Raw genomic sequence first — 54,904 nt, 5'->3', positions numbered from 1 at the left:
GAAACCCGTAAAAAAAAATGAACGGTCGAGTATCTTTGTGGTGGTCGAGTCGCTGGCAATGAGATTGTGCTTGTGTGAACCATGAGTCAAGTATGCCATTATACCATGGTTAGATAATGTGGTAGATTGATCCAAAGGACGTCTGAAGCATGACATTGTTGGAAGCACGACATCAAGACCCGAAGTTGGGCAAAAACCCTAATTTCAGTATTATGGAATTTTTCGAGGAAGCCGGAGGCTCGGGAAATATTTTCTCTCAACTTCAGAGATCAAGTGGAGTTTATTAAAAATGTTCAGAGCATCAGAAAGGGCGTAGAAAAATATTTGGGATTGATCGCGGGACGAAAATTCACCAGAAGGGTCGAAATCAGACGAATGGACCGAGAAGCATGATGTGGCTTGGTGTGAGTGTTCAGAACGTGGTATCAACTGCCCAGCAAGCTGAGTGTATATAGAAGCTCGAGGTGTCACCGTGCATGGAAGTAGTACATGCAGCCTGACATGTAGAAGCACGAGGTGGATCGACCAAGCACGAGGTGTCGCCGCGCATGCAACCGAAGCATGCGGCCAGCCATGTGTGAGCTACTGTGGCGCCTTGCATGAGTTCCAGTCATGCAGCATGACATCTGGGAGAAGTGGTAGCGCCCTGCATGAGTCCTAGCCATGCTAAAGGACATGTGGAGCATGAGGTGTCGCCGTGCATGCGTCCGGAGCCATGCGGAGCGACACACGGGCGGCCACCAACCTGAATCTGATTGGCTGCTGTATTCTATAAATAGGCTACGACCCCAGCTCATTTGAGGACATCCAGACCACTTCAAAGCTAGTGTAAAACGTGAGAGAGAAACCTAAAAAGAAAGCAAGTGTTTCCGAGCTTTTTCGGGAGTTTTAGGCAGTTTTCGAGAACAGTTTTTCTGCCAGTTTTGAGACAGCGCCTAGGGGAGGTTCTGTTCGAGTGGAGATTAGTCAAGTGAAGATCAGATCAGTTCAAGACCAGTCCAGACGTGGGTCTACTTGAGAAGTTCTGGAAAAAGGGTTCGGATCGCAGAAGACAGATTTGGGGTCAAGGCCACGTTCAGCCAAAGAACTGTGAGTTATGATCAATTGATTGCTGACTTGTTTTCTTGCAGTTTCCCGTTACTTGGAAGTTGGATCATGGCAGGGGGCCAGGTCTAACTGAGTAACGGTTTGATTAGTTAATAGTTGAGGTTTGGTTGATTGAGTTGATAGCATGCTTAGTTGTTGCTTGAGAACCGTAGTAGCATGCTAATGGTTAGGTTGATTGGTTAGTTAGCGAATGCGGAATGCTTAGATGATATCCCTAAGTTGTGGATAGTTAAGTATTCTGGAATTAGTCTTTATGCTAGATTCTGGAATATGATTGATTGTGTTAATTTGCGATTAATACTAGGAACCTTGTGTTAGTTTTACCGGGTTTTGTATTAATCATATATTGGCCATATAGCATTTGTGTAACCCACAATGCTAGGCATGTTTGAGGTGGATTAGTGTTTCCTCGATCTCGTACCCAGCGTGTTTAAGGAAAACCCTTATTCGCTGGATCGAGAACACTCAGAGAGACGGGGTCATGGCCCATGGCTGAGTGGTTACACGGACGGGGTAGTGACCAGCAGTGACCCGACTGTACTGGGGCTGTTTCGTGGTGACCCGACCGTACTGTGGGCCGCGATCGTCGTGTAACAATCGGCAGTGGCCCGACTGTACTGAAGCTGTCGCGCGGTGACCCGACTGTACTGTGGGCCGCGTTCGGTTGAAAGTTCCTTCTTCTGACCTTTGTGGTAGGGAGATAGGATATTGCTGAGGATAGAGGAGGAACACTAAGTCACAAAGGGCCCTAGATATAGTGTAGAGGGTTGTTGAACCCTAGATTGAGTTGAGTTTGAGTTTAAGTGATTAGCAAGTCATTAGCGGTTATGATTTCATATCGTTAATTATCTTGCTATTATTATTTGCTGCGTATTTCTGATATTGCTTATCTATTGAATCGGATTGATTTATTGTTAGGTGAACCTCTCGCTTTAGATTGTTTGGGGTGGGATAGCGAGGGGTTGTATTTGTTAGTTGGGGATTGTAACTCGCTGAGTAATACTAGATTACTCACTCCTCACTCGTTGTTGTTTTCAGGTGACCAGTAGACCGAGTCAGCCTGTAGAAGTCGCAGGGAGTTAGGCCGGCTGGTGTAGAGTTTGCATCTTTTTGCTAAAGACGTTTTCAGAATATAAGTATGTACTTTTACTCATTTGGCTAGCCACTACTTGTATAATATGTTGTGTTTGCGAACATGAATCATATATGATAAATAAAGGAATATTTTGTGTAAAATGACTTTTTGTTTCTGATATTAGCTTGTCCAGCTAACACAGCGTTAGGTTCTAGTACGGGTTGAAAAGCCTTAGGCCTGAATCTGACGGGACGTGTTAGTGGGTAAACTGACCTAGTCACGAATTGCACTTATTGTGACCTTGGCCGGATTGCCCGTTAACCCGTCATGTAGCGCTTCCGGACCATGGTGTTGGGTTGGACGGTCAGTCATGTTCTTGTTTGATTGTTGGCTGGCCGGTTGGCATTTCATCTCCAACCCTTGGTGTGGGTCGTCCATCGGTCATGTTCTTGTTTGATTTTTGGCCGGTGGGTCGACCTATACTTAGGACGGTTCGGGGGTGTTACAGTTGGTAAGCTGTTGTAGTGGTCTTTGTGCGTTTCTCCGAGTGTGTCTACTGGTCATGCACCTGGATCATCAGCTCCTAGTGGGATCAATTGTCAGACTGCTCCGCTCGATTGTTCTTCGGAAAAAATCTCCAATTCTTGTTTCTTTCTTCGCGCTTCTTCCTTTAGCTCTTTAGTCCACTCCAGACCTGAAATGACTCTAAAAGTACTTGACTAACTCGATAAAACATTGAAAACCGGTTAGAAAGCATATACACAATGGTGCCAAAAACACCATATATCATGTTTGGAAATTTTGGCTGCACTATCAGCCTCTTGTTGTAATTAGAGAGTCTAGAGACTGAATATTTCTGTGTTATTATTAATGATCAAGGGGGTTCCTTTATATAAGGATTACAAGATGAAGATAAATGAAAAGTATCCAAAACCTAAACTCACTAGGATTAGGAAAACTACTAATACATAATAATGGAAAGATTACATCTACTAGGAAAAGGAAAGGGTTTCCTTTTCTCCATGCTTTGTGGCCGCCTCTCTTTCTCCTGAAGTCGGCTCTCTCTCTCCTCTCTCTAGGGCTTCGGCCATCTCTCCATCTTCTAGGTATTGGGCCGGTCTTGGGCCGGACCTGGTTAATGGCAATCCACTCCATGATTTATAACACTCCCCCTTGAATGCCATAACCATACAGGATTTGTAGTACGCTTCATGTTGCCTCATTAAAACCTTATCAGGAAAACCCAGTGGGACAAAACCATGATGAAGGAAAAAGAGTACAACACGCACTACTCCCCCTGATGTGAACCTCAGTGTAGGTTCTACATTCTACACATCTTGGTGCGTGATATTTCCTGTATGTATAGGATGGGAGTAATCGGCCAGTATCATTACTGAACCGTAATTAGACCACTTCGACTTCTTAGGTCATTTCTCATGTCCTTTTACATCGAGTGTCCCGGTAAAGCATGTGTGCTAAATAATGTGAACCATATTGTTTTCGGGGATCACTATTGGGTCTTTGCAAATCGTGTTTGCATGTTTCCATAGTCTAGACGTGATCGTCTACTGCCAAACTCTTTGCTTTGGTCGGACAAAATAAGTATTTATGGACAATGTACTAGACATGGTTATCATGAACCTATGTCTCGATCTGGACGATCCATGTCTGGGTCATCGACCTCGTCTGTACATGTCCACTACTTGTCTCATGAGTGTTCAAGATCAATGATCATTGATGTGAGTTTATAATCTCTTATTATGGCTCTGCGGCCGAAAACACTCTCATGTATCTCACATGTGGACATCGATATTTCTTGCTTTAGGCAGTACCATATCTATCTCGGACATTGTAGTCCTTTATCCATCTCTTGATGGTGTCTCATGACCTCTGTTGCTGTGGATTATATCACACACTGAAATATATATTATTAGGTCATAGATCTCGGCTCTCACAAGCTTATGGACTACAATACATTTGTATCTGGTTGATCTTTTGTCTCTACTAGCCCGTGATCAGGAAGAAGGGCTAGACGCCTTTTAGTCTTAAAAGCCGGACGCGTCTAGTAGAAGAGCCAGATGTTCTTTGCTGAAGAGCCGGACGCCCTTAAACGGACAGAGTCGGACATCTTTAATTTGAAGGGCCGGGGCCGGACGCTTTTGGTCGGACACCCACATAGATTTATTCTATGCCTACTAACCTTTTTTTAGGTTTAGTATAATCACAAGGAATTTCAAATATATGGACTGTATTGGATTGTCTTTTATACAACTCCAAGATCAATGATCATGCGTGATCAATTTCTTTTACATACTATATGCAGCTGCTTTTGTTTCAGTCCATGAATCAGCTTAGGAACGAAGCTGTTCTTTCATCTTATCCAGTGATCCATATGCTGCTTTACTACATCATTGTATCTATTTTCTTATGACCAGACCTTTTGTTAATTTCGAAATTTTATAGCAGCAACCACCACCTAGGAGTTCATCTCCTTATAATCTGTTCCTTTGATCTCTGTGAGTACCTTGTGTAACAAGCTATGATCTAATGCTGTTATTAGGAAACATGAACACTCTAGACCTCGTGATCATGTGCCTTTTCTCACGGTTTCTTTATCTCACAAGATCCATCTATTTCACTTGTTTTATCAGATGGCGTTTCTGTATATGTATATGGCCAATACGCCCATCTCTCTTTTAGATACTTTGAACCTCCACGTTTATCTTTCTGATTGTATGATCTTTATGATTGTATGAGTACTCTTTCGTGGGTTCATGATCCTCGTTCATCTCTTTATGTTCAAGTGCTATAACTTTAAGTATCTTTATACAAATGTATGTGTGTGTCGACACTTTTATGTGGTTCCATTATGTTCCAGACATGATCTATAGATTTGAGATCTTATTATCCAGGACCTTTATTACGTAGTAGCTTGGCATCCCAAGACTACATGGTTTGGTACCTTAGATGTGTAGCTGTGCAGCCTTTTCTCAATGTCTGGTATGGTTTCTCTTATAATCTCAGATCTGTATTCTATGCACCATTCTTTTCTATCCGAGATTCCTTTATCTTATGGAACACTTGGTCTATCTTGTATAGACTCTATAGCAACTTGATTATGTATCTTCTAGGACATTCATTTGGTGCTAAGCTGGTTAGTCATTTCTCGGGTCAGTGTCTGGCATTTCGATTAGCTTCTCAATTAGCTAGCTTTATATAATCTTGCTTTGGACGTCTTAAATTATAATCTCTAGTCCGAGGATCTTTGCCAAGACAATGATGGTTAAAACCATTATTATCATTCTTTTACTTTTTAATCTTTCTTTGTCCAGCTTATAATCTTTCTCCTTTAATATTGAATATCCGGATTCATTTGTTTCATGCAATCCGTACCTGGCCACTATTTTAATCACCCATGTTTTGGCTCACGGTCTTTTGAATTCATGGAGAAGATCTTATTCTTATATATTCCCAATCCTCTTCTGAGGTTCCATCTTAGACGGCACATATATGTATGTGGTGGTTTATTCAAAATCTCTTAAGATGGTGTATGTCTGGTTTAATGACCCGTATTCAATTTGAGATGGGAATATCTATGCTCACTTATATGGCCTGATGTACATGATCATATTATCATTCTATACATGTAAAACATAATGTCTCCAAGCTTATAGACTTTATAGTCTTATCCTTATAGGTTATGGCTTACATGGCCGAACCTTTTATAGGTAATGGCTTACTTGGCCGAATCTTTATAGATAATGGATTGTGTGCGGCCAAGCCTGCACTATGTGGCCAAGTCACGGCCGAGCCGTTTATTCTCATGGTCTCTTCAGCCGGGTAATGGCCTCTTTGGTTTGGCCGTTTGTATCATGGCCTCTACGGCCAAGGAATGGTCCTTTATGGCCGAGTAATGACCGAGCCATTTATAACATGGCCAAGTAATGGCCTTTATGGTTTGGCCGTTATAGTAGTACACGAACTTGTAGTATTGATCATGGGTTTATCCTCTCTCCCCCTCATGACCATACTATAAGGTCGTGGTGCTTGGGACAATTAAGCCTAATGAGTTTCCCTTTGTGTACATGTTTCACAACGTGAGATCTTTTACGGGATAATTCTGTGCCTTTTCAATCTTTGCATCAGGTTTAGACTTTAGGATGGCTAATCCTATCATGCCATATAGTGTAAAATTTCGTGTTGTTATCTCAATATGGTTACCACATCTCTTGCCTCTTTATCATACTGATCTGTAGCATAGTTTTGATCAGTAGAGATCATAGGTATAGTCTCGACCACTTTCTTTCAAGGTCTTAGGCGTTTTTCTTGTTAAAATCTAAAGGAACTTGTTTCCTTCCTTACCCATTGTTTCTACTTGGAAACCATACATTATAACTTCAATGGGTCACATGTTCTTTTTGGTGTGTATAATGCCTTTTAAGGCAATGCCTTAGCCATAGTTTCTTTACTATGCTTACTATACCCATTCATGATTTCTTACTTGGTTTTAAAATCATTTATATGTTCAAGTAAAATCAGGCAAGACATAATGAAGTCAAAACAAACTTTTATTTATATATAAAAACGTGAATGCCTAATTAGGTTAAAGCAAAACACAAATCAAAGACTTAATAAAAAATTATCATGTCGAGATCTTTCTTTAGTCAATATATAATCCGGCCTCACAATCTATATTTTCCCACAAGGCTTCTTTGGATTCATCTTGATCCAATGCCTCAGGATATCTCATCTCACTGTTTCGTATCTCAATGTGTCTTTTCTGAAGTTTCTCAAATCTGTTAATGGTATCTTTAACTTTCTGCTTTCTTTGCTCAGTTGCCAATAGATATGACAATAGGTCATTATAGGTTGTGAAACCCTTAGCCTTATGTGATAACAGTACATCCTTTGGATGGAATGTGGAGTATGTTTTATATAATAAATCATCATCTGTTACCACTTCACCACATTGTTCAAGACTATAGGTGATTTTCATTAGAGCAGAATTATATTCTTCCACGGATTCAAAATCCTGGAACTTAAGAATCTTCCAATCATTCATGGCTTTTCGCCATAATTCCATTGAGTATATGGATTTTAGCTTTATCCAAAGATCATAAGGATCCTCAATATTTTCATACTTATTTCTCAGTTCCTCAGTGAGATGATAGCGCATAATAGTTATGGCTCTATGCTTTTCACTTTCAATTTCATCATTTCCTTCAATGATACATTTTCCGAGTCCTTTAGACTTCAGGGCAATTGAAGTGTTCATTTCCCATTCTGGATAATATCTTCCAGAGATATCTAGGGCAGCATAATCTGAAGGCTCAAATCTCGACATCTGAAATCATCAATCAATTCATGATTATAATTCTTGCAACCAATTTAAATAATCAGTGCACATGATTTCATAAGTCTATTTATGATGCTTAAGCCACACGGCTTTGCAATGTGATGCTTAGGCCATACGGCCATATTAGTGATACAACGATCTTAAGGATCGAATCATGATGCAATCTGGTTTATATAACCATCCGGATACTAGGCCACACGGTCACTTTGATATTCACTAAGCCACACAGCTTTTAATCAATCAAGGGCACAAGGCCGCAAGTGTGAGCAATGTATTAGGCCACACGGCTATATACAAAACGGGATCTAAATGCATTCAATCCTATTTCTTAGTTGCATATCTATTAGGTTTTAGAATTAAATAATCTAGCAACCTAACTCTCATTCAATATGTAAATTCTTTAAATCAATCTTTCAAGCTTTAAGTAATGAGAGATTTATGGTTTCAAGGCCTTTAGAAATATCGATCAAGATTAAGGGTTTCAAGGCCATTAGGATTTTTAAAATTCGAGATTAGAGTTTTAGTTTAAACAAGATTCAGATTCAAGTTTTAAAACAATCATAATCATAGCTCTAGACGATCAATCAAATACTCAAGTTTCAAATCAAAATTAAAAACCGATTTTCCAAAATTAGGGTTTTAGGGGATTTCGAAAACTTTGATATTTGATCAAGGGGATTTGATTTGAGATTCAAAAACCTTTAAGGTTCTGATTTTAATTGATCAATGGATCAATCTCGTTTTTAGGTTTAGATCGAACTTATAGAGCTTCGATTTACTCATAGGGGATTGATCTATTTAACCTATGGCTTTTAGTTATAGAGATTATCTTTTAGGGTTTCAATCTTTACAAAACAACCAGGTTCGATTCATGTTCTCAGAATTAGGATTACCTTTGTTTTGCAGATTGTAGAAACCGGACCTCCAAAGATCAGAGACGAGCTGAGACGAACGGGTGCGGGATGGCTCCTATCGGGTCGCGTTGCCGAGGGCTATCGCGAGCTTGCTTCTTCTCGCGGACAGTTGCGCCTGGTCGGGGATTTGGTCTGAGCTGGACGCAAGCTGAGCTGAGGCTGAGGACGTTGATCACGGACAGAGAACGTCTGAAGCTGAGCTTGATCGGAGTTGAGCTTGATCGGAGTTTGCAAGCCGGAACACAAGCAAGAACAATTTAGGGTTCTTCGGGATTAGAGTTCCAAAAGACCAAGACGGCACCGCGTATTGTTCCTGCGATTGAGAGCGCGTCTAAGATCGGATCGACAAACGGTTTGCGCTGATGGATTCGTCTCGTCAAGAGCTTCACGATGATATGTGGCTCGTCGTCTGGTTCCTCAGGGTTTGAGAGATAGATCGATTTTAAGTTGCGCCTGATTTAGGGTTTATGTGTGACGGATTTTAGGTTAGGTTTTGTCTCAGGGTTTTGGAGTCTATCGTGCTGATAACGTGTTGTAATTAGAGAGTTTAGAGACTGAATATTTATGTGTTATTATTAATGATCAAGGGGGTTCCTTTGTATAAGGATTACAAGATGAAGATAAATGGAAAGTATCCAAAACCTAAACTTACTAGGATTAGGAAAACTACTAATACATAATAATTGAAAGATTACATCTACTAGGAAAAGGAAAGGGTTTCCTTTTCTCCAAGCTTTGTGGCCGCTTCTCTCTCTCTCCTGAAGTTGGCTCTCTCTCTCTCCTCTCTCTAGGGCTTCGGCCATCTCTCCATCTTCTAGGTATTGGGCCGGTCTTGAACCGGGCCTGGTTAATGGCAATCCACTCCATGATTTATAACACCTCTCTCTTTTTCATTTATGAATTAATCAAAACCTTCTTAATATTGGTGACAAAGCTAAAACTTTCTTCTTCTCTTTACTTTCTTGCGTATCAACGTATCTCTACTGAACTATGTCTTTGTTTTCGTTTGTGTCAATAAGAACATAGCTCTTATCTTGTGTTAATTCTGTTAACACATGATGGAATTTTGTGATATTTCTATGAGAAAAATATAGAGCTAAGACAAAAAGTAAGTTTGATGGTAACAAAACAGAATTACAAAGATGATTTAAATTCAGATTAAAAATGGAGCTAGATCTAAGGCGGTGGTTTGGAAATCTAACGATCAAGAGTCAAAAAACTATCCAAGGAACCAAACAAAACAAATCTCGAACTCAATTAAAAGAGCTAGATCGATCCACTTTCGTGGCTTCCTTTATCAAACAATTTTAATATCTACACTTCCGTTTGAATTAGAGAAAAATGATAAACATTAATGATCATAATTGATAAATTCACGATTTGCCTTAACATCTACTTTTGTTGGTCAAAAACAAATCGCCCAATCATTGTATTTCTAACCACCTAAAGCACTTTTTCGATGAATAGATTAAACATAGGATCATACACTAAGTGATCCATTTAGGGTATCACTGGTTTACCCGCTACAACCCGCAAACACAGTTTTACGGTTGGTAGCGGTTGTTGCAACAATCACAAAGTGATGTAAATCGCTTCAAACCTCTTAAATTCAAAATCTGGTTCCCGCAAGTGTTTTTCGGTTACGGGTGGATTAATAAATATAAAAATATTTTCAAAAAATATTTTAAAATGGAAACATTATAAATAAAATTGTATATACATTTTACATTTTAATTTAAACTCACAAACAGTGTCATAAAGCTTTAAACTAAGAATAATCGCTATAACTTTTAAATGTTTATATATATATATATATATATATATACATAGATAAAAGAAAAATAATATTCTTTTAAAAGTTTAAATATAAATCTTCAAAACAAATTTTAGTGAAATTATAACTTTCATCTAAATTAAAAATTTTAAAAATAAATAGAATATTATTATGGGAGAATTGCCAAGTGTGACTCAAAACTTGGAGTCAAACCCAAAACAATACCCCAACTTGGGTCAAACGCAAAAGTAACCTAAAAGGCTATTGAAATTACAACTATCCCCTTGTGACCAAACAAAAAAACGGAATTTTTTTTACGTTTCTACCCCTCGCAAGTCGTCTGTTTAGACGACTTGAAAATAAGTCGTCCAGACGACTTAACTGAAAGTCGTCTGGACAGTTAGTCTTAAACATAATTTAAAAATTTTGTAAAAAATATTTTGATAAGTGAAAAATGGGAATTATGTAATTAACATATGTCTTAGGAGGTATAAATTAAGATATAACAAATTTCAATTGTTTTCAGCATAGATGAGTGAAAGTAGTGAGTCATGATATTCTTTAGTTTATGTTTCATCAACATATGTTGTAGTATTGTATGTGTTCTTAGGGTTAGATTTTGGAAAGCATTAAAACCGTTTTTGAAAATTTTTAAAATTACTTATGCGTGTTCATTTCTGTGTATAGTAAACACTATTTAAGTATAATTTGATTTTATAACGTGGTTAGTTAGTTAATCTAGTCATTTTAGTTTAGGGGTTCATTTTAGGGTCTAGGACGACTTAATATTTTGTCGTCTGAAAACAGACGACTAAATATTAAGTCGTCTGTTGTACATTATCAGCCAGAATAAGTCGTCTAAACCGGACCAAACCTTAAAGTTTACCAATGTACTTTTAAAGCTAACCGGATTATTTACCCAATATATAAGGTGATTTTTTTTTTTGTTTCATTTTTCGCGAAATTCAGAAACCCTAACAGTTCTCTCTCAAAACCCTAACAGTTCTCTCTCAAAGGCGATTTCGAATTCCCACGATTTCCGAACAAACCATCGTTCTCAACGTCGGCTATCTATCTCACTTCATTCTCACCGTTGTCGCCGCAGCTTCTTCTAACCCTAGCGCCGCCGATTCCTCTAAACCCTAGCGCCGCCGATTCCTCTAAACCCTAGCGCCGCCGCTTCCACTATTTCCGAACAAACCGTCGCCCTCGCCACCGTGGTCACCAACGTTCTCACCGCCGCTTCCTCTAAACACTAGCGCCGCCGCTTCTTCTAAACCCTAGCGCCGCCGCTTCTTCTCTGTAAACCTTAGCGCCGTTTCTCTGTAAACCCTAACGCCGCTAAGTCATCAATCTCGAGGAAAAGATGAACATAAAACGTTGTCTCTATCAATTTACTCATTCTCACCGTTTCACGTTTATTTTTTCAGATCTATAACCGCAATGACGAGTACTCCAACTCCTTCTGCGACTGGAAGACTTGTAAGTAATTTAAGTCGTCCGGCTTTGTCTTCCAACTGGACGACTTAGTAGATGACTTAAATATAAGTCGTCCATTTGGAAGACTTTCCAGACGACTTAATTATAAGTCGTCTACTAAGTCGTCTGGACTTATATTGTTGTCTTTGATTATTTTGCAGACAAAAAGGATGGATATTCCAGAACTCCCCCGTAGGTTATACACATCAGGGGAAGAGCCAGAAGCCCACAATAGCATTTCGTATCATACGGATAACAGCAAGTTGCATACTGCTCTTAGGAAAGCTCTTACTGATGACGAATTTGAAGAGCTCAAGGAGTCGAGTTTGGGAGTTTTCATCAAGTTCAAGGAGCAGGGATTTGGTTGGGCTTCAAGGCTGGTTCACTACATGCTCAGTTTCAAGCTGGACATTAAGAAGAAGTATGAGATGTGGTCTCTCGTTGGTCCAGAACCTTTGAGGTTTTCACTGTTAGAGTTTGAAAACCTCACTGGTCTAAACTGCGAGTACATCGAGGACCTTGAGACACCAAAATGTGACGTTACCCCAGAGATGGTTTCTTTCTGGGGGATGCTGGGAGTTCATCTGGAAGCTGGGCCAACTACTGATCAGATAATAGCAGCACTGAAGAGATGCGGGGATTGGTCCAGGGAAGATCGCAAGCGGCTCGCGTACCTCTCCATCTTCACTGGATTCATTGAAGGGAGAAAGTTTTCAACCGCTACACGATCTACTCTGGCAAGGCTAGTGATGGATTTAGAACGGTTTGAGAATTATCCATGGGGGAGAGTCGCGTTTAAGGTGCTGATGGACTCTTTGTGGAACAAAGAAATTGCTGGCTGTTACACCGTGGATGGGTTTATACAAGTTCTTCAAGTCTGGACGTACACAGCTATGCCGGAATTGGGTGCTAGTATTGGTGGTCCCAGAGCAGACAGTCCGTCTCCACCGATACTGGCTTACGAGGGCAGCAGAGGCCGCAGATCAATGAAAGCTGCTATCTTGAGTCAGGTATTTACTTCAATCCAAAAGACTGCGCAGACGACTGGAAGTCGTCTGGAAGGTCGTCCAGCTTGACGACTTATCGGACGACTTATAATAAGTCGTCTGGAAAGTCTTCCCAGCTGGACGACTTATCGGACGACTTAATTTAGTCGTCTGGAAAGTCTTCCATCTGGACGACTTATTAGACGACTTATAATAAGGCGTCTGGAAAGTCTTCCCAGCTGGACGACTTATCGGACGACTTAATTAAGTCGTCTGGAAAGTCTTCCATCTGGACGACTTATTAGACGACTTATTATAAGTCGTCTGGAAGGTCTTCCAGCTGGACGACTTAGTAGACGACTTATAATTAAGTCGTCTATTTAGTATTTTTTTTCAAATATCTAACTCGATTCTTCTATTTACTGCAGACCCGCGTGATCAACTTTGTTGAGAAGGACATTAGTGAAATGTGGCCAAAATGGGACTCTGAGGTTGAGGACCTGCCCGCGGAGAACATCATTAAAGTCATGTATGAGCGGAGACCGTGGAAGTGGACCATGGATTGCTGGGAAGTCACTGGTACTAAGGTCAATACAAAACCTAAGGTTGTGACTCCATCGAAGAAGGCCAAAGAGATGGTTGTGTTGGAGGAGGAGGAGGAGGAGGAAGACAATCCAAGACCTCGGAAGAAAGCTCGTAAAGAGGCTCCTGAAGAGGCTAGAGAAGAGGCTAGAGAAGAGGCTAGAGGGGTGACCAGAGAGGAGTTGGAAATTATGTTCAAGGGCGTAGCTGAGGCTATGAAAAAAGGGTTTAATAAGTGCATGAGGGAGTTTAGGAAGTTGTCTGATAGATTGGAAGCTGTGGAGAAGAAGGTTGGTGTCACCAATCAGGCTACCCCTCCACCTCTAACCAATCAGGCTACCCCTCAAGATAAACAGCCTACCCCTCTTGCCAAAGAAACCGGGGGTAGAAACAAACAGGCTACCCCTCATGCCAATGAAACCGTGGTTAGTAACCAGCCTCCTCCTCATCAAACCAAACAGCAGCCTCCTCCTCCTCAAAAGAAACAGCAGCAGCCTCCTCCTCTTCAAAAGAAACAGCCTCCTCCTCAAAAGAAACAGCCTCCTCAAATCAAATATGTTAGTATCAAATCCAGGGTTAACTAGTTGTCCAGACGACTGTAAAAGTTGTCTGGACGACTAGTTGACCCTGGACGACTTAAACGTAAGTTGTCTGGACGACTAGTTGACCACGGAAGACTTAATTTTAAGTCGTCCAGGGTCAACTAGTCGTCCAGACAACTTTTATTTAAGTCGTCCAGGGTCAACTAGTCGTCCAGACAACTTTTATTTAAGTCGTCCAGGGTTAACTTGTGTGCAACTTTTATTGCAGAGATGGTTGCCGGAGGATACAGCAACCGAGGCGAACTCGGTAAATAAAGCAGATGGTGTCACCTCCAAAGAGATTGTTGCTGTCACTTCCACCGATCACCAACCGAGCCTCGCTTCCACAGATCAACAACCGAGCCTCGCTTCCACCGAGCCAAGCGATCCAGTTTCACAACCGAGCCTGGTTGTATTGGACAAGCGTGCAAAGAGTAAACGAGCGAAGAAACCTGCTCCTACTGTGAGATCTCCTTATATGGCAGAGAAAAAAAAAGATAAAGTGGCAGCCTATAATCCATTTCCGCCAGTAAACAAAGAAAAGTTGAAGGAACTCGCTGATTGGTTGAAAACTGATCCGTAAGTGATTGCTTTACCCATAATAGCTTGATTTAGTCGTCCAAAACTGATTGCTTTTTTGTTTGCAGTCATTATTTAACTAAGATCGAGGACAAACCACGTACATCACCAACAAGGTGGTACCACTTCCTCCGGACAGCCAGAGGATGGCTGGAAGACTGCGTAAGTCTTCTGCACACGATTTAAGTCGTCTACAAAGTCGTCCAAGTAGACTACTTTCCAGACGACTTAAAGATAAATCGTCTGGAAAGTCGTCTACTTGGACGACCACGTAGACGACTTAAATATAAGTCGTCTTCGTCTGGTAACTTCTAACTTGTTATATTTAATATGCAGCATATAGATGCTTGGATTAATGTGCTAAGGCAGAGGTATCAGGAGAACCCACAAGCTTTCAGGAGCGAGCGAATGTGCTTCCTGGATCACAACTTTTCTCAGTCTTGGAGAGAGCAGTATCAGCTCTTCAAAACATCGGAACCTGATCACAAAGGTTTAGGAAGAGTTCTACCTGGTGGGGCGTCGTATTTTTATGACGGATCAATACCTTCATTTTGCCAATCAAACAAGAAGTGGGGGGAGGACATTGATGATATCTATGCGCCAGTGAACTTGGACGACAAGCATTGGGTTGCTATTTGGATATCGATCCCTAAGAGGCACATAGTCGTCTGGGACAGCATACCTTCATCTAGTGTACCAGACGCATGGGATGCGATAATGGAGCCTTTTCTCCAGATGGTCCCTTATCTGCTTGTTGAGTGCGCAGCCACCGACGAAATGCGGGTCAAATACGGGTTGGAGCCATACACATATGAGAGACCGCTGAAAGGTGTACCCACGGCCAACAATGGTGATTGTGGCGTGTACACTGTAAAGTACATTGAATGTCATGCGCTCGGGGGCTCCTTTGACCCTAAAGACTTTGCTAGGTGCAACGCGAAGAAAATGAGGGATAATATGGCGGTGGATATATGGAAGGAGCTTGTTGATCAGCATCTGAAAGAAAATGTGGATGGTGATAAGTTCGTGGGCATGTATGATTAGATTTGTATTTGAACATGATTTTTTAACATGATTTTTGTATTTGAACATGATTTTTTAACATGATTTTTGTATTTGAACATGATTTTTTAACATGATTTTTGTATTTGAACATGATATAAGTTGTCTGGAAGAAATAAGTCGTCTGGAAGGTTTTCCAACTGGACGACTTACAAATAAGTCGTCTGGAAGGTTTTCCAACTGGACGACTTACAAATAAGTCGTCTAGAAGGTTTGGACGACTTATTATAAGTCGTCTGGAAGGTTTTCCAACTGGACGACTTACAAATAAGTCGTCTAGAAGGTTTGGACGACTTATTATAAGTCGTCTGGAAGGTTTTCCAACTGGACGACTTACAAATAAGTCGTCTAGAAGGTTTGGACGACTTGAAGGGATAGTAGAAGGTAGTCTAAAAATAAAATACACTTGAAGGGATAGTAGAAGGTCGTCTAAAAATAAAATACACTGGACGACTTAGTAGAAGGTCGTCTAAAAATAAAATACACTAGACGACTTAGTAGAAGGTCGTCTAAAAATAAAATACACTGGACGACTAAAAATTTAGTCGTCTGGACGGGTAATCAAGACTGGACGACTTAAATTTAGGTCGTCTGGACAACTAGTCAACTGGTTGTGTACATTGTGGTTTCGTATGGCCAGTTTCCTTGCAGTTTGAGCATCTCCGTGCCCTGTGTTTCTTCCTGGGTTTGTGTCCTCTCATCCTAGATAGCTCCAACCAAGATTGCCATCTTGATTTCTTCGGTCTCCCCCGACCACGCTTTAGTTCTGGAGGAAAGCATTCTCGTTCCTCAATATGTTGTGACACGATAGGATATATATTCTCTGAGTATCCTGCATACAGATAATTCTTTGAGTACAGTGGACATACAAGTGTGGAGATATGCAAACCAGCATGTATTCCAGCAGCTATAGCATGAGAGCAAGGTATTTTCTCCACTCCATAGACACCACAATCACACTTTGCATGTTCCAAATCAACCACACAGTCCATTTTGCCACCTTTGACAAAGAAATGCCATCCATCAATTGGTTCGACCGTCATCGTACCCGCTATCTCTTCTCGAACAGCAAGCAAGTATTCAACACCCCCGCTATGTTCAGTTGTGAGACTCAAAGCATCTTGTCTCCTTTTCCAATACCATTTTCCTAACTTCTGCCTTATGAACTCCAGCAGGAACGTAATCGGAAATCCTCTTGCTCGCTTCAGTGCGGAATTAATAGATTCAGCAATGTTGCTTGTTTTTATGTTGAACCTGTTCCCCTTACAATAAACCCTTGACCATAGCCTGACGTCGGCTTTCTCCAAATACGTTGCAAGTTCCGGGTTTGCACTCCGTATCTCAGCCATGTACCGGTCAAAATCGTAAACCGTGTGAGCATAAGCAGCCCCTTTCACCAAGTACATGAGATGTTTCCCTTTAAACTTTTTGACAATGTTATCTTGAAGGTGATAATAACATATTCCTCGGGTTGCCCAAGGAAACACCTTATCACACGCACTTTTAATGGCCTTGTGCCGGTCGGAGACTATCACCAGAGGCTTGTCATGAGATATACAACTAGCCAATTTTGTGAAAAACCATTCCCAAGAAGGTATATCTTCCTCATCCACGATCCCAAAAGCCAATGGGAATATCTGAAAATTGCCATCTTGTGCGGCTGCAACTAACATAGTTCCTCCATACTTTCCACTTAGGTGAGTTCCATCCACCACAATGACCCTTCTCTGATACTTAAAACCTTTGATAGAAGCTCCAAAAGAGAGAAATAGATACTTAAATCTTTTCATAGAATCAAGTTCTATCGCCGTGATAGAATCAGGATTTGCAATGGAGATTTGCTCGAGATATGATGCCAGACGCGAATACCCTTCTTCTGCTGATCCTCTCACCAATCTTTGTGCATATAACAGTGCTCTGTATGAAGTGGTGTAATCAAGCGCCATGCCAAACATGTTCCTCATTGCATCAGTGATATGCTGCGGAGTTATCCCATCAATGATTCCAACACGATCAATGAAAAGACTACCTACATACTTCGGAGTACAGTGTCTCCGCTGAGCGATTCGGTCTCCCGCTGAGCATAAATGTTTTTCCACATACTTTGTTACCCAAAACGTGTTTGTCCCATGTTTGACACTCGCTCTGACCTTCCATCCACAATAGCTAACCGGACATGTTGCCACAACGAGAGTTTTCGTTGATTTGTATAATCTGAAAGAAAACTTACCCCTCACTGCTGCCAACCGCAGCTCTGAAAGCAGTGCACCCTTGCTAACAAAACTCTGGTTGACATAGATACTGGTACCATTCGATTTTCCTCCTTCAATAGCATTTGTCTTAGCATATGTCTTTTGGATTTCTTCAAAACAAATATTATCATCATCTTCCTCGTCCTCATCTGGAACCTTTCCATAAAGACTGTAATCCCCACCATTCTGATCCGTTTCACCAACAATAGAATTATCAGCATCCTCCTCCCCATTTTCCTCCTCCTCATTATCACCAACATCTTCAAAACATTCATCAGCTTCATCATCATCACCAACATCTTCTTCCCATTCACCAGCTTCATCATCATCACCAACATCTTCTTCCCATTCACCAGCTTCATCATTATCACCAACATCTTTTTCCCATTCACCAGCTTCATCAATATCCCTTTTCTCTGAAACCGTTTCGACCTTGCTGCGGCTTGATACACAAAGACATACTCTATGGGTTTTGAGTATCTCCAGCAAGTTTCGAACTTGTCTATCACTTGTAACATGAATGGGAAGACTGCCTGGAGCCATCATCATTTCTGCTGGTAATGAGTAGCTAATCTCCACACTCACTGTTCTCATGTCCAGGTTATAATCTTCTTGAGCCATTGCAACAAGTTCAGCATGTGTTGAATCTTCATTCAATAAAAACAATCTTGCTCCTTTGAGATCATCAACCACAAAATCCCAACGGAAATCTCTCAACAACCATTCTCCATACACTGCATGTAACTGAAAAATCATCTGCAAATATTCAAAATAAAACACATTAGTAAACATAGAGAAAATGAAGAAGTTCAATAAACATTGCCGCAGACGACTTAGCATTAAGTCGTCCAGAAGACTTAAAGGTAAGTCGTCTAAAGAGGTCACTTTTGCAATTGAAAATTAAAAGGGACGACTTAATTCTAAGTCGTCCGGCTTTGTTTGTTAAAAAAAAAACTTCAGACGACTTATATATAAGTCGTCTACGAGAAACGGGCTAGTTTTGCATTTGACCGAATCGTGTCAGATCTTTGACTATTTCTGGACGACTTATAATTCAGTCGTCTCTGGGAAAGTTAAAATTTCAATATTTTATGAAAACTTGACGACTTACGTGTAAGTCGTCCTAGGTTAGTTTTGTAATTGAAAAATAAAACTTGAAATTTAACTTTCTCCAGACGACTTAGATGAAAGTCGTCCAGCTAAACGACTTAATTTAAGGTCGTCCGGGATAAGCAAGGTTTGACCAGAAAATTGGGAAAAATTCTGGACGACTTTGCTTTCCCCGGACGACTTTAAATTAAGTCTTCTGGAGGGACGACTTTATATTAAGTCGTCTGGTTAAAGTTAAATTATGAAGTTTTATTTTTCAATTACAAAACTAACCTAGGACGACTTACACGTAAGTCGTCAAGTTTTCATAAAATATTGAAATTTTAACTTTCCCAGAGACGACTGAATTATAAGTCGTCCAGAAATAGTCAAAGATCTGACACGATTCGGTCAAATGCAAAACTAGCCCGTTTCTCGTAGACGACGTATATATAAGTCGTCTGGAGTGTTTTTTTTAACAAACAAAGCTGGACGACTTAATTTAAGTCGTCCGTTTGACCAGATGACTTACTAGTAAGTCTTCTACGCGAACAGATCTTGAAAAAAAATTCAAATTCGTACCTTAAACTAGGTGAGATGACTTTGTTTGCACACAAGGTCTTCTCCAACCACCCAGAACCTCAAACGAAAGCAACCGTAAGTCAAAACGAAAGAAATATGGCTCTGTCAACCATAGCCCATATTTTGAATCAAAAGCTTGAGTTTTTTGGATGAATATAGAGAGAAAGTGAAAGAAATGTTGTTTTTAGTTCATAACAATTGAAACAGAGAGAGTGTAAAGAGATTTACGTGCATTAAAGGGCAATAAAAGCTCCAAACAGTTCGTACAAGGTTGTTGCCACTATTCATTGCAGTGGCAATATTGTAAATACTTGAAGAAGATGAGGTTGAGACAGTAAAGAAGCCATTTTTGAAAAAAAAAAAAAAAATATTAATGGCATTTTCGTAGATAAAATGCAGGTGTGGGGTTAAAATCTCAAAAAAAAAAGGAGTCAAAAGAAAAGGTTACTTTTCTGTTTGACTCCAAGTTTTGAGTCACTTTTGCAAAAAGCCCTATTATTATTAATATAATAATTATTGTATTTTATCAGAATAGTATGTTTTTGATATTTTTATTATGTAATTTATATTGACTAATTTATTATTAATCTGCTGTAGTATCTCATAATCAACCAATTACAAATCAATCATACGCACCAATTTCTAACCATGTATTGTTACATATCGCTTAATAACACTAGAAACCGCAACCACCTACATCCACAAACTCCCGCAACCGCACCCGCAACGGATGCATTTCAACAAGTCAGACCCTTAATACAAGCCTTAAATTCAACTATGAATGGAGACAATCAAAACATCAATCCTTATTTTTGTTCAGCTCACAGATCTATGATCTCCTTGCCCTTAGACCTAACAAATCGACAACTCAATAATGGATAGGGGAAACATAGAAATAATAGGCCTTGTTCGTTTCTATATCCAGACGTTGTATCTGGATGCTAATATTCAAATTTTGTTTGTTTGCACACTATTGCATCAACATCTACATACAAAATATATAATATCTTGAATATCTGGATATTTGAGATGCTAAAAAAATATAGAGTTTAGATGCTACATTTTCATCTCAAAATCCAAATACCTAAATACCCTTAATACAGATATACAAATAAATAAAATTAATTATTATAATTATTATATAATATTTTTAATCGGAAAATTGCGTTTTCCCGTAGACCCCAGAAAATCTCATTTTCCCTTCAAAATTGAAATTCGCGTTTTCCATCAAAATCATAAAATTTTATTTTCTCACCAAAATGTAAAAATATGTTTTTTCTAAGAAAACCGAAAAATTGTGTTTTCTCACCAAAACCAGAAACCCGCGTTTTCCGCTAAAACCGGAAAATTGTGTGTTTCCCACCAAAACCGAAAATGTGTGTTTCCGCAGAAACCAAAAATCGTTTTTCCCGTCAAAACCGAAAAATCACGTTTTATACCAAAACCAGAAAACCGCCTTTTTCCACCAAAACCGGAGGATCGCGTTTCCCGCCAAAACCAAAAAATAATAATAATATTTTTCCTGCCAAACCAGAATTTTTTTTTGCGCCAAAATCGAAAAACTCGTTTTCCTCCAAAACCGCTAATTCTATGTTTTCACTAAAATTCATAATTAAGTTTCAGGTCAAAGTCCGTAAAATCACATTTTTCCACAAACAATACAAAATTAGTTTTCAAAATATTTATTTGATGTTACAAACGTCAAATATGGCAGCGCCTCAATTGTTGAGTTTGTGAACAAATATGGGGTCCACTGTCACTATTTACACAGTAACTTCCACTTTTTAATTTCTATATAAACGATCGTTTATAACACACCATCTCAAAAACACAATCTCTTCTCCCTTATAATAAAATCTCTCTCTATTCCAGTGTTATCTTCTTCATACGGGTATAAAATTTTGCTTTGTTTAAATTCCCGCGATACAATAAAATTTCAGTTCTTTTTATAACACGTTATCAGCACGATCGTTCTGCAATTCGGATATATATACCCTGCTATAATGGTCGGTATACCGCATGTACTATTATTTATATTATGTTATAATGGTCGGAATAGCGCCTATATTATTTACTATTAATTTAATTTATTTATTGGTCGGCCGAGCCGCCTTATATTCTGTTTATTATTTATTGGTCGGCCGAGCCGCCTTTTATCCTGTTTATTATTTTTTGGTCGGCCGAGCCGCCTTATATTCTGTTTATTATTAATTGGTCGGCCGAGCCGTCGTATAATTTATTTATTACTCTGCAATGATCGGCTGAGCCGTCGCATGATTTGTTGTCATAACATAAATATTTCATTGCCATAATTTTTTTACTTTTTATGAAATTTTATAGATTTGATTGACCATTTAATACGATATTTTCAGACTAATTTTTGGTGCACTCGATTTAACCCCAACGGTCACAAAGAAAATTTTTCAAAAATTTTCCCTTTCTCAAACGGTCATGAACAGTTATTTTCATCTATAAATACAACTCATTTTCACTTCATTTCATCATCCAAAACATTTCATCTTCTCTCAAAAATTTCAAATCGCTATCCTCCGATTTTTCATTTCAAGAAAGATGATTCGCGCACTTTTGTTTTTATGTGCCATTTTTATTTGTGTTTCTATTTATGGTTTATTCGTTGGAGAATTTACTCCGAGTGAATTTAAGATGAATATCGGTTTAATTTTCTTTACATCGCTTCTCCTTGTAATTGCTTGCATGATTAATGTAAACGGTTCCTTTTAATATGAATAATATTCTAATAATTTTTATTTATGTGTTTTAGAAATACAAATGGCAAACATCGAGAAACTCCAGTTCCCGGCTCTGAAAGTAACCGGCGAAAACTATGTCAGATGGGTCACAAATGTGAAACCTTATCTTGTAATAAAAAAGATAACCGAAGCGATAAAAGTCGGTAACAAATCGCCACCCGAGCATATAGCCGAAGCGATAATCTTCCTGAAGAAGCACTTAGATGAGAATCTAACTCACGACTATGGAGACGTTGAGGACCCAGCCGTACTATGGCAAGCTTTGAAAGACAGATTCGATAATCAAAAGGAAATCAATCTCCCTCACGCCCTTGAAGAGTGGAAAACCCTGAGGTTTCAGGATTTCCAAAGGGTTAGAGATTACAATTCCACTATCTTGAGGATAGTTGCACAATTAAAATATTGTGGTAACCCTGTCACCGAAGCAGAAATGCTTGACAAGACATACAATACTTTCCACAAAGAACACAACGTCTTCCCCGAATTTACAGAAAATGTGGGTACACCAAATTTTTTGAATTGATGGTAACACTCATGTTGGCTGAAAAGAACGATGAGTTACTAATCAAAAACCATAATTCCCGACCTACGGGAGCCAAGGCATTTCCCGAAGTGAATGCTACGGCGGTAGAATATTCGGGAAGGAGAAACCAGACCAACCGAGGTCGTGGTCGGCGTTTCAACAACAAACGTGGAAAGCCTTATTATCCTAAAAGTATTAGATCTAACAAATGGGTTAGATCTGAACAACCTCCTAAAGGCAAAGAAACCGAAGAGGATACCACAAAGAAAAGTGAGACTGTATGTTACAGATGTGGATGTAAAGGACATTGGTCCCGTACCTGTCGTACTCCCCCACATTTGTGCAAGTTATATCAAGAGTCCGTAAAAGGAAAGGCTAAAGAGGTGAATCTCACGGAAAACGTTGAAGGAACCTCACCCCTTGAATCCTCTGATTTCGCAAATGAACTGGACTAGAATACTCTTGAAGAGTACGGAAATGTTTCTAATAAGACTACTGAATAGTCCTCATTTGTAATGTATAATAATTATGTTTTTCAAAGAATAATGTTGTTTTAACAACAATATATGTATAATTATTGTGTGTTTTCTTTATATAATCAATGAATAAATTTCACGTTTCACTGTTGTTTAATGTTTATGATAATTTCAGAAATGGATCAAAACGCAAATGGAACAAACTCTAAGAAAGAGATTCAAGAGATATGTATACTAGATAGTGGAACAACGCACACTATCTTGAGAAAAAATATATATTTCTCAGATATAAAACCAAAAAGAATTACTGTCAATACAATATCAGGTGCTGCAGACGTGATTGAAGGAAATGGTAAAGCAAACTTTACATTGCCAAATGGAACAAAAATTTCCATAAATAATGCACTATATGCTCCAAATTCCAGAAGAAATTTGTTGAGTTTTAAAGACATATATCGTCAAGGATATGATACTCAGTCTGTAACTGAAAATGGAAAGAAGTGTATATATATAACTTCTGATAAATTTGGCAAAAGACACATATTGGAAAAGTTTCCAGAACTTCCTTCGGGATTACACCATACTTATATCAATGCAATCGAATCAAATTTTATGGTAAAACAAAATCCAGAAGATTTTAATTTATGGCATGATCGCCTCGGTCGCCCGGGCACCACAATGATGCGTAGAATCATAGAGAGCTCGCATGGTCATTCACTGAAAATCTAGGAGATTTCTCAAGGGAATAAAATGACATGTGTTGCATGTTCTCTAGGAAAATTGATCGTAAGACCATCGCCAACCAAAATCGATAAAGAATCACCAAAGTTCCTTGAAAGAATTCAAGGTGATATATGTGGACCGATACATCCACCATGTGGACCATTCCACTATTTTATGGTGTTAATTGACGCATCCAGTAGATGGTCACACGTTTGTCTATTATCATCTCGAAACATGGCATTTGCGAGATTTCTAACTCAGATAATCAAACTGCGGACACAGTTCCCTGATTATAATATTAAAAAAAGTTAGATTAGACAACGCTGGTGAATTCACATCCCAAGCATTCAATGATTATTGTATGGTAACGGAAATTGAAGTTGAACATTTTGTGGCTCATGTTCATACGCAAAATGGTTTGGCTGAATCTTTAATTAAGCGTCTGCAACTGATTGCAAGACCATTGATCATGAGATCAAAACTTCCAACCTCTGTATGGGGACATGCTATTTTGCACGCAGAAACACTTATTCGAATCAGACCGAGTGCATACCACAAGTATTCCCCACTACAATTAGCGTTTGGTCGAGAACCAAATATTTCCCATTTAAGAATCTTTGGTTGTGCAGTATATGTGCCTGTAGCACCACCACAACGAACAAAGATGGGACCACAAAGAAGGTTGGGAATATATGTTGGTTGTGACTCTCCATCAATTATAAGATACCTAGAACCACAGACTGGTGACGTCTTTACAGCACGTTTTGCTGATTGTCATTTTGACGAAAATGTATTCCCAGTTCTAAGAGGAGAAAACAAAAATGTTGGAAGTGATGTAAAATGGAGTGTACCATCATTGTTATATCTTGATCCTCCTACTAAAGAGTCAGAACTAGAAGTTCGACGAATTATGCATTTACAGAGTATAGCTAACCAGCTACCTGATGCATTTGCAGATACCAAGACGGTAACTAAATCTCATATACCAGCTGCAAATGCTCCTGCTCGTATCAAAATGCCAAATGAACAAGAAAAGGAGGATGACACACGAGAGCCAAAAACACGCCTGAAGCGTGGTAGACCTGTTGGTTCTAAGGATAAGAATCCTAGGAAACAGAAGAAAGCTGAAATATGTGATGCACCCAAAATAGCAGAAAATATTTTGGAAGAAATAAATGATAAGGACTCTGATGAATCAGAGCACCATGAATCGAAAGATAATCATGAGATTTCTATTAATTACATCCATAACAAAAAGATATGGAAAAGGAATGAAAATGATGACATTGGGGTAAATGAAGATACCGATGATCCAGAACCGAAATCCATATATGAATGTCAAAAGAGACATGATTGGAATAAATGGAAAGAATCAATACAAATCGAACTTGATTCGCTTAACAAACGAAAAGTGTTTGGATCTATTGTACTCACACCTGAAGATGTGAGACCAGTTGGGTACAGATGAATTTTCGTTCGAAAATGAAATGAGAAAAATGAGATTACAAGGTATAAAGCTCGCCTTGTAGCCCAAGGATTTTCTCAAAGACCTGGTATTGATTATGAGGAAACATATTCTCCTGTAATGGATGCGATCACATTTAGATTCCTGGTGAGTTTAGCCGCTGATAAAAATCTTGAGATGCGTCTCATGGATGTTGTTACAGCTTATCTATATGGATCATTAGATACTGATATCTACATGAAAATCCCTGATGGATTTAAAATGCCAGAAGCATTAAGTTCCAAACCTAAAGAGTTATGTGCAATAAAATTGCAAAGATCACTATATGGGTTAAAGCAATCTGGACGTATGTGGTATAATCGTCTCAGTGATCATTTAATAAAAGAAGGATATGTGAATGATCCTATATGCCCATGTGTTTTCATCAAGAAAACAATATCCGGATTTGTAATAATCGTGGTATATGTTGATGATCTTAACATTATCGGAACTCAAAAGGAAATACAAAAGGCATCAGACTATCTCAAAGGAGAATTTGAGATGAAAGATCTAGGACAGACACAGTATTGTCTTGGCCTACAAATAGAACATTCACAAAATGGTATATTTGTGCATCAATCCACATAAACTAAAAGAGTGTTGAAACGATTTAACATGGATAAATCAACTCCTCTTAGCACCCCGATGGTCGTTAGGTCACTTAATATTGAAAGTGATCCATTTCGACCACCTGAGGAGAAAGAAGAGATACTTGGTCCGGAAGTACCATATCTAAGTGCAATTGGAGCGATGATGTACCTTGCAAATTGTACACAGCCTGATATATCATTTGTTGTGAATCTTTTGGCAAGATTCAGCTCATCTCCAACTCGAAGGCATTGGAATGGGATTAAACATGTTTTTCGTTACCTCCAAGGGACCATTGATTTAGGCTTGTTTTATCCTAAAAGTTCAAAATGTCAAATGATTGGTTTTGCAGATGCAGGATATCTTTCAGATCCACACAAAGCCCGATCGCAAACAAGATACGTTTTTACGATCGGAGGCACTGCTATATCTTGGCGTTCCCAGAAACAAACGCTCGTGGCTACTTCTTCAAATCATGCTGAGATCATTGCACTCCATGAAGCAAGTAGAGAATGTGTATGGCTAAGATCAATAAGCCGACACATCTGTTCAAGCAGTGGGATTGGCAAAAATATGGAGCCAACTATTCTATATGAAGATAATGCAGCATGTGTTGCTCAAACAAAGGACAGATATATTAAAAGCGATAGAACGAAGCATATTCATCCGAAGTTCTTCTCATACACTCAAGAGCTCGTGAAGAAGAAAGAGATTGAAGTAAGATATGTCCAATCATGCGACAATGCAGCTGACCTCTTCACAAAATCACTTCCGACTTCAGCATTCAGAAAACATGTCCATAACATTGGAATGCGCCATCAGAAGGATCTATGACTGCTCATTCGAGGGGGAGCTTACGTAGTTCTACTCTTTTTACCTTACTATGGTTTTTCCCATTGAGTTTTCCTAGAAAGGTTTTTAACGAGGCAACATAGACGTTAAGCAAAAGACGATAGTGACACCGGTCCCCAAGGGGGAGTGTTACAAACGTCAAATATGGCAGCGCCTCAATTGTTGAGTTTGTGAACAAATATGGGGCTCACTGTCACTATTTACACAGTAACTTCCACTTTTTAATTTCTATATAAACGATCGTTTCGATCGTTTATAACACACCATCTCAAAAACACAATCTCTTCTCCCTTATAATAAAATCTCTCTCTATTCCAGTGTTATCTTCTTCGTACGGGTATAAAATTTTGCTTTGTTTAAATTTCCGCGATACAATAAAATTTCAGTTCTTTTTATAACATTTGAATATTATAATCATTTCATTATTGAGAATAAAAATTATGTTCTTTTTAACTATTAGACTTTTGGTCGGATTGTCTTCTGATTGAGAATGACCTGGTTTAGCCGGATGGTTAGATTGTCTAAGCTGGTTGGTCAAGTCAGGAGAACCACAATTGACTGGTTGAAACTTTCTCATAAATCCTTTTCGGATGGTCCTTGGAGCCATCTTTAATTCTTTATGATTAGAATTTGGGTGGTTGGGTTAAGGTCAGTTTATGATCTTGTATCAAGAACACTTTCACCTTAGAAATTAGTTATTTAGAAAACATTTGGTTAGGCAAATACCACCTCCATATTCATCCCCCTCCATATGGGATTTGGGGACAGGATAGATGGTCTTGGCATTGAATTGCGTCAGAAAGCTGTTTTTTTTCTTTTTTTGTCAAACCGTCAGAAAGCTGTTAAAGATAGGCATTTCATCCACGTACGTCTACAACAACACCTATCCCCACAATAAGCCAAGTTGTCTTATAAAAAAAAATCTTGGATTGTCTTCGTTCTTTGAGGAAGATAAGACAATCCGCGTAATTCTTTGTCAAAGGATAAATGGATCCGACTGATTATGATAGAATAGTTAAAGATAATCTTTACAAAATGAAGTACAATTGGAAATTTGAATTCTTATATGTAACCACTTATTCTTTCTTTCGCAATGACCACTTTTCCACTTTGGATTACTGTTGTAAAGATTCTACTTTTGTATTCCAGAACATGGACTTAAAGTTTCATCATCCATGCTTTATTGATATATATATATTAATCCACGATAATAAATATGCGTAGAGGGACCGATGGTGATACGTTGGATATACACTATGTACATCCAATTCCAACTAACACAAAATAAAAATAACATTTTCCCTGTGGAATTATTTAGATTTCCGTATCCACTGGTGGACCTTAAAGAAAGACCAACACACCTACTTTCTCTAATTTTATTTAATATACACACAAAAAAATGAAATATGTTACTCAATAATATTTCTTAGCATTTCCTTTTGCCATTATTTAACATGAATCACCCAAATGTGACATACTCTAATTCCACAAACCATTATCACAATGCTCCCACTCGCCAACTACTACATATCTTCCTCATCCATGTCCGAGAACAATGTTAACAACAGCAAGAGGAGGAAGAAGAAACGTCCGATGATAGTTTATGGAGGCGGAGGAGGAGATGATTTGGCGGTGGTGAAGGCGGCGGCGTGGGCTTGGTATCAAAGGAAGGAAGGCAAACCGATTATGAGAGAGTTTGAGATAACAAGAGCACCGAGAACACCTCGACCTTCGCGGTACAAGATCGAAGCTACAAAGAACATGATCCTCTCTGACAACAAGGTTTTAGCCGAGAATAGGGTTTCTAAGTCTTCGCTTTGGTACACAAATTTCCATTACCAAGAGGATCAAGAAACCCAATACTCTCGTCTACTTGACACTTACGAGAACAAGAACATATCAAAAAGGCTTAATTTGGATGATCCTGGTTTATCCGTGAGTTTGAGCAGTGCTTTCATGCTGAACGACGATAATCATAATCATGATTGTGTTTGTGATGATCATGGTATGTTAAAGAGAAATGGCTATGATAAGAATACTAATAGTAGTAGAAAAATTGATAACAAGAATTCCATGAAAAAAGTGAGCAAAAGAAGTTTGTGGAAGGGACTGATTGTTATGGGTCCAGTGTCTACGGTTTGTGGGAGAAGCGATGATGTGGATTTACGGGCTTCTAAAGCTAGCCGGAGAACAGTTAAGGTTGCGGCGGCGGCCGAGGCTCTCCTCAGTTCGGCAGCAAGTGGCAAGACCACTCAGACCCGTAGTCGCTAACTTTAGTGGTTATTAGGATAGAAAGATTTGAACAATTTGTTCAAAATTCGTACATTTTCATGTTTCTGTATTTGTTGAACTAGCTGTGTATTTTCTTCCAGTTTCAGTAAATACGTACATCTTTTTTAAATTTAATATCTCTTCGGGGAACAAAATGACAAGAAAATATTGAATTTATTCTAACTCGGTTGCGAGTCTTGTGACATTTGTACTGATGTTTAACAATTCTTTTAATTTCAGTATTTTTTTTTATTATGGTGTTGTTTATATGCATTGATTCATCTCGATAAAGCTGCATTGAAATCCATGTTGTTAATTCAACATAGAAATGGATCAAATTTGTTTTTGAGCTTAGCTGAATTTTCATAAAAATTTAATAAAGCTTTCACAGATGATCTGGATGAACGTAATTCAATTGAAAATAATAAATGACAAAATGACAATTTTAAACTTAAAATGATCTATAATTGTTTAATATACGCTATTTAAAATTAAAATTTCCATCACATATTTTATTCAAAACTAACAATAATATTTTCAGCAAAAAAAACAAAAAAAAAATCATAGTTTCTCGAGAAGTCACAAAATTACATTTTACACTAAAAAGGTCAATTGTTTTCCTAAAATTGAGAAATCATATTTTCGTTAAAATCATAAAATCACATTCTCGCTCAGAAACTGGAAAATCATATTTTTGACAAAATCATAAAATCACATTTCTTCAGAAATGAAAATCACATCTTTCTCTAATAAACTTAAACTCATTTTTAGCCAAAACCACAATTCACATTTCCTACCAAAATTGCAAATTACTTTTTTTTTGTCTAATTGTATATCTCAGTTATCGCTAGGCCTGGGACGGATCCGGATATCCAGGAAATTTAGGGTAATCGGATCCGGATCCGGATCCGTGAATTTAATATCCGGATCCGGATTCGTAGCTTCCGGATATCCGTCTCGATATTCTATTACCCGCGTATATCCGGATCCGGATCCGTAAAAATAACTAAAAAATAATATATTTTTAAAAAATACTAATTTTTTAATATAATACCTAAATTAAATATTAATACAAGATTTATAAATATATTTATATATGTCTATAATATTGTAAAAAATAAAATATAAGATTATAAGATTAATTCATGTATAAATATTAATATATCAAATATAAATATTAATAAAATTTAAAAATTAATGTGTTTTAAAAATACGGATCCGGATCCAGATATCCGGATCTAAAAATTAAGATATCCGGATCCGGATTCGGTTTGCACGGATCCAAGATTTTACTATCCGGATTTGGATCCGGGCACCCCGGATATCCTATTTTCGGAGCGGATCTGGAGCGGATCTCAGATCGAATCCGGATCTCGGATAATAAGTCTCAGGCCTAGTTATCGCCATAACAAATCATCAATATATTTTTGTTACAACAAAAAGGTAAATTCCTTTTATGAATTTTACATTGAGTTAAATATGGTTTATCCACAAAGTCACATGCATCTAGAAATTGAGATTAAAATTGAGATTAAAATTTTGGATTTTAAATTTGAAAATATTAGATTTGGGATTTTAAATAAGAATATGTAATTTAAAATATATATAATTTGGAATTTAGAACTATGAAGTTTGTGTTTAGAGTTGGAGGTTTAAAATTTAGAATTTTTGTGTTTTAGAGTTTATGTTTAAGATTTAGAATTTTAGTTTGAAAATATTAGAACTAAAATTTAGATTTGGAGTTTAGAGTTAAAGTTTAGTGTTTATAATATAAAGTTTGGAGTATGGGGTTTTGGGGGTTTAGGGTAAGATTTGAGAATAAAATTTGAAAATATTAGATTTATAGTTTATACTTAAGATTTGGTGTTTAAGTTTGAAAATGTTAGATTTAGTCTTTAGATTTATTATTATTAGGGTATAGGGTTTGAAATATAGGTTATAAGGTTTTGGTTTAGTGCTTAGGGTTTTAAATAGCAATGAAATATTTGTTGCAAAATCATGGCTATTTTAACCATGAAAAGTTTTAAGACTAAATTGTAGAAAAAAATATTGCGGACTAACAATGATTATAGCCATATTTTATTTTGTGACTATTATGACACAAAATATTTATGGCAAAATTGTGGCTGTTTTATAAATGTTACGATTGTGATTAAATTATGACAAAAAAAATATATTTTTTGGATTATCCATAGTCTTAATCGCATTTTATTTCATGACCATTTTGTCACGAAATATTTGTGGTAAAAGATTTGACTATTTTACACACGTTTTGTCTTGTGGCAAATCCATTGCTTCTGCCACAATTCAGACACAGATGTTTAGATTTTTCACATTGTGACTTTTCATGGTTTTTCTTGTGGCTTTCAAAATTGCTACAAAAATTTTGTGGTAATTTCTGTGGCTATAACCAAAAATTTATTAATGAAATAATGGTGGAACATACTCACACTATGCGAGTCACACACACACACATACAAGTAGTATATTCTCCATTCTCATGTGGACTAAAGTACAGCTCCATTCTTGCCATCAGATCTTGGACGAAGCAGTGTGAGCTGCTACGATTCGTAGATGCATAGCTGGGATATTCCTGGTAAAGGCTGACAACTTTTCTTGCTCCAAATGAAAAATTTCACATAGTATGAACTGAAAAATAATATTTATTCATGTAGAACCATATTAATATATCATAGAAAAATCTTTATGTAAGGCAACTATTACCACATCAGATCTTATATATTCATATACATATATATATAGTAAGAAATACTTAATATTAAGGCTAATTGAGTTTAGCACACTTGTGTTGCCTAAAGTGCTTATGAGCTGCACGGTTTTCTTCGACCGCCACATCAATGAATTTTTTCTCTTGTTCGTCAGAAAAGGTTGTACTGGAAAACGTACATAGATGAACAAGAAACTCTATGATGCAACCAAGAAGAGGAATACTCGAAACTTTAGATGTAACTGGAGGAACCTGAGGATCATCTATATGAACTGGAGGAACCTGAGGATCATCTATATTAACTGGAGGAACCTGAGGATCATCCATATGAATCTATCTCTTGCAATATTGTAAGAGTTCTTTTTGAGATCTGAAAATTAGGATGATGAATAGCAGAAAAGAGGGAGAGATGTGCTTATCTAATTCTAATGGGAAGAGTGACTCGATTTCCACGAACGACCTAAAGTTCTCACCGCCTCTTATGATTTTTCAAAAGTTGAGTGGTCATAAAGAATCAAATGCCTTTCTCATTCTTTTGACGTGTTGTAATCACAAAAATGTTACAAAATATACAAATCTGCAAATATTATTCTAATCACAAAATTTAATTATATCTTACATTAATTTAATCTGACTTTTGTAAATTAAATTAAGTTTTCAATTGATCATTTTGGAAGATTAGTTATAATAAAGGGGAAATTTTATGTTTACCACTTTCATGGTACCACTTTTCATCTTCACCACCACTAAATGAACATTTTCAAAAATACATTTTTCGTTAAGTACAAAAGACTTTTATACCCTTGTTATATATATATATATAATAAATTATTATTTAAATAAAATAAAAATAAAAAATAAAAAATTTAATGTTTTTGAATTATATTTTTTCAAATTCGAACTTTTTATAAAAAAAATTTTGAATTTTTTTTTCGAAATTTTTTTTTTATTGTTTTTTCAAAAATTCCTTTTGAAAATCGAAAATTATGTTTGAAACTATTTTCTAAAGTTTTTTTATATTTTTAAGTATTTATTTATATATTTATTAGAATCCTAAATTTCACATTCCAAAAACCTACCCCACCCCTCAACTCTAAATCCTAAGTCTAGATTAGTTTACCCCATGGGTATAAGTGTCTTGTGAACAGATCGGGTCATTTCTTAATGTTTATCATCGTATCTCAATCCAAACGAGAGTTTAAGTACTGAGATCGATTGATAAAAGGAGAAGCACCACAACAGTGGGCTGATATTCCTTGCTACCCGAGTTCTAGACTAGCTTGAATAGTTGTTTGGCTCGCACCCTTGTAATCCGTTCAATCATTCTAGGCTAGCTCGCTTATCATCCTCGAGAAACCCCTTAAATTACTTGTTACTTGCTTTCTACGCTTCAAACAATTATAAAACTCACTCATTGTTTTAGCTTAATATTGAACCAATAGGATAAAGTGTGAACTCGTCCTCTGGAATTAAATCTAAACATATTACAACAAGACTGTTAACTTGACAGTAGCATAAGATTCATTTTTAGTGTATCAACTTCTTACCATTACCAGAAAAGACTCACTTATGTGCTCTTGTTCTTTCTGTTTTCTTCTCCTGTGAAATTATCTGGTATTTATTTTAAATCGGATTTTACATTTACAGTGGATTCGATAAATAAATTCAATTTCAAGACATTAATCAGATAGAAAAATAGAGACACAACTATTTAGATAATTTCTAGACTTTTTTCTCTTGAAAAAAGTCGGTGATCATCTAGATCTATGGAGAATGATTGTAGTTCCTAATCTAGAGATAGAGAAAGATGGGAGGGTGCATGTGACGTCTTATATTTTTGATCATTTTAGTGCTCCGAGTTGTATTTAATAGTCATATTTGTGTGCATTAGTGATTTGTGTGAATTAGGGGTTAAGGTCACGATTAAAAATTTTGGGACCAATCCAAGTATAAAAGTGCACAATTAAAAAGTGTTGTGCCAACTTGTAGTAATCTAAATAAAAAAAGACTTAAAATGTAAAAATAAAGATTAATTGAAGACACATATCAACAAAAAGAGAAAAAATTCTATATATAGATGAGAACAGTGTGTGCCATAATCCTCTACCTAAAACCCAAGTTCTAGTTGACTCTTCATTCGAGATAATGAAACAAAAAAACTCCGTATTTTCGGGACAAATTTCCACACTTATTACTCCACATCCAGTTTATTACAGCGTGAGTGAGACCTCCCAATGGAATGGAGAAACGATAACACTGTTAGATCACATACTCTTTTTGTTTTCAAGACCATATGGTTTGGAATGACCACCATTGTTGTGCTGTCTTCCAAATAAGTTGGTGAAGTAGTGCAATGTAGAATAATGGCCAATACTGGTCCTGGCTTTTTGAAGACTACAAGCTTACTGAGAAAAAAAAAGGCTGAGAGTAGCATACTGGGTTTGAACTAAGGCTGCAGAGCTTAGATATACATTAGTAACACCACTAAATTAAAGAGACTTTTGCAAAATTATGGCCAAAATTAATTTATATTCTTGAGGGCTGGGAGCCATGCTTCCTCTCAGGGTCGGATCTGAATATAGGCTTTTGATCCATTTTTGCTTCCTAAGGAAACCACAGGATTTTCATCTTCCTTCAACTTCGGATGAAGAATGTCAGATGATCAAGAATGAACCTTGGGAACAGGAGTCTCAAGTGAAGGGTTCCAATATCAAAGGCTTCATCCACACTCCTGAGAAAGAAATAGAGACGTTGTATTTTCCATAGAAGGCGTAGCTTCAACATCATCTACCACAGCTGGAGTAAATGTTGCTGGTTGCTTTCGTTTATAGTTTTAGCCGAAACTGAGATAACCCCATCAACATTCAACACCATCAGCAATAGTAGTGATGGGAATCAAGTCTTGAGCATTGATATTAAGGTTGTGATGGTGAGTCAAGGGAGGCGAGAGATGATACTTCGGATGCCGATATAGTACCGTCACTGGTTCACCATCAGTTTCTGAGACATAAGATTTCCTTACAATTAAATCATGTCGGAATAGCTAGTGAGAAGTGTATACCATGTGTGATAAAGGGTCCATTAGTTGGGTTGTACCAATTGTCTTTATCTTTAGTTTCTATCTATTTACTATCATATAAATCAATTATGTTTTTATTAGTTTTCAACGTTAAGTAAAAAAAATAAAGAAATGGTTGTTTGGGATATTTATGGAATAAATATCACTTTGTTATTTGTTTGATTCAGAGATATTTATTATTATATACTGAAAATATACACGTAAATCCGAAATATATACAAAATTTGCATAAATTTAAAAAGGCGATTTTCTTAAATATTTTTTTTAAGTTATTGTCACAAAAATAAGGAAGAAAATAACCAAAATGATCTTTTTTATTTTGAAATTTTTAATATTTATTTTTTATTTTAAAAAACTCAAAATCTTATCTCCAAACTATCACCTCTTAACACTAAAACCTTAAGTCTAAATTAGTTTATCATACGGTAAAAATGTATTTTTGCTTTTTAATAAAACTTATTTTGTTCATTTTTTTCATTGGAGGCTATTTTTGTAAAAATAAGATAAAAAAAGTTATCGTAAGGAATTTCTCAATTTAAAAACTCTAAAAGAGTAGTAAAATAATTTAAATACCAAAAAGATATCCAAAACTATGGGGAAAAAATAGACGCAAAGTACCAAACATCAAACAAGTAATAAAAGGAGAATAAGAACATCAGATAGACTGTCCACGTATGACTCAAAAATCAGCCAATAAGATTGCAGCAATCCTCCACGTCATTTACGAGTTACCTTGGTTTGGCTTTCTGTTGCTTTCGGCCTGTCTGTGCTTTCATTCTTGATTAAAAAAGTCCAATATGCAATAGTGTCTGTTGATTTTATCAAGCCTGAAACCATTATTTTTTAGCTTGGCTAATATTCTATTATCAATTTAGGTCCGATAGATATTAGGGTTTTTGATCCAAAGAAAAAGATATTAGGGTTTCCTAATCTTCGTTAACACAGTAGCTTCACTCAATCATCGTGACTCTTGGGATCTTGAATCCTCCGACTATCGCCCCTGTGACGTCTTAACGTCTCGGCTAGGAGATACATTTATCCAAGCATTAACGACATCTCTACCATTCCTCCCACTCTTCCTCATTGGCCTTATCATCCACCAAAGTAAACGTTCAAAGCACCGACTATATATAAATGTGTTCAAAGACGTATTTAAGCACGTCGTCGGCACATAGCCGTCGTTTTCTTCTCTCTCCCCGACTTAATCTTTGTTCTCACCGACAAAAGATCGGTGGAATCTCCTCTCTGTTGTTACTGTAGCTCGATCCCAGGAATCCTAAATAGTAAGAACGTTCCTCATCAAATCCATGAGACCGTTTAGCGTCTTTGAACTATGCTTCTATTTGGATCATGTCTTTGGAGAATGATAATCTTACCAATTTTGGCTTTGTTATTATGTTTAATCATATTTTTTATTAGATCTATGAAATTTAGTTGAGACATGTTGTTTTTTCTTGAATTCACAGATGATTTTGATTATATAAAATAATAGTTGTTGGATTTTCGAGAATTATCGAATTGATCATCTGTTCTTACATACTTCTTTTGCAGTGACTATCTGCTCAAGCTTTTGCTCATTGGTTATTCTGGTGTTGATAAATCTGCTTGCGTCTAAGGTTTTCTGTAAGTTCTCTCTCTCTTTCTCTATACTCAGTGCTGTTGTTGCTCTTTTGAAGTGGTGTCTCAGTTTCTTTTTTGTACATGACGATTCCTACCTGGATAGCTACATCAGCACCATTGGTGTTGACTTCGTAAGCCTCTTTCCACTCATCAGTTGGTTATGGATAAAATCATTAGAAGTTGTAATTTTGTAATGATCTTTTGCAGAAAATCCACACTGTCGAACAAGATGGAAAAACTATCAAACTCCAGATTGTAAGTTGTCCAGAGTCGTGTCAGATCACTCAGATTGAAATTTGTATGCTCACTCTGTTTAGTATTATCACCAATTATGCAGTGGGCCACAACAGGTCAAGAGCGTTTCAGAACGATCACCAGCATTTACTACAGAGGAGCTCATCCGTGATTATGGTGTTGGCAAATCATGGTTGCTTCTAAGGTTTGCTGTAAGTTATTGCACATCTCTCTCTTTCTCTCTACTGGGACACTATTACATGTTCACCTAGATATTCGCACTGATGGACACTGCAACGAAATCCCAAACGTATTTTCCCTATTAAGCAACAACTCTATCCTCTCTACGCTCAACTTCAGAAAATAATCAACAGCTGCAAACTGCCCCGGACCGCCACCCCTTCACTTTCGTGCTGAAACGTAATGGTGCGTTGTAATGACATTAATCATTTTATCTCACTATTTATTTTTATTTAGTCTTTACTGCCTTCTAGATCACTCGGAATGAGTATACATACAGAGCGTGTGAGATACCTTCCCGAATCAATTTGCCTTTCCGAACCCATCCGCTAATGGCTAACTCCCAACTTCATTTATGGTTCCCTTTTATTTAACTTACTCACTTCTGATTCTCTTTTATTGATCACAGACCATTCTCATTCAGGACCACACATCGACTGAACACCTTTCAAATTCTCTAAGAAGGAGCCATGTATGAGCTCAGTGTTTCGATGTTACAAAGGATTAATCAAAACTTCAGACTCTCAGACTCACCAGTTTCTATCAGATTCACCGATAAAACTTATTTTTAGATTCAAAAACCATCAACCCTATTCCTACCGAGATCTCCAGGTTCTGCACCTATGACCAGCTGATGTTACTGGGATTGTTAGGTAATCCATACTCAACCTAAGTTCACTCTAACTTTATTCTGCAAATAAGAAAAACCTTGAAACCTAGCACGGCTAACCAAATGTCAACTCTGTATATTATGCAGGTACTGTGTGCAGCTATCAGTCTCAGATGTCTTAGAGTCTACCGTGTTTGTCGCATTCGATGGTGAAATGACGAAGCCGATTAACGTCCATGCTGCAGAGGTCAGGTCCCACAAATTATAGTTGTCACAAAGAAACAGCTGTGATCCAATTTTTTTATGAATATTCTCTAAAAACTTGCTCATCAACTCCTGTTTGTTGAAGTAATCAAAGCCTAGGTACAGCAGCATGCTTACTTCATCGACGATTGCTTCATAAGAAAAAGGCCCGACAAAGACAAGACGACCAAAAGACCACTCATTAACATTGGTAGAACGCGACATGTAAGATATTTTCTTAAATACACTCAGGTTTAGTTATAATGAAACGCAGCTGTTTCATAAACATTCCGACAGCCAACAAATCCAGAGTTTACGAATAGTTCACTTTCTTAAACAGAGACCAACGATGAAGTTAATGTTGCTGGAGATTGCTGCAAAGCAAATGAATGATTAGAAAGATAAGCACACATGAAAAGCTACCAAATATTGCAAGCATTTTTTACATGCGATGAAATAAAAGATAATAATATGGCCTTGGTTGTTTGAGTGTTTTTTTTTGTTTGGGTTTTTGTTTCATCTATATATTATTTTCTCAAACTTGATTTACAAGGTCAGAATAAACTACTAAAAGGTTATTCAAGAAATATTAATAAATAAGATATGTTTGAAGTTAGAGCTTGATGCATAAAAGATGAAAATTTTAAGAAAAGGGTGAAAATGATGGAAGTTTCATATGAAATGAATACAACAAGAATCAGTTGGAAATAACTGAACGAAGACACTCAAAATTAGTTGCACAGAAAGACCAAAGCAGAGTTAGATAAAATGGAACAAATAGTCCACAAACTTAAAAAACAAGTAATCAAAATTGCGTATAACTCTACAAGCTAATTTTTTTCCATCTGATTGCAATCCCAGTTTCGATTCAGTTCAATAAAACTAGGAAAAATCAGAAGTAAATATTCATACTAACAAAACAAAGTAGTTGACCAAAAAAAAAAGAGTAAACAAAATACTTGACCAATTATAGATGCACAAGATTTTTTTTTTTTTTACGTCTGATTAATTATGCTATTACAATGATGAGAAATTACATAGACGATTCTACAGCCGATAATTCTACCATCATATGAGAATGCACGTCTAACTGCATCGCTCTGAGCCGCCCTATGAGATCCATGTTCGATGATACGCCTTTACACTATGCTGAAGACCTCTTGTAACCATTTTTCTCCATGATCTGCATAATTTGCGTTTTCTGGGGTTTGAACCCCAGACCTTCTGGTGTATAAGTATTAATGAACCATTAGTCAACCACTGGACTAAGGAGGCTTCTACAGATGCACAAGATCAACAATTATATATCACCGATCCGACATAAATAATCGCTGTGACTCTTGCTATTACTATAAGTAAATGAAAAAAATTATTTTCGTGATTTAAGTGAATATAATAAATTATGTTCTAAAATATCTTTTTCCTTCTGCTGACAAATGAAAAGAATACATTTTCGATTAACACTAAACCAAAAAAAATCGAGAAGAATAAACATGCTAGATTAGCCAAAGAGAATGTGATTTTAGTATTTAATTTCTTTTATAACGCTGAAAGTAACATAACAACAGTCTCTGGTGTTACACCAAAAAATAAAATCTTTGTTGTTCACAATGAAGACAAAGACAGCAACAATAAACCACCCAAAACATAAGAAAAGGATGTCAGTAGACACCATAAAACTATGGGGGTAGCGAAAGATGAAGAGGAAATACATGATAGTGTTGGGTCAATTTTAGTATTTGGTTAAGGAAACTTTTGAATAGACGTTAGAGACACATACATAATCAAGAATCACAGAATATATTCAGATATACGGCAATCAAACATAAAACTCTAATACACAATTAAAAAAAATATTAATAAAATACTACACATAATTTCATGAAAGATGACAAAAAATAAAAATAAAAATTCATGAAAATACAACACAAGAGAACATATTTCCATTAAAAATATAACTAAAATGAATACTAAAAATAATAAATTATAATGCCATAAAATATATCTGATAACAAATAAAAATCCAAACACGTAAGAATTATAAATAAAAGTCAAATGTTAACAAAATAAATATATATGATCTAATTAGAAAACAAATTATATATATTATATTCAATTTTACAAATATTTCATAAAATTAAAATATATTTCAATATAAAATAATATTAGTGTAAACTCAGCCGTCCCTAGTATCTATAATAATACCCGAATAACAATACACAGGGATCTTTAGTATAGTATTTAGCTATATAAAAAATCAAACCAAACTAAAACCACGTTATTTTGGATCAGTTCTGCTAAGCTCTGACAAATTAAATAGTAAACAAAAAAGCTCCTGAAAAAATAAAAATACTCATTAGTTTGCAGTTGACTGTCTCGGGGCCAACTCCTCTGAGGTAGTTAAACCGTAACAAACTTACAGTTACGATAATAGACGGCCGAGATGCATCTAACAACCAAATCAATTTCAACCGCTAGATCTTGACGAGATGATAACGAGCTTGATGGCCCTAATCGTAGATTCTGATCACTCCGAGGGTAACAGACTCCGTTTCGTTTCAAATTGAAGCGCCTAAATTCATTCCACAGAGTGAAAGAGAGAGATTAGTCTTCGTCTTCAACGGTGATGAAATCCCAGAAACCCTAAGCTTCACAGACGATGCCGCTTCCGATAATGGACACTTGCCGGAAGCGAAAGCGGAAGCCGAGCGTGTACAGTCTCCAACGACTGGGAGAAGAAGAGTTCCCGATTAGCCGGAGCGGGAGCTTCCGAGACAACGTCAGGGTTTTTCTCCGGGACTTCGCGGAGGTCGAGGATTATAACGTCCGCGGATCGCCGGTTTGGTGTACGCTCCTCAGCCGCGAAGCGAAGAACACTGTAATTCCTCTCTATACAATCGAAGAAGACGTTGTTCGATCCTCGGAGCCTTACTGCGATCACTGCCGATGCACAGGTTCGTTCCGCTTGGGTTTTAATCGTTTTCAAGTTTCTGATTATAGAAATTGGAATCGGATGTTTATTATCATCAATCGTATTGGGTGGTTGAAGAGATTGTAGAATCTGGGTTTCTTCGCACTGGAATCATTTTCGATTTAGGGATTATGATTTGTTGATTGATTGAGTTTCTGAGTATGGGTCGATCACTGCAGATGCAAAGGTTTGTTCCGCTTGGGTTTAATCGTTTAAATGTTTCAATCGTATTGGGTGTTTGAGGAGATTGTTGAATCTGGGTTTCTTCGCATTGGAATCAATTTCGGTTTAGGGATTATGAGATTCTGAGTATGCGTTGATCTAAAGAGGGTTAACGATTTGGTTCAGAGATGAGTTTGCACTTTGATTTTGTGTTTTAGATGTCAAAATGAATGAAAGTTTGTTTCTTTTACAGGATGGAGCAATCACTTTGTGTCAAAACGAAAGTATCATTTTATCATACCGGTTGATGCTGAGTGGGATTTGCCTCTAGAAGATGATGTATTCGATCTGCAGACTCATCTTTTGCATGGACTGATTCACACTAATGGGTTTGGTCATTTGATCTGCGTCAATGGTCTGGAAGGAGGGTCCAGATACTTGTGCGGACGAGAAATGGTTGATCTTTGGGATCGAATATGCACCAACCTCGGAGCAAGGTAATGAAACATATATATTATCCTTTTGTGTTTGATTGGAGATTGAATGAATGTGTATATATTGCAGGATGATAACTGTTGAGGATTTGTCCCAGAAGAGATCTTTGGATCTTCGATTGTTGTACGGTGTGGCTTATGGACACTCGTGGTTTGGGAGATGGGGATACAAGTTCTGCCGCGGAAGCTACGGTGTGACCAAGAATGATTACGAGAATGCTATAGAGCTTCTCGGTTCCCTTGAGCTTGATCAGATTGAGTTTGATTTTGGAGAGCATAGACAATGCAAACGGATCAAACAGGTTTTCCGGCACTACAGAGAAATGAGTGAAGGGAATTTGAAGACATTCAAGGATCTCTTGCGGTTTATCCTCATCATCAAGTCTCATGCTCCTCAAAAGAACAAGCTTCACGCTCCTCCTCCTCCTACTCTCTCAACTGATTCTCCTCTGAAGAAAAGATCAAACAGGTTGTTTATGAAGAAAAGTGATGCCGTGGAGAGTGAGAAGTCTCAGGGATACCGGAGTTACAACACCGTAGCAGCTAATTTGGGAAGTAGATGGCCTGTGAGGAGACTGGAGTATGCAGCTGAAGTAATCGTGGAGGCACTAAAAGAGATGAAAGCACTGAAGCAGAGTGGTATGACTCGGCAAGATGTTAGGGATTCAGCTAGATTGCATATTGGAGATACGGGTCTGCTAGACTACGTGTTGAAGTCGATGAACAATGTGATTGTTGGGAATGTTTTGGTTCAGCGTTATGTGGATCCTCTTACAAGGATTCTTCACTACACAATACAGGAGCTTGATGATGCTACTAAACTGGTGGAACAGAAGAAAGATGCTGTGATAGAGGCGGTTCCTTTGAGGGTTGTCAGTGAATCAAAAGCTGGAGGTCATGTTCATGGAGATCTGTTGTTACTATACACAAATGTGCTCTTGAACTATCCAAAATCCGAGTCAGTGAGATCTGCAGCTCAAGTAGTCCTAGACAGCAAACACTTCGTAAAGGAGTGGCCTCTATGGGACAACGATGACAAAATCTTCCGGTTTGTTTGTCGTATCAATAACCCAAGTTTGATTGATTTGAGAACAGAACAGGTCACAGAGCTGCCTCCAGGTGAGCTCGTCAAAGTCTCGTTACAAGCCACGGTCTTTGATCTAAAGCAAGCCATCGAAGAAACTTTCAGAGACACTTACTGCATCTTGACAAACTTTGAGGTGAATGAGATCGATGAGCTCAAGGAAGATGATGATGATAGCAACTTGCTGTTTGGAAAACTCGAGTCTTGCTCTGCTTTGACTGTGAGAGGAGGTGGGATTGATTTGGAATCAACGCTCAAGTTCCAAGGTGGAAGCGACACATGGATGGTGAAATGTGTTTGCAGAGCTAGAGATGACGATGGGGAGAGGATGATTTCGTGTGATGTCTGTGAGGTTTGGCAGCACACAAGATGCTGTGGAATTGATGATTCAGATACTTTGCCTCCACTTTATGTTTGTTCGAGTTGTTGTGATGAATTTGCAGAGCAGCAGAAGAGAGTTTTGCAGCCCAAGTACGAGTTTCAGAATCCTGGTCAGATGTTGATGATTGGAGCAGCGGATGATTACTTCGCCGAAGAAGATGAGGGATGTCTTGGAATGATGATGTTTCCTTCAGAAAGTTTCGTTAGTGAACAGTTCATTTTGTAGACCATTTTTTTGGAGTCAAACCAAACACTGATGATTTTTTGTTTGTAGATAAATCATTCTTTTGTAATGAACCCAAAAGGGGGAAAAAACCTGTATATACATTTTTTGTGTTAACGAAGTAAAATGCATTTGTTACCATTTGGTCTCTGGTTTTACTATACTTGTTTAGACTTCTTCCAATCCAACCGGAGTTCGGATTGCTTGCATATCAAGGTAAAAAAAAAATTTTCCAACTGATTGATGTAGCATACTATATATGTATAAGCTACAGATGGGTTACCATCACTACCATGTCATGCCTCTATTCCTAAATCAGGTTAGTGATTAAGAACCCGAAAATGTAGCTCACTACCGCAAAGAAACTATCAAAATGGACCAACCCCTCATAGACAAGCATCCATGCCTACTCCACAATCATTTTGTAATGAACCTTAAATCAATAAACTGAATTAAAATTCCCTCCGAAGGGGAAACAAAATCGACCTGGAACTTGAACTCTTGTTTTTTTGAATCAAAATTGTCTATGATTTAGAAAACAAATGTTGTTTCCACTTATTACCAAATAAAAGTGAATTAAGAAGGCTTCTTTAAATGCATAAATTCAATTGAAGAATCAGAAACATCAACAAATCCATTCGTCTTCATATGTCTATTCATCATCTTCAACAACTCTGTAACTTTCTCCTTCGTCCCTTCTCCACATCCAACTTGTAACATCACAACAAGCTTCTTAAACGCACCTAATCGCAACGCTTCTTCAACCTCAGTTCCATCTCCCGTTTTGCAAATCTTCCACATCACAGAAACCAAACTCTTCTTCGCAAACTCTGAAATCTTCAGAATCTTCTTCACCAGAATCGGCATCACTAGCTCGTTTCCTCTCACTATCGTCCTCCCTTCGTTACTTTCACAAATCGCGTCTAGAACCAGTAACGCTTTCTCGCAAACGCTATTCTCTGAGTCAACAAGCATCTCCACCGTTGAATTAACCAGACCTAGTTCCATGAATCTCGAGGTAGTCTCTGGCTTAGCAGAGATCATGTGGAAGATCGAAGTCAGGGACGACGAATCGCGAATCGATTTCACCAGCGCGTCGAAGACGCCGTTAATCGTAGCTAACTTGTCAACGTTTGCTTCGTCAAGAGATAAAAGCTCCTTGACCAAAAACGCGGCGTTTTGATCACCGCTTTTCAGAAACCCCACTATACGCGTAAATGACGTCGTGGAAGTTAGATTCGCTTGACCTTTCGACCCAATCGGAAACATCCACGTCAGCAAAAGCAAAACATCCTCCAACAACTCCGACGCGTTTGCGTTTTCAGAAAACGCGTTGAAACAAACGCAAAGAACCAATCCGACGCCGTTCGCTTTAAAACATTTCGTGTTCCTCTCACTCTCTTGCACTAACCTCTTCATTTTCTCGACCATCTCCACACACACCACGTGATCTCCACGCCGCGTCGCAGACAATAGCTTCCCGCAAATCTCGATCGCTTGATGACTTGAAATGGGAACACGTGGTGTCGGAACACGATCTAACGATGATCCTTTAGCGACGCACCATTCTTGGATCATCCTCCGAATCGCGTGGTTCGGTGTCTGTTCCAAAGTGGCTAGAACCGTGTTAGTCACCGGACACGTTTGGTTACCTGACTCAAACCATTTCTCGATGTTTTCGCGGTCGTAGGTAATCCCCGAGGCGATAATCACCGGGTCTTTCATTAAATCGTACGATATCGGACACTGAAACTGCGACGGAATCACGATTTCTTCCTCCTCCTCCGAGGAACTGATCGCCGGAGTTAGTATGTCCTTCTTGGCTCCTCCTCGCCGTCTCATTCTCAACGAAAGTCCCATAACAAGAGGAGGTTAAGAAAAAATAAATAAACTTTCTTTGACTGTCTCATACTAATGAAGGAGACAAGTTGGGAAGAGTTTATATATGTTTTGTAATGTGATGATAATGGTTGGTCATAGGTTTCTGGAAACGCGAGTGGGTCAAAGTGAATGAAGAAGGTTTTTATGTCGTATGATTTGATTATTCGCTAGCTGTTAGGAATCGGAAAAATTGACCGTTGAATGTTTGAAAATCTTGAATGATAAATTGACAACTAATGCGGAAAGAAGAAAAATATTTAAGTTCGAGATTTAACTTATTATTTGGGGTTAGGTTTGGGTTTTCTATTTCTTTAAAGGTGTGAAATTACATACATACTAATATTCAGAGCAGTATATAGTCTGTTTTAGTACTTTTTGCCAAAATATGTTTCACTAAGTTCTTTGCTTTAGATCTGAACTGATGACAAAAAAAAAACAAAACAGATCTGAACTTAAAAGAAAAGTTTTACACTAACGAGTTTAAGCAAAAACTTACATACTAATATTCAGAGAAAATATTCTAAAATATAAATAAACAAATATATGTGTATATTAATTCTATAACTATAAATTTAAGGAAGGTTTTTATGTGTTTTAAACCCTTAATTTTTCACAAAACAATTATTACTTTTAATAATTTTAGCATGCAATAAAATATCTGATTAAAAATTCAAAATTTATCAGACATCTGCTGATTAAATATATGGGTTTATATATATGGGTAATTCTCTTAAAAAAGATTTTTTATCACAAAAACCTCAAAAGAAAAAAATTACCAAAATAGATTTTATTAAAGAAAGAAGAGACCCTTATACCATAGATATATAAATACAAATAAATAATACATAAAATTTAAAATAAATAAAATAAAAATTGTATAGTTTCGAATTATATGTTTTCAATTTCAAACTTTCAAATTAAAAAAAATTTGAAATTTTTTTAAAATGTTTTTTTTATTTTTTCAAAAAAAAAATTGAAAATTGAAAATGCTTTTTGAAGCTATATTTAAAATTTTTATTTTTAAAATTTTAATATTTATTGTTAAAAATTTTAAACCTCAATCTTCAGACCATATTCTTTAACTCTAAACCTTAAATCTAGATTGATTAATCTTAAGGGTATAAATGTATATTTACCAAGATAAAAATGATGTTTTAAACATTTTTTTAACACTAAGTGTGTATTTATCTCTTTGATGAAACATTTTGGTTAGAGGTATATTTGTGACAAAAACATTTTTAGAACTATCTTAGAATTTTTCTCTATATGTATTATTAAAATGCAAATATTACATATACCTAAGAATTAAAATGATATATTTTTTTTGAGGGAATTTCATGTTTACCACTTTCTTGGTACCATTATTCATCTTTACCACCACTAAATGAATATTTTCAAAAATACATTTTTTCATTAAGTGTAAAAAGACTTTTATACCATTTTTCTATATACATATATATAATAAATAATTATTTAAAAATAAAAAATAAAAATAAATAAAAATAATAATTTCTTTTTTTTTGTGTTTTCGAATTATACTTTTTCAAATTCGAAATTTTTTATAACTCTTTTTTGAATTTTTTTCAAATTGTTTTTTCAAAATTTCTTTTGAAAGTCGAAAATTATGTTTGAAACTATTTTTAATTTTTTTTTTATATTTTTAAGTATTTATTTATATATTTATTAGAATCATAAATTTCACATTCCAAAAATCCTACTCACCCCTCAACTCTAAACCCTAAGTTTAGATTAGTTAACTATAGAGTTATAAATGTTTTTTACTCTTCGTTAAAAGTGAAGGTAAAATTGGTTAGTGTAAACAATTAAACATGAAAAATAATACTACAAATATAGTATTTTTGGCAATTTTCCTATTTTCTTTGCGTAACTTTACATGCAGTAGTTTTTCTTTAACACAACATGCAATAGTATAATTTTTGTTTTTTAGTAAATAAGTGAGAAATGTTATAAATCAATTGGTAGATGTCCATAACCGGCCCATACACTTAGAGAGAGAGACGGCCCAACCCTAGAGGGAGAGAGGCGGCCGCGAGACTTGCAGAGGAGAGAGAGGCGGCTACAACTTGTTTATTTCCTAATTCGTTTATGTTTATGATTTGTAATCTTTCCTATTATTTTATTTCCATTTATCTCTCTTGTAACCCCTATATAAAGGGAACACTTATTCATCAATACTATACAGAAACTTACAGTTCTAAATCTTTAAGTTTACAACACGTTATCAACACGAAACTCTAAATCCCTAAGCTAATACCCAAATCAAAAAACCCTAAAACCCTAACCCTAGCCCTAAATCCCCGATCATGTCTCTTGTTCCCGCATCTGTTCCAGCTCGCGTCCCCGATCAGCTTCAACCCAAGACGTTTCTGATCCTAGCTCAGACGTTCGCGACCCGAGAGCAGCTCCAGCACGTGACCTCTTCCTCGTTCGCGACAGCATCAGACAGCTCGCGTCCCGTTCGTGTCCAGCTCGCGGCTCAACTCCTTTGGTGGTCCGATTCAACAATCATCTAAGGTTAAAAGGTAATTCAAAACCTAAGAACCCATAATCGAACATGGATTGATTGGTAAAGAATGAAACCCTAAAACCCTAATCTTTATGAATCAAAACCATAGGGTAATAGATCAAAAATCCTAATTGAGTAAATCGAAGCTCTAAAAGTTTGATACCCCAAACCCTAAATCATGTTCCTACATGATTAAAACCCCAAATCGGTTTTTATAAGTTAAAATCCGATAAACCCTAACCCTATATCTATAAACCCTAAATAATATAAATATCAGAATTAATTATACTATAATTATCAAATCACATATTTAAACCCTAATCGAATATTTTGAAATCAAAACTGTTTTCGGTTTTGATCATTGAGGTTTTAAATCTGATTGAATCTGATGCTATGTTGCTAGAATTGTTTGACCGTTAAATTGATAGATTTATTTTCTCATCCTGCTTGGTTAATTTTTCATCTGATTTAAAATTGTTTAAACCGGCCAGCCTGTTAAAACACTGATTGAATCTGATAGGTTGCTAGCTTGCTTTGCTTATATAATCCGATAGGTTGATAGATTGATTAAAGTTTACTTGTTTAAAATCCGAATGATCTGATTGCATGATTCTTGAGGTTTAATATCATCTGCTAGGATTGATAGTTTTGTAATCTGATCTGTTTTAAATAGAAACCCTAAATAATCCGTATGATAAGTTATATTGATCTGATTTTGGATGTCTTTGAGAATTGAGAATCCGTATGCTAGGTTGATAGATTCATGATAAAATCTAATGTCTTGAGGTTTAAGATTGTATGCTAAGTTCGATTAAATTGATTGATCTGATTATATGTTTTTGAGGTTTGATAAATTCAGATACTAGATAAATTATTTACACATGGTTTATGCTAAATATCAATCAGCCTTGAAACTGATTCCTTGAAATTCATGCTTGAAATCTATATTCTAGTATTGCTAATATCAGCCTTGAAACTGATAAATATCAGCCTTGAAACTGATTAATAAAATTGATAGAATCAGCCTTGAAGCTGATTGTTTTGGTTTTTCATGATTGAAATCCTATTTTTGGATCGAAACCCTAAATTGTGTAATGCTTGAATCTGTTTGATTATTTTTTATTTTTGATCCAATTGCTAGTCTTGATAAAACCTAATTGAGTCTGATTATTAGTCTAGCTAAATCTCATACCTGAAACTGATTGATTAATTGCTAAATCTTGATTGAATGTTTTAATATTACCCTTGCACATATTGAATGCGATTGCTAAGATTGAGTGCATCATATCTACTTGGCCGTGTGGGTAGTTTGCATCATATATCATCCTGACCAACATGTTTATGTTATACGCATGATCTGATTATTATCACCTTTGCATGATCTGATTGTTTTAAATTGAGGTTCCATAATTCCACTCCTGTACATATAGAATCAGTATGCTAGGTTTGCATTATAACCATATGGCCACATGAAAACATATAGAAACTGCTTGTTTGGTCGATACCCTTGCTTGATAAATCTGTGTGACTTATTATGCATCATATATCACTTTGGCCGTGTGGCCTTATTGCATTATATCACATTTGGCCGTGTGGCTTGTTTGCTTATTAGAAATGTATTGACTTGATAGCATGTCTTGTTTATGGCCGTATTTTAAATATTTTATAAGATCTAAAATTGATTGATATATGATTTGAGATGTCGAAAATCAACTTGGATTTTGCTGCCCTAAATCTCTCAGGAGATAATTATTTGAAATGGACACTGGATACTGAGTTTATCCTAAAGTCAAAGGACTTGGTGAATGAATCACAAAAGGCGATAATGCCAAATGAGAAAGATTGATACAGGGAAATATTAATTATTAGCTATCATCTTATTAAGAGTCTCAAAGATCAGTATCTGACTATAGAGAATCATCTAGACCTTTGGACAGAGTTAAAAATCGAGATATGATCACCAAAGAACGGTGATCTTACCAAAAGCTCGGTTTGATTGGACGAATCTGAGGATCCAAGACTATAAGTCTATGGACGAATATAACTCTGCACTGTTTAAGATTGTTTCTAAAATGAAATTGTGTGGTGAAAGTATTACGGAACAGGATATGCTTGAGAAAACATTTTCCACTTTCCATGCAAGCAATGTGTTGTTACAACAACAGTACCGAGAGAAAGGTTTCAAAACCTATGCTAATCTTATTTCTTGTCTTTTGCTCGCTGAGCAAAACAATGAATTACTAATGAAAAACAGTCAGATGAGACCACTTGGATCACTACCTGATGCACACGCTACAGAGGACAATAAAGAGTCCAACCACGTCCAAGGAAACGGCCAGCATGGCCGTGGTCGAGACAAATCGAACGGACGTGGCCGCGGTCGAAGATCCTTTGGCCGCAGGCGAGGAAATGGTCGAGACCATGGACGGGACCGTGGCTCATTTGGACGAGGTCATGGTCGTGGCCGTGGATCTTCTTTCAAACCCCAACACTCGACCAAATCAGAGAAATACGTGTGCCATAGATGAGAAATGAGCAATCATAGGGCTAAGACTTGTAGGACTCCCAAGTTTCTGGTTGACCTCTATCAAGAGAGCTTGAAAGAGAAGAATCCTGAAGCCCATATGACTTACCAAGATGATGAAAACGACTTCAATCATGAGAAGGACGATCTTATGGATTATGAAACTTCAGATTGTCTAAAAAAAAAACTGAAGATTGATTTCGACATTTGTAATCTAAATTCTATGTTCTTTGTTTTGATGTTTTTCATTTCTATGTTTTTCATTTCTGTGAACTTGTTTTATTAAAACTTAATAAAAAGAATGAATGATTTTTGAAAACGCCAATATGATTTGCGGGTATGGTACACATTAAGGGCTATGGCCAGATATGTATAAGGGCAAGCATTTAGATTCTTTATATTCACCCAGACAAACCCATTGAGATTATATAGAGATATAAGAATGAATGGTTTCCATATTGAAACAATGGGAACAATGGGCGAAGGAAACAAAGAGTTCCTTCAGATATATGTATAAAATCGCCCAAGGCCATAATGAGTCCTAAAAACAAAAAAACTATACATGCATTCTCTATTGTTCTAGACTATGCCAAGATCAGTATGATAGAGGCAATAGTCATGGTAACCAGAATGGTTTACCCACGAAATTATACACTTTATGGTATGACCGGATTGGCCATCCTGATCCAAAACATGATGCGAAATTGATATTGGAAAGGGGACAAAGAGTTATCCCATAGAATCCCACGTGTGTAGCATGAACACAAGGGAAACTCATTAGGCCATGATGTCCCAAAGCACTTAAAGATTATAGTATGTCCATGAGGGGGCAGTGAAGACAAATCCGCACATGTCCATACTATATATAGCTTGGATGAATCCTTTTATAAATCTGTATTGGCCATTACCCATAGGTCCAAACTCTCAGTCCAAGGCTTGTGGGCACACGAATTTACATGCATCTTAACTAATAAGCATCAGACCATTAAGTGAGCATAGATATTCCCATCTCAAATTTATTACAGGTCATGAGCCAGACATATAACATCTTGAGATATTTGGATAAGCCATCACAAATATATGTGCCGTCTAAGATGGATCCTTAGAAGAGGATGAGGATGGGGATATATGTTGGATATGAATCTCCCACAAATAATGAAGTACCTTGAGCCAAATATGGGTGATCTATTTAGTGGCCAAGAACACGGATTGCAAAGTTTAATGGATCCGACTATCCAACATTAGGGGGAGAAAATAATAAGCTGGTAAGAGAAACAGAATGGCATCGACCATCATTGTCTTGGCAAGATCCTCGGACTAAAGAATGTGAAATAGACGTCCAAAGATTATACATTTACAAAGCTATCTAATCAAATGCCGGACACATTTTCTGACCCGAAAAAGAATGACTAAGTCATATATAAACCAGCTTGTAAAGCACCAACTAAATTGATGTCCAAGAGAGACACAGTCAAGTTGCTACAGAGTCTATACAAGATAGACCAATAAGTTCCAAAAGATAAGAATCCTCTGAAACAAAAGAGAAAGGTGCATAGAATGATAAAACAAATCCGAGGTCAAGGAAACCATCCCAGACATAGAGATAAGGCCGGCCGGCTCTAAGGTACAGGTACCAAACAATGTAGCTTGGGACGCCAAGCTGTAAAGTATTAAAGGTCCTGATAATAATGAATCTCAATCGATTATATCATGTCTGGAACATAATGGAACACAATAAGGAATGTCGACATAAGATGATACAAGGTAGCACTTGAATTTAGGAATATAAGCGAGGATCATGAACCCACGTCAATATAAGAGTGCGCATTCGTAGAACAGATTGAATGGAAACGTGGGGTTAAATAGTTTAAAAAAATCTTGTAGTTGAGGAAGTGGAAAAGTATCTAGTAAAATATAAAAAAAATTTCATGTCCGAGTTCCCTCCGAAGTCACCCTTATATAGAAACGACAAGTTTCTTGAGCAAGGTCAGCGCTCAAGAAAGTCGTATTTGGCCATATGATTAAGACGCCATATGATGTTAAAACCAGTGGATATAAATGGGTATTGTGAGGAATAGAAATCGTGAGATATAAAGCTAATGTTGCACAAAGATTCTCACAAAGACCAATAATAGATTATGAGGAGATATACTCCCATGTGGTGGATGCAACTACTTTTAAGATTTCTCATAAGTCGGCTATATAAGAGAGAAAATTAGACTTGCAGCAAAATGATGTAGTGACTGCATATTTATATGGTCCACTGGATAATGAAAGTACTAGAGGGTATTGAGCTGAATGTACAGCAAGTTCTCGAGAACAATATTGATAATCATCGAAATATATGATCTGAATATCCTAGGAACCACTGGATACAATTTCCCAAACGGTTGAATACCTTAAGAAAGAATTCGAGATGAAATATCTCGGGAAAACAAAATTTTGTTTGGGATTACAACTTGAGTACATAAATAATGGGATCCTTGTGCATCAGATGGCATACACTAAAAAGGTACTCAAGAGATTCAATATGGCAGATTGCCATTCTCTAACCAGTCCCATGGCCGTGAGGTCTCTCGGCCTGGACACTGGCCCATTCCGTCCCAAGATGGACGATGAAGATGACCTAGGTCCCGAAATGCCATATCTCAGTGCCATAGGAGCTTTAATGTACTTGGCAACTCACACACGGCCTGATATAAGCTTTGCCGTGAACCTACTATCTAGGTTTAGCTCCTGTCCGACCCAGAGGCATTGGAATGGGATCAAACATGTTCTTCGTTACCTACAAGGAACGAAAGACTTGGGTCTATATTATACTAACCATAACAAAGATGGTTTAGTTGGCTTTGCTGATGCTGGTTATTTATCAGATCCACATCAAGCTCGATCACAGACAGGATATGTCTTTACACATGGAGGTACGGCCATATCATGGCGTTCCATGAAACAAACCATCGCGGCCACTTCATGTAATCACTCGGAAATATTGGCCATACATGAGGCCAGCCGCGAGTGTGTTTGGTTGAGGTCGATGACCCAACACGTCCGAGCTGATTGCGGGATGGCCGAGTGCAAAAAGCCAACCGTGATGTATGAGGACAATGATGCGTGCATTGCTCAGCTCAAGGACGGTAACATAAAAGGTGATAGGACGAAGCACATATTGCCTAAGTTCTTCTTTACTCACGAGCTTCAGAAAGCCGGTGAGGTCCAGGTCGTCCAAGTACGATCCAGTGACAATTCAGCTGGCCTATTAACCAAGGCACTTCCTACCTGCACGTTCAGGAAGCTCACGCATCAGATTGGGATGCGTAGGCTGAAGGACCTCCACTGAGGTTCACATCAGGGGGAGTAGTACGTGTTGTACTCTTTTTCCTTCATCATGGTTTTGTCCCACTGGGTTTTTCTGATAAGGTTTTAATGAGGCAACATTAAGCGTATTACAATCTGTGTATGGTTATGGCATCCAAGGGGGAGTGTTATAAATCAATAGGTGGATGTCCATAACCGGCCTATACACTTAGAGAGAAAGACGGCCCAACCCTAGAGAGAGAGAGGCGGCCGCGAGACTTGGAGAGGAGAGAGAGGCGGCTACAACTTGCATATTTCCTAATTCGTTTATGTTTATGATTTGTAATCTTTCCTATTATTGTATTTCCATTTATTTCTCTTGTAACCCCTATATAAAAGGAACACTTATTCATTAATAATATATAGAAACTTACAGTTCTAAATTGTTAAGTTTACAACAAGAAATTAATATTTAAATGTTGAATAATGTGAAATCGGCTAGTGATTGACTAAGTCAGTCAATGGTCGGTGCATGAAAACGCTACCATGCGCATACGTTACGTGTTTAACCTGTTTGATTTTTTTCTTGAGAAATCACTCTGTCCATATTCATTTTTTCACACTACTATTCTTTTTTTTTTTAGATCAGAAACACCAAACTCCAACTCCCAATTTGAAATGCCCCATATCTGCCCTTCCAGCAAATTCAGTGTTATATTGTATAGTTTTTGTATTGGTCCTCTTGGATATTACCTTAGCATATGTACGCATGCATATATATATGATTAAGGTTTAGTAAAAATATGGATACTATTAATTTTTTTTTACTATTAATTTTTGGCCTAAAGCACATTAACATAATGTGACCTCGTAATTTAAATAGCAAATGATTTATATAATATAACTTTTTACTTACAACTCAATATATTATATCAATTTACACTTTCACATATTAAGGAGTTTTTCTCAAAGATGAGCAAATATTTTAACAAGAGAATAATACAAAATAAGGTTTGCTTCAAATTTAATATAGTTTTATAATTATGGCAGAAAAAATTGATAATTGTAAAAATGATATGAAGCTATAAAAATCATAAGAAAATGCATATAGACAATATTAAATCTGGTTAAATAGATAAAACATATAAAAGAATAAATTTCTAAATATGAAAATAAATCTAAGAAAACATGTAGTTAATTAAATAATACATGATAAATTTGACAGAAAGATGAGGAAAAGAGTACATAGAACTCTGATAATTCCTACACCTATATTTCCTAAACCAGCAAAAAAGAAGTCGTACTTTTCTATTTCACTAATAAAATGAATTAAAAAACCATTACACCATCGAGATATCTTTTAAGTTGTGGCGCTTAGAGCACCTCCAACCATAAAAACCTCTCTTTAAGTTTTTAACAATATAAAATTTTATTGTTTTTCATCAAATTTTTTTAATAATTTTAGTTGAATTAAGCTAAATAA

At 37.0% G+C, this 54,904-nt stretch overlaps 4 protein-coding genes and 1 long non-coding RNA gene across 7 annotated transcripts; 3 read left to right on the top strand and 2 right to left on the bottom strand.

The window, feature by feature from the left end:
* Positions 1-28,095: 28,095 nt before the first annotated feature.
* BNACNNG18970D lies at positions 28,096-29,256 on the top strand. The gene has a single exon (XM_013814423.3). It carries the CDS (start codon positions 28,359-28,361, stop codon positions 29,124-29,126), a length of 768 nt encoding a protein of 255 aa, XP_013669877.1. The 5' UTR covers positions 28,096-28,358; the 3' UTR covers positions 29,127-29,256.
* A 2,271-nt stretch (positions 29,257-31,527) lies between these two features.
* On the bottom strand, positions 31,528-35,565 carry LOC106374376. The gene is made up of 2 exons (XR_002662737.2): positions 32,167-35,565; positions 31,528-32,136 (listed from the first exon to the last, which is right to left on the bottom strand). It is a non-coding gene; the product is annotated as an uncharacterized LOC106374376 (long non-coding RNA).
* A 229-nt stretch (positions 35,566-35,794) lies between these two features.
* On the top strand, positions 35,795-38,374 carry LOC106375770. 3 transcript variants are annotated; one of them, XM_048748237.1, is made up of 8 exons: positions 35,795-36,037; positions 36,485-36,556; positions 36,657-36,684; positions 36,761-36,808; positions 36,891-36,999; positions 37,162-37,213; positions 37,437-37,680; positions 37,785-38,374. In XM_048748237.1, coding segments are annotated over exons 1-7 (342 nt in total). In that variant the 5' UTR covers positions 35,795-36,036; the 3' UTR covers positions 37,469-37,680; positions 37,785-38,374. The 3 variants fall into 3 exon arrangements, with proteins under 3 accessions (XP_048604194.1, XP_048604196.1, XP_048604195.1); XM_048748238.1 differs by having other exon boundaries at positions 36,026-36,216; XM_048748239.1 differs by lacking the exon at positions 37,162-37,213 and having other exon boundaries at positions 35,797-36,037.
* Positions 38,375-40,276: 1,902 nt separating this feature from the next.
* LOC106375767 (PHD finger protein MALE MEIOCYTE DEATH 1-like) lies at positions 40,277-43,333 on the top strand. The gene is made up of 3 exons (XM_013815756.3): positions 40,277-40,834; positions 41,267-41,510; positions 41,578-43,333. Exons 1-3 carry the CDS (start codon positions 40,540-40,542, stop codon positions 43,196-43,198), a joined length of 2,160 nt encoding a protein of 719 aa, XP_013671210.1. The 5' UTR covers positions 40,277-40,539; the 3' UTR covers positions 43,199-43,333.
* A 343-nt stretch (positions 43,334-43,676) lies between these two features.
* On the bottom strand, positions 43,677-45,900 carry LOC106375769 (U-box domain-containing protein 20-like). The gene has a single exon (XM_048748236.1). It carries the CDS (start codon positions 45,053-45,055, stop codon positions 43,772-43,774), a length of 1,284 nt encoding a protein of 427 aa, XP_048604193.1. The 5' UTR covers positions 45,056-45,900; the 3' UTR covers positions 43,677-43,771.
* Between the last annotated feature and the right edge of the window lie 9,004 nt (positions 45,901-54,904).

Source organism: Brassica napus, chromosome C2 (assembly GCF_020379485.1).
Source record: "Brassica napus cultivar Da-Ae chromosome C2, Da-Ae, whole genome shotgun sequence".
In the NCBI taxonomy this organism is placed as follows: Eukaryota; Viridiplantae; Streptophyta; class Magnoliopsida; order Brassicales; family Brassicaceae; genus Brassica; species Brassica napus.
The sequence above is the reverse complement of the archived record's forward strand: the minus strand, read 5'-3'. Positions and strand labels throughout refer to the sequence as shown.

Coding starts and splice junctions, on each gene's coding strand:
- BNACNNG18970D (XM_013814423.3), top strand. CDS start 28,359: ATGCTCCCACTCGCCAACTACTACATATCTTCCTCATCCATGTCCGAG.
- LOC106375770 (XM_048748237.1), top strand. Junction 36,557..36,656: donor GCTTGCGTCTAAGGTTTTCT/GTAAGTTCTCTC, acceptor CTACCTGGATAG/CTACATCAGCACCATTGGTG. Junction 37,214..37,436: donor TTTCGTGCTGAAACGTAATG/GTGCGTTGTAAT, acceptor TATTGATCACAG/ACCATTCTCATTCAGGACCA.
- LOC106375767 (XM_013815756.3), top strand. CDS start 40,540: ATGCCGCTTCCGATAATGGACACTTGCCGGAAGCGAAAGCGGAAGCCG. Junction 40,835..41,266: donor CGATCACTGCCGATGCACAG/GTTCGTTCCGCT, acceptor TTTCTTTTACAG/GATGGAGCAATCACTTTGTG. Junction 41,511..41,577: donor TGCACCAACCTCGGAGCAAG/GTAATGAAACAT, acceptor TATATATTGCAG/GATGATAACTGTTGAGGATT.
- LOC106375769 (XM_048748236.1), bottom strand. CDS start 45,055: ATGGGACTTTCGTTGAGAATGAGACGGCGAGGAGGAGCCAAGAAGGAC.